Below are 63727 nucleotides of genomic sequence, written 5' to 3' on the forward strand. Positions count from 1 at the left end.
GAATTATCTAGAGTGAAGGAATCTCATGATAGAGCTCTTGAGGTGGCCAATGTTTTTGAAACTAAAAATGCTAAGCTTGAAGTTGCTCATGCTAGACTCCTTGAGGATTTTGAGCACCTAGAAAATGGCTCAAGGGTCATCAAGGGTGAGCTCATCAAACTCACCGAGTCTCATGCACAACTTAAAGCCTCATATTCAAAAGAGCTTGTAAAGTTGCCTTCTCCTCTTGCTATTATTGATGATACTTGTGCTACTAACTCTATTACATGTGAAGCATCCATTTTGAAGGAGAATGTTGAGCTACGGGCTCAACTTGAGTTGCTATCTAGCAATTATGGGAAATTGGAAGAAAGCCATGAAAAGCTCTCAAGCTCTCATGATGATCTTCTAGTATCCCATAATGTGTTAAAGATAGCTCATGAGGTCATGCTTCCTAAGGTAACATCTAGTGAGCCTCATGTGGATACTAGCACTACTTCTAGTCAAAATGCTATATTGCCATGTGCTAGTCCTCGTGATTCATCCATGCATAACATTGGTACATCTTCTGATGAATTGCTTTCTGTAGCGACCCGACCTCAGACGATCAAGTCTCTATGTACTTGTGCCATCCCTGGATCAGTATGCTGGCACACACAGTACATCAATGTATATATCAAAGTGCAATCACATGTATAAATAACGTAAAAATGATATATACCTCATATGTCTCAGCGGAAACAACCAACGGGTGTGGAGTCCCATCAACGCCATCGGCAGGTTGAGTGTAGACTGTAACCCTGTATCATAACTCTTACTCGTCGAAGAAAATATCTGCAACATGATACATTGCAGCCGTGTAGGTCAGTACATTGAATGTACCGACAAGATCACTGTAAGAAAAACAGATGATAAACTATACTATATGCAATATGGCTTTGTGGCTCTGTATCTGAGTTTTGTTTGCGTAAAGCTGGTTTTATTTTCCTACAACAAAGGAATAAATGAAGTTTGTACTATAGAGTTTTCTATCATGACATGGTTCCGCCAACCGATGTCTCATAGCCCAAAATCATCATAAGTTGCCCACAATTAAGTTATCAATCCGGTGTTGAGAGTTCTGAGATAGATCCAAGTCCAGAGGCTCAAATTGTCCGTAACCGGGGACACGGCTAATCGATTAGGTTTTAACCCTCTGCAGAGGTTTGTACACTTCACCCGCAAGATTCGATCCCTTTTTTACGTTCTCGCACTTCAGGGTGGTTGAGAACAAGATGACCGAAACATGGTCTTCCGAAGAGTTCCTCTGACCACTGTCCGGTGCTCATCCAATCCTACCGTAGTTCTACATCTGCTAGCACCATCCCAGCCAGAGTCACCACTAAGGCCAACCAAGCCAGAGCCCGTAGTGACTTGCGGTTGCACAGGTAAGCTTCCGGGCATGAAGTATTCTTCCGTCTCTTTGAGTCTGGGTGAAGCTTTCCGCAAGATGTCATAGCGCTTCTCCATGCATCCCGGCCATCCACTGGTTTCTCCAGGGTGCCCGTCAACCATCCTTCACCCAGTAGTGTGTATTGAATTCTTGTAGTCTCGAAATCTTGAGGTCTTAGACTTGAGTTCATGACGATGCATTCCTTGCCGATGCCATCATGAAGTTATCGTCATTGACGTAGAGTCCTCCATTCTCACACCACCCTCGTGCACTCATACCAAACCCCGTCTACTATAGCGTAGCATTAAAACTATATAACGTCCCGGGCTTGATAACAGGGAGATGGGTTCCTACCTCATGCATTCTACTCAACTACAAGAAATCAATATCACTACTGGAGGGATTATTGAAAGGGTGCCACTACATGCAAAATAAAACATAGGTATGAAAAACAAGGTCAAAGTGAACTTGCCTGGTATTACTTGATGAAGATAACAACACTCTCGAAAATAACTTGATAGGACTATACGCAACTCTCCGATGAAATCTATAATAACAAACATGACATTCACATAAGCAAGCATTCTAGCAGGCAAATCTAACAATCAAAAGAAAAACTCAATAAGAAAACCCAATACAAAACAAATAACACATCGAAAGAACTAATAGGGGAAAACTATAAAGAACCTACTAGGAAAACCTTTTGCCTTAACTAAAAAAATAGTTTTGTCCTAAGTAAAACTTAACAAAGAAATACTAAACTAATAATTTTAAGAGAAAATAAAATTTAAATCCACTAAGTTAACAGAAAGTATTTTTCATAAAGTTTTACTAGCAAAAGGAAACACATAAAAAGCTATTTTAAAACTTTAGTTATACTTAAAACAAAACTAGTAAGAAAAAGAAATAAAACATTTTATTTTTCTGTAAATAAAATTTCACCCTCTATAACTACAGAAACAAATCTGAAATAAAATAAAACAGAGGTGGAAATAAATTTTAAAATAATTAAAACAACAGAAAACAGCGGCAAGTTAAAAATAACTAGTGCAGTGTTGTTTTCGTGAAAAACAAATTTTAGTAAAATCTATAAATACCCAAATTAATCCTACTGCTAGGCAAGGTCAAAACAAAGCAGTGGCAAAAAGAATCGCCTAAAAATATTAATTCTAGCCCATATTATAGCAAAAATACTAATCTGAGTAAAACCCAAATAAAACCATTTTCAAAACTAAAACATGGTCGAAACTATTTTATACAGAAACTTTAGGAAATTTGCAGACTAGAGCAAAAAGGATCAATCAAAAACTCTAAATAAACTAAGAGATATAGAATTTACGAAACTGAAACTTTTCTGTTTTAAAAACAGAAACGAAAACTAAAAAAACGGGTAAGTCTATTGGGCACGTGCTGAGCGATCTGTAACTAAAAGTCGCTCGGCTGGAACTTAACAGAAACGAAAAAAACTGATAGCGTGCTAGCTACGTAGCGGGCTGTACAGGGGTGTGCGATCTGAAGCTAAACAATGCTCGGCCGTAAGATCACTAAAACGTACACGTGCGTTTAATTTAACAGAAGACCGGCGAACTGGTTCGATCTAAACCATAATAAACCGTATACTAAACCGAACCAACCAATCTAAAAAAACCATTCTGAAAAAAAAACTAAAATGCTTTGATAGATCTACAGACAGGAAAAAAAAGGAGGCGAAGGGAGGCGCTTACGGAGAACGTTCAACAAAGAAGTGTACGCGTAGGCAGGGATGTGGATTTCGGCGTGGCGGCGGCTCCGGTCGACGGCGGCGTCGACGGTGATGTCCAGCGGATGCGGTGCGACGAGGGCGTCTGATTTTCTGTTGATGGTGAGACGAGGAGACGTCGGGGTCAAGCAGGCGTCGGCGTAAACTCTCGTGCTTTGCGTGAACTCCAGCGGCGTTGCAAGCTTGAGGTGGTGGCTCCGGTTGAACCTAGGTGCCGAAATCATGTCAAAGAGGTAACTAAGAGCGAGGGGAATCAAAAAACAGAGGGAGGGATCTCAAGGAGGCTCATCGATGATGCACTCATCCGACAAAAAAGCTTCGGTGGCCGATATCGGAATGAAGACGGCGTGTGGTATGGTGGGTTTGGGGCGTGGGTTTTCAAAGGAAATCGGGAGAGGGACTGGCCAGGTATTTATAGGACATATTCTTGGGGTAGGGGGCAGCTTCGGGGATCAGATTCCGGAGATCGCGGACACGGGCGGCATGGCAATCTTCTGTTCTGTTTCTTTCCGTGAGGAGCAAGAAGAAAGAAAAAAACGAGGGAGAGAGAGATCGTGAAAGGGAGGGGTGGCGGCGGCTCGTGGGAGTCCCTCCCGTACGTGCGCTAGCCCTAGCGCCAGCACTGGGCTGGGCCGGCCGGTGCGCCTCGCCTGGCCTGGCCTGCGGGTGTTTTTTTTAATAAATCAGCAAGGAAAAGAAAACAAATAAACTAGAATAAAAAAACGTTTTAAATAGGCATACTATGTATCAAAATTCTCATAATAAAATTTCCTAAATCATGAACATATTTTCATGACTAAATAAAATTATTATTTTAAAAATATATTTTTGCAACAACTCCAAAATGAAAGGGAATTTGAGTTTGAAATAAATTGTCAAACATTGTCTCTGATTTTTTTTGGAGTGTCATATTCCTCCTCTCATATTTTTTTATCAGAGTATTTTTAACAAGATGCAAACTTAAAATTAGATAAGGATTCAAAATGGAAAAAAATTGGGAAAGTCCTTTTATTCCCTCTCATTTAACTTTCAAAAAGTTTCAAATTTCACTCACTTTCAGTCAATCCGTCACACAACAATAAAACAAACAATCATAAATATTTATTTAATATAACATTCCAAAATTTAGAATTTTGGGATGTTACAAACCTAACACACTTAAAATGAATCTCGTCCTCGAGATTCATAGAGGCTAGCAAGAAAAGGTTAGGGTTTGGAGGTCTTCCAGCAAATCCATTGACCAGAGAGGTACGACGTGCTACCAACTTAAAAGCAAGGCTATGGTTCTGACAAAATTCATGTACTCCATCCTTTGGGTTGACGGTGTCGGTCTTCTCATATTCTCCGGAATAACTCTTTCACTGGTGCTCTTCCGGTCTGGGCATGACCTTTTTCTCAAAAGCTTGTGTCCTCTCAATTCTGGTGAGGTTCTTCCGAAGAGTGGGTCTTCATATCTGACATGTATGTCGTCAATACTAAGAAACTATCGGAACCTCCTGGCGGTCAACAATTTATGGCTTCTCCTGGAGGAAAATGGCTGGGGTTGAATCTCACCGTATATCCTACGATTGGCAACGATTGCCTGCACAGGGGTCCATCGTTCTACCATCCTATGGTTTAAACAAGGTTTGATATCGTCGTCTCTCTACTATGGTTAAGTCACTCCAGATTTACCATCCCAAATAGCAAGAGCGAATGATACGAGTAAGTCGGTATGGTGATCAATCCATTCCGCACCCAGATCATTACCTTGTATAAGGTTTAGTGAATCTCGCGTTTCTAACACTCGGTCATTCTCACAGGCATTGCAGAATTTCTCTTGTCCTCGAACCGAGTTCAGATATATCCCTTGATTCTGCAAGCTGAACAAAACATCTATCGTTCTTCACAACTCTCAGGTTTTCGTATCCTCCTAAGAAACGTCTGCTGATTAAATCAGTGTTTTCTTCCAAAATATCTTCCTTCAGCAAGAGTGTGCTTGCTTCTTATTAACTCCTGGGCCTATGGGTTATGGGCCCACTTCAACGCAGGTACAGCTTTAACTCATCTTCCGAGTTATTATTGTTCCATATTCCAACATTACACCTCCTTTAAGTCCAGTATAAATTCGTTCCTTCATAATCCTAAGGTAACCGGCATATCGGAATAAAACTCATACTCATTTTTTCCAAACTCCACTCTGAGGAATAAATTTTCCTTTCCATAAATTTGGTGGTTTCATAGGGTACTACCACCCTTAAAATGAAATGCACGATTTCATCCATGGACCATATTTCTCATATCCTCGAAAATGGTCAAAACATTGTTTGTTGAGTAAAAACTCATACAATACAACATATGAAATCATGACACAGTAACTTTATTGATGCATGAATTCATTACAATATCTGAGACTTCCATTACATAAATTCAACTCCATATCCTCATGGAAACAATTGCTTCCTACTATACTTATAACCAATTTCAAAATTCGAACTACTCAGCTCCATCTTTCATCTTGTCGGGACATTTAGTAGCATAATGTCCTACTTCCCTGCATCGAAAACAAATAACTTCCGATAAGTCTTTGGGCTTCTTGAGGATGGTGTCTGTTCTTCGGGTTCTTGGTTTCTTCTCTGGACATTTATTGGCATAGTGGCCTGAGATCTTGCACTTGAAACATGTGATATAACTCAGGTCCTTCTCTGCAGAAATTGGGTTGTTCTGGGGATACCTTCGTTTCCTCTTCCTGGGTTTCTCCGTAATGATCAAAGCTTCTATTCCCTGATGGTCAAACTTCACTTCTACTGTCGGGAAGTCTCCGAGATACTCTTCTCTTTCCTTTGTGCAGTGATGTGAAAAATGTCCTTCTTCTCCACATGAATAGCAGGCTTGGGCAAAAAATCTGTTTAGGCCTTCTCCATCAGGGTCTTTAACATCTTCCTGTATCATAGGTTCTTCTAAACTTTCCCTGAGGGTTTCTTTCATGGCTTCCTTCCGCTACTTGGTAATTTCTTGTACCTTGGGGTAAATGTGACACTGACTAGGGTAGTGTTTAGTTCCTTCACACAACAAACAAAGTAACTTGCCCAGTCGGGCATTCTTCGGCTGGGTGATTCTCCTCACAATGTGGGCATCCATCCTTGTGTTCCTCTTGGGTGTGTCCTATTTCTCCACATATCTTGCAAGCACAAGTTTGCTTCATTTTATTGTCACCGGGCTTCTGGATAAAATGAGACCTCAATAGAATCGTCTTGAATTATTCCCAAGCATTTGCTCCATTCCATCCTTGTATAACTTGATGTATCTCTCACCATGTTCCAGCACCTTGTGTGATGCGTTGTAAGATGTATGGAACCATATACTCTCCTTCAATACGGTGCTCCTTCATGCGATCTTCCATGTTCTGTATCCATTGTGCTACCTCTGGTTGTGTCAGAGATCTCGAAAATACAAGTCCATCTTCATTCATCATCTATTGGGTCCAAGTGTTTTTGGGATGAGATACGGAAGATAAGGGGAGATGCACGCAATACAAACAATAGTTTTGAAGAAACAGGTTTTATTTTATGGTTGTCGGAAAAACATCAAACAAATGACAGCTCACACATCATCGCATCTAACGTAAGTATATAACAGGGGTTTTGGTCTTCTAAGGATCAAATAAATCTTCGGAGTTTTCCAAAGTCTTCAGAGTCTTCTGTTGTTGCAGCTGCACTTCTTCCAACGCATGGAGAAATCCTCTTTAAACTGAAATGACCATCAGTTGTCCGATATCTTGTACTTCTTGGAGCGGCTTCAGTTGATCCTCTGTGTGGTCAAAAGGGAAAGGGGTATATTCTAACTATTTGAGATAAGAGGGGATATTTGATAAAATTAGAAAAGATGAGAAGTAATGGACTACTTTAAAAAGAAGTTTTAGAGATTTCCTATCCTAAAGGATTTTCGATTTCTAGGATCATGTCCTACAGTCAACATGTGCTCTGATACCATATCTGTAGCGACCCGACCTCAGACGATCAAGTCTATGTGTATTTGTGCCATCCCTGGATCAGTATGCTGGCACACACAGTACATCAATGTATATATCAAAGTGCAATCACATGTATAAATAATGTAAAACTGATATATACCTCATATGTCTCAGCGGAAACAACCAACGGGTGTGGAGTCCCATCAACGCCATCGGCAGGTTGAGTATAGACCGTAACCCTGTATCATAACTCTTACTCGTCGAAGAAAATATCTGCAACATGATACGTTGCAGTTGTGTAGGTCAGTACATTGAATGTACCGACAAGATCACTGTAAGAAAAACAGATGATAAACTATACTATATGCAATATGGCTTTGTGGCTTTGTATCTGAGTTTTGTTTGCGTAAAGCTGGTTTTATTTTCCTACAACAAAGGAATAAATGAAGTCTGTACTATAGAGTTTTCTATCATGACATGGTTCCGCCAACCGATGTCTCATAGCCCATAATCATCATAAGTTGCCCACAATTAAGTTATCAATCCGGTGTTGAGAGTTCCGAGATAGATCCAAGTCCAGAGGATCAAATTGTCCGTAACCGGGGACACGGCTAATCGATTAGGTTTTAACCCTCTGCAGAGGTTTGTACACTTTACCCGCAAGATTCGATCCCTCTTTTTACGTTCTCGCACTTCAGGGTGTTTGAGAATAAGATGACCGAAACATGGTCTTCTGAAGGGTTCCTCTGACCACTGTCCGGTGCTCATTCAATCCTACCATAGTTCTACATCTTCTAGCACCGTCCCAACCAGAGTCACCACTAAGGCCAACCAAGCCAGAGCCCATAGTGACTTGCGGTTGCACAGGTAAGCTTCCGGGCATGAAGTATTCTTCCGTCTCTTTGAGTCTGGGTGAAGCTTTCCGCAAGATGTCATAGCGCTTCTCCATGCATCCCGGCCATCCACTGGTTTCTCCAAGGTGCCCGTCAACCATCCTTCACCCAGTAGTGTGTATTGAATTCTTGTAGTCTCGAAATCTTGAGGTCTTGAAGTCTTGAGGTCATGACGATGCAGTCCTTGCCGATGCCATTATGAAGTTATCATCATTGACGTAGAGTCCTCCATTCTCACACCACCCTCGTGCACTCATACCAAACCCCGTCTACTATAGCGTAGCATTAAAGCTATATAACGTCCCGGGCTTGATAACAGGGAGATGGGTTCCTACCTCATGCATTCTACTCAACTACAAGAAATCAATATCACTACTGGAGGGATTATTGAAAGGGTGCCACTACATGCAAAATAAAACATAGGTATGAAAAACATGGTCAAAGTGAACTTGCCTGGTATTACTTGATGAAGATAACAACGCTCTCGAAAATAACTTGATAGGACTATATGCAACTCTCCGATGAAATCTATAATAACAAACATGACATTCACATAAGCAAGCATTCTAGCAGGCAAATCTAACAATCAAAAGAAAAACTCAATAAGAGAACCCAATACAAAACAAATAACACATCGAAAGAACTAATAGGGGAAAACTATAAAGAACCTACTAGGAAACCTTTTGCCTTAACTAAAAAATATAGTTTTGTCCTAAGTAAAACTTAACAAAGAAATACTAAACTAATAATTTTAAGGGAAAATAAAATTTAAATCCAGTAAGTTAACAGAAAGTATTTTTTCATAAAGTTTTACTAGCAAAAGGAAACACATAAAAAGCTATTTTAAAACTCTAGTTATGCTTAAAACAAAACTAGTAAGAAAAAGAAATAAAACATTTTATTTTTCTGTAAATAAAAGTTCACCCTCTATAACTACAGAAACAAATCTGAAATAAAATAAAACAGAGGTGGAAGTAAATTTTAAAATAATTAAAACAACAGAAAACAGCGGCAAGTTAAAAATAACTAGCGCAGTGTTGTTTTCGTGAAAAACTAATTTGAATAAAATCTATAAATACCCAAATTAATCCTACTGCTAGGCAAGGTCAAAACAAAGCAGTGGCAAAAAGAATCGCCTAAAAATATTAATTCTAGCCCATATTATAGCAAAAATACTAATCTTAGTAAAACCCAGATAAAACCATTTTTCAAAACTAAAACATGGTCGAAACTATTTTATACAGAAACTTTAGGAAATTTGCAGACTAGAGCAAAAAGAATCAATCAAAAACTCTAAATAAACTAAGAGATATAGAATTTACGAAATTGAAACTTTTCTGATTTAAAAACAGAAACGAAAACTAAAAAAAACGGGTAAGTCTATTGGGCAGGTGCTGAGCAATCTGTAACTAAAAGTCGCTCAGCTGGAACATAACAGAAACGAAAAAAACTGATAGCGTGCTAGCTACGTAGCGGGCTGTACAGGGGTGTGCGATCTGAAGCTAAACAATGCTTGGCCGTAAGATCACTAAAACGTACATGTGCGTTTAATTTAACAGAAGACCGGCGAACCGGTTCGATCTAAACCATAATAAACCGTATACTAAACCGAACCAACCAATCTTAAAAAACCATTCTGAAAAAAAAAACTAAAACGCTTTGATAGATCTACAGACAGGAAAAAAAGAGGCGAAGGGAGGCGCTTACAGAGAACGTTCAACAGAGAAGTGCACGCGTAGGCAGGGATGTGGACTTCGGCGTGGCGGCGGCTCCGGTCGACGGCGGCGTCGACAGTGATGTCCAGCGGATGCGGTGCGACGAGGGCGTCTGATTTTCTGTTGATGGTGAGACGAGGAGACGTTGGGGTCGAGCGGGAGTCGGCGTAAACTCTCGTGCTTTGCGTGAACTCCAGCGGCGTTGCGAGCTTGAGGTGGTGGCTCCGGTTGAACCTGGGTGCCGAAATCATTACAAAGAGGTAACTAAGGGCGAGGGGAATCAAAGAACAGAGGGAGGGATCTCAAGGAGGCTCACCGATGATGCACTCATCCGACAAAAAAGCTTCGGTGGCCGAGATCGGAATGAAGACGGCGTGTGGTATGGTGGGTTTGGGGCGTGGGTTTTCAATGGAAATTGGGAGAGGGACTGGCCAGGTATTTATAGGACATATTCTTGGGGTAGGGGGCAGCTTCGGGGATCAGATTCCGGAGATCACGGACACAGGCGGCATGGCAATCTTCTGTTCTGTTTCTTTCTGTGAGGAGCAAGAAGAAAGAAAAAAAGAACGAGGGAGAGAGAGATCGTGAAAGGGAGGGGTGGCGGCGGCTCGTGGGAGTCCCTCCCGTACGTGCGCTAGCCCTAGCGCCAGCACTGGGCTGGGCCGGCCGGTGCGCCTCGCCTGGCCTGGCCTGCGGGTGTTTTTTTAATAAATCAGCAAGGAAAACAAAACAAATAATCCAGAATAAAAAAACATTTTAAATAGGCATACTATGTATCAAAATTCTCAGAATAAAATTTCCTAAATCATGAACATATTTTCATGACTAAATAAAATAATGTTTTAAAAAATATATTTTTGCAACAACTCCAAAATGAAAGGGAATTTGATTTTCAAATAAATTGTCAAACATTGTCTCTGATTTTTTTTGGAGTGTCATATTCCTCCTCTCATATTTTTTTATCAGAGTATTTTTGACAAGATGCAAACTTAAAATTAGATAAGGATTCAAAATGGAAAAAAATTGGGGAAGTCCTTTTATTCCCTCTCATTTAACTTTCAAAAAGTTTCAAATTTCACTCACTTTCAGTCAATCCATCACACAACAATAAAACAAACAATCATAAATATTTATTTAATATGACATTCCAAAATCTAGAATTTTGGGATGTTACACTTTCCTTGCCTTGTTGCTCTAACAATGAAGCTTATACTTCCTCTAGTGCTTGTGTTGAGACTAACCATGTAGAGGAAATCAAAGAGCTCAAGGCCCAAGTCACTTCTTTGAAGAAAGACTTGGAAAAGTGTCATGAAGGAAAATCCACACTCAACAATACATTGAGTGTGCAAAAATCCCCCAATGACAAAGGTGGACTTGGATTCAACTCCAATAAGAAGAAGTCCAAGATGAACAAGTAGAAGGGCCAAGAAAAAGTCAAGAATTCGGCCAAGATTGTTTGCTTCAAGTGCAAAATTGAAGGGCATCATGTTAGATCTTGCCCATTGAAGAAGAAGGCCATTAGTGAAAAGCAACAAGGGAAGCGGCCACAAGTTCAATCTCATGCTCAACCACAAGTTGAAGAAAGGCCTCTTCCCAAGAATACTCAAGCTAATGCTTCTCAAGTTGAGAAATCAAGTGAGAAGAAAGTGAAGAGTAGACGTTGCTACTTATGTCGTGAGAAAGGTCACCTCACTTCTTCATGCACTAGTGGTAACTCATCCAACCCAATTATTGTTGATGATATCTATTCTCTTGGGAAGGATAAGGTTGGTAATGTGTTTGCCAAGTTTGTTGGTACTCAAAGTGGTGTCAAGCAAACGACCATTTGGGTAGCCAAGCCTATTGTGACTAACCTATTAGGACCTAACTTGGTTGGGGACCAACTAGCTCAAACTTGATCAATAGGTGTCTTCGAAGGGCATTGGAGACTTGGCTACATTATGAAGAATTAAGGGGATTTTCATCATTCATATTTTCTCAAGCCACGTCATTCGGATTATCAAGTTTCTATCTTATATCCAATGTTCCTCCTTGCGGTAACTCGTGCTTAAAGTGTTTACATTGATAGTTACTTGCCCCTTTGCATGTTTGGTTTTGTTCCTTGCATGTGTTTGTATATGTTGTGCTTCCAACTTGATTATCTTGAGCAATCAAGTATGTGTGTGTTGGTTTGCACATCATGTACGTGTGTGTCATGCGTTGAGCCTTTTGCATCTTGTTTATATCTTAATTGGCTCGTGTGAGAGATTAATGGAACATCCCATTTTGGGGGAGTAATGTTCTTTGTGCACCTCACAGTCCCACAAATGTGTGTACATGAGGAATACCACCTAGTATTGATGTTGCAAGCTTATCTAATCACTATGTGATATGTCTTCTCATGAGATATCCAAATCCTAAGTAGTCCATTAATTATCTCTTGTTGGATCCTCTTATTGACTCTTGTTAAGTTTTTATTGGTATCACATTATGGGGGAGTAATATGCTATGTGCATATTACAAGCCTAGAAAATGTGTACATTTGAGATATTGTCACCTAGAATTGATATTGTAAATTATCTTGTTCCTAGGTGGCATGTTAGCTCTACAAGTTGCAATTTGCTTGTGTTTGTTGTGAAGATGATGTTGGATATCCTTGCTATATTTCCAAATACTTCTTGTCTTTTGACAATTTGTACTCACTTATGTGTGGTAGAAATTATTGATCATCTTTACATTGGCCTTTGCTTTTATTTGCCTTATCTCTTGCCTAGGATTGTGTCAACTTCCATTGTATTCCATACCACTTGTGGATCTTGTTATTTCCTTGAGATTGTCTAGTGTTTGTATAGATATAGTGAAAGTGGTGATCCCATCTTGTGCCTTTTGTATTCAAATGCAAATTCTCTATAATGCACAATGCTTGGGGGAGCTATCCTATTTTTCTTAGAACGTTCACCTTGTGATCCTTATCAAGTGTGTGTTGGTGGAATGCAAACCGTTTCTTTTTGGTACTTTGTGCCATCACGAAACTTTGTAGAGCACTTGGTTTGTTTGGAACCATTCTCTCTTTTGGGAGTTCGACATCATTCTTTTTGAGTGTGCCAATGGATATCTCATTCCTTGATGTATCGGTTAATGATATCTTCCAAGTGATGGTTTCTCCTTTTGGTATCCTTTTCACTTGATATTCCTTTTTCATTTGGTGTTGGTTCTTGAAAGTCTTTAGCATGCATATTTACTTCATGTATTTTCTTTGGCATGCTTTCTTTCTCTGACCCAATATATAGGGGAAACTCCACCAAGTCTCGAATTGGATGAGATGTGCATGAAATTCATGTCCATATCTATATGCACATATTTATGTGGAGTTTGTCCTATGTATATTGGTGTTTCTAACTCTTTGGTCCCAATGAGTTTGGGTACCACTTTGTTTGTGTTATTGGTCTAGGAACAATTGGAGATGCATTGGATGCTCGGCTCACTCACAAGGGAGGTGGTGTCACCATGTGCTTACTAGAGTCAAGCTAGGATGCTTAATGAACTACTATCTACTACCTTCAATTGGTTTCTACTACATCCTTCCAATGTTAACTCGGTAACAAATATCTTCATATACTTCATGCACACATTTCTTGCTTCAACCTTGTGTAGGTTGCATCTTGGCATGATATTCATTCCATCTTGTGATACTTGTTTCCTTTCTCAAAGCATCTCAACGATGATATCATGTTGCTAGTTGTGATGTCTTTAATGGTTGTGTGGTAGGAATTCATTTATATACAATAAGACCATATGTAGCCATGTGCTATGCTTCCAAGCAAATATCTTATTGGTATATGTCTGACTTCCCTTTGGATATCTTGTTCCTTCTTGTTGTAACTATTTCGGGTGTACATCCTTCTTTGTAGATATATATCATTATGATTTTGTCTACCTAGAACCTTATACACTTGAGAGAAATTACATCTCTAGATGATATCCTTTCTTTCACGTCCACCTTGTCTTTGGTGGCTCTGTGAAAGCTTTTGCCTTGAGTGCGTGTCTTATCTCGTTGCATCTTGATGCACTCTTGTGTGGTGAAGATTATTTTCCTCATGCTTGTCTTTACGAGGCTTTTGCCATCTTAATTGGTATCCCTCGTCTTGATGAGGCTTTCATCTTCTATCTTCACCATGGGTTGTCGCAAGCCTTGTTGTTAATTCTCATTTTAGTGAGATTGTGAACCCATTTGCTTGTTGGGTGTGTGGGGGGGAGGACATGTGATGCACCATGTATCTCATTTATCCAAGACTATGTTGATGCTTTATGCTCATCCTTATATTACTCTTCTCAAGTGCCTTGTCATGACTCACACACATCATTTTGGTTGAGCCTATTCTTGAGTTGCCTCTTTTACATGTTGATCAACCATTTGTTTGTTGCAAGTGCTAGAGTTTGTTTCCTATATGCTCACTTGCACTTGTTGTGAGTTTCTATTGATTTTGGGGGAGCTATGATCCTATTTTGTGTACTCTGTATCCAAATACAAAAATTCTTATGTGTGCACAAATCTGGGGAACTTCTCTAGTTTCTTTAGAACACTCCCTTGCTCATATCATAATATCCTTTATTCTTGTGGCTCATAGGATCTTTGGTCTAGTTGGTTCAATTGATATCCTTTGATTGCTTGCTTCAATTGGTATCTTTTGATTGCATGATTGCTTGTTTCTCTCTTTGCTATGTCTTTGTGGCATATCATTCTTTTGCAATCTTTGGGCCTCAATATAGTCTGTCTTCCTCCAAGTATTTACCGTTGGATATGTGTATTGCATTCCACTCTCTTGTTGAGAAATACACAATTTATGGAGGAACACTTTTTATATTGGCATTCTAAGCTTTTTGCCCATTTAGGCAATCGATGCCAATGGTGGAGAAGTTTCAGAGAGTTTTGTGGATAAGTTTAGAGAGTTATTTGTTCTTGCTTTGGTTTTGTTCCTAAGCATTTACATCTCATATTCACATGCATTATTGGTTGTTGCATTGCATGGGGATGCACAATTCCTTATATAAACTCTCTTGAAAGTGATTGTCATCAATTACCAAAATGGGGGAGATTCAAAGGACATGCGGTGCCCCCATGTGTGGTTTTGGTAATTGATGACAATCTCTATGGACTAACAGTCGCCTTGAGTTATATTTGAAGGATTTGTCCATAGGATTTTCTTGAAGTCCATGTGTTGGTTTCAAGGAGTTTATGAGATGGCCAAAGTTCTTTTCAAGGAGTTTATGAGATGGCCAAAGTGCTTTTCAAGGAATTATCCAAAGATTGGTCATGTGAGAGTTGAGCTTATTGCAAGCATGTCTTGAAGAAGAAGATTGTGTGAACATTCAAGTTTACCTTCAAGACATCATCCTAATGAAGAGAGTTGGAAATATCCAAGGTTGATCAAGACTAAGTACAGAGAGTGATTCAAGTTGATCAACACACAAAGCGCACAAGTTGTACCGAGAGGGACCAAGTGATCCCATGGTATGGTAAGCATTGTCCATTACACTTTGTATATTAACCCATGGTCTACGTGATAGTTCTTTGTGGGGTTAGGTATGTTTCCATGGTCTTGCGTCAAGAGGAAGATCTCATACAACCCATGGAGGATGACATCAAGTGGTCATCGTCATCAAGTTTGTAGTGTGCAAGTTCAAGTGGAGCAACACGAAGAGTGGCTCACCCATAATGGAGTATGGGGGAGCAATCAAGCTTGAAGCTTGCCGTCCATTGTGGTGTCAATGGAATTGTGAAGATGTGCCAAAGAGTGGCTCACCCATAGTGGAGTATGGGGGAGAAATCAACTAGTCTTCATCGAGCCAACACAATCAAGAAAGGTGGTCCAACTTGAGGAAGTCAAGATCGTCATCATCTAGCTCAGGTGGACTATGTGCAAGGCAAAGGTTTGCCCTTGATAGGTTTTCTATTTTACCGGTCTCATAGTGGTAGTTGGGAGACCAGGTTATAGGATCCATTGTCGTACTATCAAGGGGGGCTCTCTAGTGAGTAGCTTGATCATATCGTTCGTCGAGATCTCAAACCATTGCATCCTTGCATCATATCTCTTGGTTCTTGTTTGGTTCTTCTCCTTTTGAGATTTGGATCTCATGGTCATCTTCTTGACAAGCTCGAGTTCATCGAAAACCGATTTCATATGCATCTTCTTTTGTGTTTTCGGTGTTGGAGTTTTTACCAGTCTTATTTGAGAAAGGGTTCTCACCATTTTATTTTGGGTATTTTCTCAATTGCTTTTTCTTGATATTTCTATCAAGATTGTGTTTGCTCTTGTCCTTAGCTTTCCAACAAACTTGATTTCGTCGAATTCGGAGCTTGTATGCGAAAGTTGTGGCTGTTTTGATATTTCCTAATTTACATAGAGAGGTTGTACCGCCCCATAGAGAGGTTGTACCGGTTGACGGAGCGGTTGTACCACTCCAGAACTGGTCCAGAGGTTGTACCGGCCATGTACCGCTCTACCACCGGACTAGTTTCTGTTGTGGTGCGATTGTTGGGCGGTTGTGGGCCGGTTGTACCGCTTATTGCCTGTTACCAGTTGTACTGGTGCTCATAGCGGTTGTACCGCTCCTATGTTATTCTGCACATAACGGGCAGATTCGTGAGGACCTATTTAAGGGGGTCTTCTTCCCCAATGGTTACCTATCTCTTGATCTCGTTTTTGCCCCCATTATTGACCTTCTTTGAGCTTGCTAACTCTCAATCCCTCCATGGATTCTTGCTAGTTTTTGAGGGGAAAAGAGAGAGGAGATCTAGATCTACACTTCCACCAATCACTTTCTCCTCTATGTGAGGGGAACCCCTTGGATCTTGATCTTGGAGTTCTTGGTGTTCTCCTTCTTGTTCTTCCTCTCATTTTCCTCCATAGCATTAGTTGCTTTGGTGGGATTTGGGAGAGAAGGACTTGGGCACTCCGTGTGCCCTTGCCATTGCATTTGGTGCATAGGTTTGAGTTCTCCACGGTGATACGTGGAAGTTACAAGTTGAGAAGCTTATTACTCTTGGGTGCTTGGTACCCTTGAGCTTGTTCCTCTTGGGTGCTTGGGCGCCCTAGACGGTTGGTGGTGTTCGGAGCTCAATCATTGTGGTGTAAAGCTCCGGGCAAGCGCCAGGGTCTCCGATTAGGTTGTGGAGATCGCCCCGAGCAATTTGACGGGTTTCGGTGACCGCCCCCAAGGGTTGCCAAAGTGTACGGGTTCGGTGACCGACCCCAAGGGTTGCCATTTGTACGGGTTCGGTGACCGCCCTCAAGGGTCCCTTAGTGGAATCACGGCATCTTTTATTGTGCAAGGGCGTGAGGAGATTACGGTGGCCCTAGTGGCTTCTTGGGGAGCATTGTGCCTCCACACCGCTCCAAACGGAGATTAGCATCCGCAAGGGTGTGAACTTCGGGATACATCATTGTCTCCACGTGCCTCAGTTATCTCTTACCGAGCCCTTTACTTTGTGGTAGCCATATTGTTTCTTCTCATATATCTTGCTATCACTTAGTTGTTTATCTTGCTTAGCATAAGTTGTTGGTGCACATAGGTGAGCCTAGTTGTTGTAGGTTTTGTGCTTGACAAATTAACCGCTAGGTTTATTCCGCATTTGTTCAAGCCTAAACCGTAATTATTTTAAAGCATCTATTCACCCCCCACCATCCAGGGGACATCCACGATCTTTCAACGGTGATGGCTTGGATGAGATTTATCATGTAATCGAGTTAGTTTTGTTAGGGTTTGATCCCTAGTATCCACTATGTTCTGAGATTGATGTTGCTATGACTTTGCTATGCTTAATGCTTGTCACTAGGGCCCGAGTGCCATGATTTCATATCTGAACCTATTATGTTTTCGTGAATATATGTGAGTTCTTGATCCTATCTTGCAAGTCTATAGTCACCTACTATGTGTTATGATCCAGCAACCCCGAAGTGACAATAATCGGGACCACTCCCGGTGATGACCATAGTTTGAGGAGTTCATGTATTCACTATGTGTTAATGCTTTGGTCCGGTAATCTATTAAAAGGAGGCCTTAATATCCCTTAGTTTCCATTAGGACCCTGCTGCCACGGGAGGGTAGGACAAAAGATGCCATGCAAGTTCTTTTCCATAAGCACGTATGACTATATTCGGAATACATGCCTACATTACATTGATGAATTGGATCTAGTTCTGTGTCACCCTATGTTATGACTGTTACATGATGAACCACATCCGGCATAATTCTCCGTCACCGATCCAATGCCTACGAGCTTTTCACATATTGTTCTTCGCTTATTTACTTTTCCATTGCTACTGTTACAATCACTACAAAACCCAAAAATATTACTTTTGCTACCGTTACCGTTACTTCCATATTACTTTGCTACTAAATACTTTGCTGCAGATATTAAGTTATCCAGGTGTGGTTGAATTGACAACTCAACTGCTAATACTTGAGAATATTCTTTGGCTCCCCTTGTGTCGAATCAATAAACTTGGGTTGAATACTCTACCCTCGAAAACTGTTGTGATCCCCTATACTTGTGGGTTATCAAGACCATTTTCTGGCGCCGTTGCCCGGGAGCATAGCTCTATTCTTTGAGTCACTTGGGATTTATATCTGCTGGTCTTATGAGGAACTTGAAAGACGATAAAACAAAAATTTATCCCTCAACTACGAGGGGAGGTAAGGAACTGCCATCTAGCTCTGCACTTGATTCACCTTCTGTTTTGAGTAAGCTTGCGACACCTAAACCTGCTTCTGCTATTAATTCTGATATGTCGCATGTTATTGATGATGCCACTTATGCTATGCATGATACTTATGATGAAAATGCTTCTATGCTTGATACTACTGTGCCACTTGGTGAATTTCTTGATGAACAACTTGCTAGGGCTAGAGAGAATGAAAGTATTGAAACTGATAATATTGATGATAGTGATGATGAAGACTCTCCCCCTAATAAATATGAATTACCTGTTGTTCCTGAGGGTTATGTTATGGATGAAGAAGCTGCTAGAGCTATTTTAGCTTGCAATGATAGATATGATCTTAAGAAGTTATTAGCTAAATGGAAGCAGCAATCTCTTAATGCTAGAATGAAACCTGACCCTGCTTTTGCTACTTCACCTATCTGTGTTACTGATAAGGATTATGAATTCTCTGTTGATCCTGATATAATTACTTTGGTTGAATCTGATCCTTTTTATGGCTATGAATCTGAAACTGTTGTGGCACATCTTACTAAATTAAATGATATAGCCACCCTGTTCACTAATGATGAGAGAACTCGCTACTTTTATATCCTTAAAATATTTCCGTTCTCATTAAAGGGTGATGCTAAGATATGGTTTAATTCTCTTGATCCTGGTTGTGTGTGTAGTCCCCAGGATATGATTTATTACTTCTCTGCTAAATATTTCCCTGCTCATAAGAAACAAGTTGCTTTAAGGGATATATACAACTTTGTGCAAACTGAAGAAGAGAGTCTCCCACAAGCTTGGGGGAGGCTTCTCCAATTACTTAATGCTTTGCCTGATCATCCTCTTAAGAAAAATGAAATATTTTATATCTTTTATAATGGACTAACCGATGCTTCCAGAGATTACCTGGATAGTTGTGCTGGTTCTGTTTTGAGGGAAAGGACACCGGATGAAGCTGAGATTCTATTGAATAATATGTTGACAAATGAAAATAATTGGACACTTCCTGAGCCAACTCCTGAGTCTATTCCTAAACCAACTTCGAAGAAGAGGGGTGTTCTATTTCTCAGTTCTGAAGATATGCAAGAGGCAAAGAAATCTATGAAAGAAAAAGGTATTAAAGCTGAAGATGTTAAGAATTTACCTCCTATTGAATAAATACATGGTCTAAATTTATCGCGTGTTGAAGAAACATATGATCTTAATCCTTCACCTATTGAAGAAACTCATGGTCTTGATAACACGACACAGGTAGTAAAGGTAAATTCTCTCTATAGATATGATAAAGCTGAAATCCCTCCTACTAAGTTTGCTAGCCAATGTTTGGATGAGTTTGATAACTTTATGGTTAAGCAATAAGATTTTAATGCTTATTTTGCTAGACAATTGAAACAAAATGCTTATATGATTGAACACTTGGGTGATTATATGTCTAGAGTTAAAGGTGAACTTAAACTCATTAGTAAACATGCTTCTATGGTTACCACTCAAGTAGAACAAGTACTTAAAGCTCAGAATGATTTGCTCAATGAATTGAATGGTAAGAATAATGACTATGCTGTTAGAGTGGCTACTAGAACTGGTAAAATGATTCAGGAACCTTTGTATCCTGAAGGCCATCCTAAGAGAATTGAGCAAGATTCTCAGAGAAGTAATTTAGATGCACCTAGACCATCTAAAAAGAAGAAAAAGAAAAATGATAGGACTTTGCTTGCTTCTAGTGAACCTATTGCTGAACCACCCGAGAATCCAAATGATATTTCTATTTCTGATGCTGAAACACAATCTGGTAATGAACATGAACCTAATGAAAATGTTAATGATAATGTTCATGATGATGCTCAACCTAGTAATGATAATGATGTAGAAATTGAACCTACTGTTGATCTTGATAACCCACAATCAAAGAATCAACGTTATGATAAGAGAGACTTTGTTGCTAGGAAGCACGGTAAGGAAAGAGAACCATGGGTTCAGAAACCCATGCCTTTTCCTCCCAAACCATCCAAGAAAAAGGATGATGAGGATTTTGAGCGCTTTGTTGATTAGACCTATCTTTTTGCATATGCGATTAACTGATATGCTTAAAATGAATCCTTATGCTAAGTATATGAAAGAAATTGTCACTAATAAAAGAAAGATACCGGAAGCTGAAATTTCCACCATGCTTGCTAATTACACTTTCAAGGGTGGAATACCTAAGAAACTAGGAGATCCAGGAGTACCAACTATACCATGCTCCATTAAAAGAAACTATGTTAGAACTGCTCTATGTGACCTTGGAGCCGGTGTTAGTGTTATGCCTCTATCTTTATATCGTAGACTTGACTTGAATAAGTTGACACCTACTAAAATATCTTTGCAAATGGCTGATAAATCAACTGCTATACCTATTGGTATTTGTGAGGATGTGCCTGTTGTAGTTGCAAACGTTACTATTTAAACGGACTTTGTTATTCTTGATATTCTCGAGGACGATAGTATGCCTATTATTCTTGGAAGACCTTTTTTGAATACTGCAGGGGCTGTTATTGATTGCAATAAAGGCAATGTCACTTTTCATGTTAATGGTAATGAGCATACGGTACACTTTCCGAGGAAACAACCTCAAGTCTACAGTATCAATTCTATTGGAAAAATTCCATCGATTATTTTTGGAGGTTTTGAATTTCCTCTTCCTACTGTCAAGAAGAAATATGATATTCTTATTATTGGGGATGTGCATATCCCCTTTGAGGTAACATAGTGTTATTCGAAATTTCTCTGGTTCCATGTTATTCGGAATGAGTTTGTTAACAAGACTTGATCAACCTTGTTAGTGGATTCCTTTTGATGAGCATGAGATGGATGAAACTAGAAGGCACAACCTTCTGTACCCTCCTTTTACCTTCTCTTATTTAGTTGAAATAAAGCAAAAATGGTATTTTCCTGTTTGTTTTCTGAATTATCCGTGCAGTATAAAAATACCCCGAAAATAAAAGTTCTCCAAATGCCCTGCCAATTTAATATGATTTTTTTGGAATATTTGAGAATATCTGGCACTGAGAACACGGCAGGGGGAGCAAGCAACTGGCCATGAGGGTCCAGGGCGCGCCCCCTGCCTCGTGGGCCCATGGTGGCTCCCCTCCACTTATTCCTGCACCCACACACTTCTTCTTCCTCCCAAAAATATCACCATCCAGCTCAAGCACGAGTTCTAGCTCATTTTGCTGCGATTTTCGATCTCCTTGTTCAAAGCACCTCTCACAAAACTGCTTTAGGAGATTGTTCCTTGGTATGTGACTCCTCCATTGGTCCAATTGTTGGGGAACGTAGCAGAAATTCAAAATTTTCCTACGTGTCACCAAGATCTATCTATGGAGAAACCAGCAACGAGGGGAAGGAGAGTGCATCTACATACCCTTGTAGATCACTACGCAGAAGCGTTCAAGAGAACGGGGTTGATGGAGTCGTACTCGTCGTGATCCAAATCACCGATGATCCTAGTGCCGAACGGACGGCACCTCCGTGTTCAACACACGTACAGCCCGGTGACATCTCCTACGCCTTGATCCAGCAAGGGGAGAAGGAGAGGTTGGGGAAGACTCCATCCAGCAGCAGCACGATGGCGTGGTGGTGGTGGAGGAGCGTGGTACTCTAGCAGGCCTTCTCCAAGCACCGCAAGAGACGAGGAGGGAGAGGGGTAGGGCTGCGCCAAGAAGGAGAGGAACTCGTGTGTCTTGGGCAGCCCAATCCTCAAGTATATATAGGGGGGGAGGGGCTGCGCCCCCACCTAGGGTTCCCTCCCTAGGGGTGGCGGCAGCCCCCAGATCCCATCTGGGTGGCGGCCAGGTGGAGGGGAGAGGGAGGCGCACCAGGCATGGGCCCTAAGGCCCATCTGCCCTTAGGGTTTGCCCCCCCCCCCTCCTCCCCTTAGGCGCCTTGGGCCCTTGTGGGGGGCGCACCAGCCCACCTGGGGCTGGTCCCCTCCCACACTTGGCCCATGCAGCCCTCCGGGGCTTGTGGCCCCGCTTGGTGGACCCCCGGGACCCTCCCGGTGGTCCCGGTACGTTACCGATAAACCCCGAAACTTTTCCGGTGACCAAAACAGGACTTCCCATATATAAACCTTTACCTCTGGACCATTCCGGAACTCCTCGTGACGTTCGGGATCTCATCCGGTACTCCGAACAACATTCGGTAACCACGTATATCTATTCCCTATAACCCTAGCGTCATCGAACCTTAAGTGCGTAGACCCTACGGGTTCGGGAACCATGTAGACATGACCGAGATAACTCTTTGGTCAATAACCAACAGCGGGATCTGGATACCCATGTTGGCTCCCACATGTTCCACGATGATCTCATCGGATGAACCACGATGTCAAGGACTTAATCAATCCCGTATACAATTCCCTTTATCTAGCGGTACGATACTTGCCCGAGATTCGATCGTCGGTATCCCGATACCTTGTTCAATCTCGTTACCGGCAAGTCTCTTTACTCGTTCCGTAACACATCATCCCGTGATCAACTCCTTGATCACATTGTGCACATTATGATGATGTCCTACCGAGTGGGCCCAGAGATACCTCTCCGTTTACACGGAGTGACAAATCCCAGTCTCGATTCATGCCAACCCAACAGACACTTTCGGAGATACCTGTAGTGTACCTTTATAGCCACCCAGTTACGTTGTGATGTTTGGCACACCCAAAGCACTCCTACGGTATCCGGGAGTTGCACAATCTCATGGTCTAAGGAAATGATACTTGACATTAGAAAAGCTTTAGCATACGAACTACATGATCTTGTGCTAGGCTTAGGATTGGGTCTTGTCCATCACATCATTCTCCTAATGATGTGATCCCGTTATCAACGACATCCAATGTCCATGGTCAGGAAACCGTAACCATCTATTGATCAACGAGCTAGTCAACTAGAGGCTTACTAGGGACATGGTGTTGTCTATGTATCCACACATGTATCTGAGTTTCCTATCAATACAATTCTAGCATGGATAATAAACGATTATCATGAACAAGGAAATATAATAATAATCAATTTATTATTGCCTCTAGGGCATATTTCCAACAGTCTCCCACTTGCACTAGAGTCAATAATCCAGTTCACATCGATATGTGATTAACACTCAAGGTCACATCCCCATGTGACTAGCACCCAGGAGTTCTGGGTTTGATCATGTTATGCTTGTGAGAGAGGTTTCAGTCAACGGGTCTGCAGCATTCAGATCCGTATGTACTTCACAAATTTCTATGTCATCTTGTAGATGCAACTACTACGCTACATTTGGAGCCATTTCAAATAACTGTTCTACTTGGAGCTATTCTAAATTGTTGCTCCATTATACATATCCGGTATCTCTACTCAGAGCTATCCGGATAGGTGTTAAGCTTGCATCGACGTAACTCTTTACGTCGAACTCTTTATCACCTCCATAACCGAGAAACATATCCTTATTCCTCTAAGGATAATTTAGACCGCTATCTGGTGATCTACTCCTAGATTACCTTTGTACCCTCTTGCCAGATATGTGGCAAGGCACACATCAGGTGCGGTACTCAACATGGCACACCATATAGAGCCTATGACAAAAGCATAGGGGACGACCTTCGTCCTTCCTCTTTCTTCTGCCGTGGTCGAGCTTTAAGTCTTAACTTCATACCTTACAACTCAGGCAAGAACTCCTTCTTTGACTGATCCATCTTGAACACCTTCAAGATCATGTCAAGGTATGTGCTCATTTGAAAGTACCATTAAGTGTTTTGATCTATCCTTATAGATCTAGATGCTCAATGTTCAAGTAGCTTAATCCAGGCTTTCCATTGAAAGACACTTTCCAAATAACCCTATATGCTTTCCAGAAATTCTACGTCATTTCTGATCAACAATATGTCAACAACATATACTCATCAGAAATTCTATAGTGCTCCCACTCACTTCTTTGGAAATACAAGTTTCTCATAAACTTTGTATACACCCAAAACTTTGATCATCTCATCAAAGCATACATTCCAACTCCGAGATGCTTACTCCAGTCCTTAGAAGGATTGCTAGAGCTTTGCATACTTGTTAGCATCTTTCAGGATTGACAAAACCTTCTGGTTGTATCACATACAACCTTTCCTCAAGAAAATCGTCGAGGAAACAATGGTTTTTGACATCCTATCTGCAAGATTTCATAAATAATGCAGTAATCGCTAATATAATTCCAACAGACTCTTAGCATCGCTACGAGTGAGAAAGTCTCATCGTAGTCAACTCCTTGAACTTGTCGGGAAACATCTTAACAACAAGTCGAGCTTTCTTAGTGGTGACACTTACCATCATTGTCCGTCTTCCTTTTAAAATCCATATGTACCTAACAGCCTTACGACCATCAAGTAGTTCTTCCAAAGTCTACACTTTGTTTTCATATATGGATCCTCTCTCGGATTATATGGCCTCGAGCCATTTTGGAATCCAGGCCCACCATCGCTTCTCCATAGCTCGTAGGTTCATTGTTGTCTAGCAACATGACTTCCAAGACAGGATTACGTACCACTCTGAAGTAGTACGCATCCTTGTCATCCCACGAGGTTTGGTAGTGACTTGATCTGAAGTTTCATGATCACTATCATAAGCTTCCACTTCAATTGGTGTAGGTGCCACAGGAACAACTCCCTGTGCCCTGCCACACACTAGTTGAAGAGACGGTTCAATAACCTCATCAAGTCTCCACCATCCTCCCACTCAATTCTTTCGAGAGAAACTTTTTCCTCGAGAAAGGACCCGATTATAGAAACAATCCCTTATTGCTTTCGAATCTGAGACAGGAGGTATACCCAACTGTTTTGGGTGTCCTATGAGGATGCATTTATCCTCTTTGGGTTCGAGCTTATCAGCCTGAAACTTTTTTCACATAAGCGTCGCAGCCCCAAACCTTTAAGAAATGACAGCTTAGGTTTCTCTAAACCATAGTTCATACGGTGTCATCTCATCGGAATTACGTGGTGCCCTATTTAAAGTGAATGTGGTTGTCTCTAATGCCTAACCCATAAACTATCGTGGTAATTCGATAAGAGACATCATGGTATGCATCATATCCATTAGGATGCAGTTATGATGTTCGGACACACCATCACACTATGGTGTTCCAGGCTGTATTAGTTGTGAAACGATTTCCACAATGTCTTAATTCTGTGCCAAACTCATAATTCAGATATTCATCTCTGTGATCATATCATAGATATGTTATCCTCTTGTCACGACGATCTCTCACCTTCACCCTGAAATTACTTGAACCTTTCAATAATTCAGACTCGTGATTCATCAAGTAAATATACTCAACATCTACTCAAATCATCTGTGAAGTAAGAACATAACGATATCCACTACACGCCTCAGCACTCATTGGACTGCACACATCAAAATGTATTACTTCCAACAAGTTGCTTTCTAGTTCCATTTTACTGAAAACGAGGCTTTCAGTCATCTTGCCCATGTGGTATGATTTGCATGTCTCAAGTGATTCAAAATCAAGTGAGTCCAAACGGTCCATTTGCATGGAGTTTCTTCATGCATATACACCAATAGACATGGTTCGCATGTCTCAAACTTTTCAAAACGAGTGAGCCCAAAGATCCATCAACATGGAGCTTCTTCATGCGTTTTATACCGATATGACTCAAATTGCAGTGCCACATTTGTGTGGTACTATCATTACTATCTTATACCTTTGGCATGAAAATGTGTATCACTACGATCGAGATTCAATAAACCATTCATTTTAGGTGCAAGACCATTGAAGGTATTATTCAAATAAACAGAGTAACCATTATTCTCCTTAAATGAATAACCATATTGCGATAGACATAATCCAATCACGTCTATGCTCAACGCAAACACCAATCTCGATGGTAGAGGGAGCGTGCGATGCTTGATCACATCAAGCTTGGGAAAAACTTCCAACACATATCGCCAGCTCACCTTTAGCTAGTCTCCGTTTACTCCGCAGCCTTTTATTTCGAGTTTACTAACACTTAGCAACCGAACCGGTATCTAATACCATGGTGCTACTAGGAGTACTAGTAAAGTACACATTAACACAATGTATATCCAATATACTTCTATCGACCTTGCCAGCCTTCTCATCTACCAAGTATCTAGGATAATTCTGCTCCAGTGGCTGTTCCCCTTATTACAGAAGCACTTAGTCTCGGGTTTGGGTTCAACCTTGGGTTTCTTCACTAGAGCAGCAGCTGATTTGCCGTTTCATGAAGTATCCCTTCTTGCCCTTGCCCTTCTTGAAACTAGTGGTTTCACCAACCATCAACAATTGATGCTCCTTCTTGATTTCTACTTTTGTGGTGTCAAACATCGCGAATATCTCAAGGATCATCATATATGTCCCTGATATATTATATTTCATCACGAAGCTCTAGCAGCTTGGTGGTAATGACTTCGGAGAAACATCACTATCTCATCTGGAAGATCAACTCCCACTTGATTCAAATGATTGTCGTACTCAGACAATCTGAGCACAAGCTCAACAATTGAGCTTTTCTCCCTTAGTTTGCAGGCTAAGAAAATCCTCGGAGGTCTTATACCTCTTGACGTGGGCACGAGCCTGAAATCCCAATTTCAGCCCTCGAAACATCTCATATGTTTTGCGACGTTTTTTTTTAAAACATCTTCGGTGCCTCAACTCTAAACCGTTTAACTGAACTATCACGTAGTTATCAAAATGTGTATGTCAGATGTTCGCAACATCCACAGACGACGTTCGAGGTTCAGCACACTGAGCGGTGCATTAAGGACATAAGCCTTCTATGAAGCAATGAGGACAATCCTTAGTTTACGGACCTAGTCCGCATAATTGCTACTATCAACTTTCAACTAAATTTTCTCTAGGAACATATCTAAACAGTAGAACTGAAGCGCGAGCTACGGCATAATTTGCGAAGACCTTTTGACTATGTTCAGGATAATTAAGTTCATCTTATGAACTCCCACTCAGATAGACATCCCTCTAGTCATCTAAGTGATTACATGATCCGAGTCAACTAGGCCGTGTCCGATCATCATGTGAGACGGACTAGTCAACATCGGTGAACATCTTCAAGTTGATCGTATCTACCATGCGACTCATGCTCGACCTTTCGGTCTCTTGTGTTCCGAGGCCATGTCTGTACATGCTAGGCTCGTCAAGTTAACCTAAGTGTTTCGCATGTGTTCCGAGGCCATGTCTGTACATGCTAGGCTCGTCAACACCCGTTGTATTCGAACGTAAGAATCTATCACACCCGATCATCACGTGGTGCTTCGAAACGACGAACTTCCGCAACGGTGCACAGTTAGGGGGAACACTTTCTTGAAATTTTAATGAGGGATCATCTTATTTACTACCGTCGTTCTAAGCAAATAAGATGTATAAACATGATAAACATCACATGCAATCAAATAGTGACATGATATGGCCAATATCATATTGCTCCTTTTAATCTCCATCTTCGGGGCTCCATGATCATCATCGTCACCGGCATGACACCATGATCTCCATCATCGTGTCTTCATGAAGTTGTCTCGCCAACTATTACTTCTACTACTACAGCTAACGGTTAGCAATAAAGTAAAGTAATTACATGACGTTTATGTTGACACGCAGGTCATAAATAAATTAAGACAACTCCTATGGCTCCTGCCAGTTGTCATACTCATCGACATGCAAGTCGTGATTCCTATTACAAGAACATGACCATCTCATACATCACATATATCATTCATCACATCCTTTGGCCATATCACATCACATAGCATACCCTGCAAAAACAAGTTAGACGTCCTCTAATTGTTGTTTGCATGTTTTACGTGGCTGCTATGGGTTTCTAGCAAGAATGTTTCTTACCTACGCCAAAACCACAACGTGAATTGCCAATTTCTATTTACCCTTCATAAGGACCCTGTTCATCGAATCCGATCCGACTAAAGTGGGAGAGACAGACACCCGCCAGCCACCTTATGCAACTAGTGCATGTCAGTCGGTGGAACCGGTCTCACGTAAGCGTACGTGTAAGGTTGGTCCGGGCCGCTTCATCCCACGATGCCGCTGAATCAAGATAAGACTAGTAACGGCAAGATAATTGACAATATCGACGCCCACAACTACTTTGTGTTCTACTCGTGCATAGTAACTACGCATAGACCTAGCTCATGATGCCACTGTTGGAGAACGTAGCAGAAATTCAAAATTTTCCTACGTGTCACCAAGATCTATCTATGGAGAAACCAGCAACGAGGGGAAGGAGAGTGCATCCACATACCCTTGTAGATCGCTACGCGGAAGCGTTCAAGAGAACGGGGTTGATGGAGTCGTACTCGTCGTGATCCAAATCACCGATGATCCTAGTGCCGAACGGACGGCACCTCCGTGTTCAACACACGTACAGCCCGGTGACGTCTCCTACGCCTTGATCCAGCAAGGGGAGAAGGAGAGGTTGGGGAAGGCTCCATCCAGCAGCAGCACGACGGCGTGGTGGTGGTGGAGGAGCGTGGTACTTCAGCAGGGCTTCGCCAAGCACTGCAAGAGACGAGGAGGGAGAGGGGTAGGGATGCGCCAAGAAGGAGAGGAACTCGTGTGTATTGGGCAGCCCAATCCTCAAGTATATATAGGGGGGGGAGGGGCTGCGCCCCCATCTAGGGTTCCCTCCCTGGGGGTGGCGGCAGCCCCCAGATCCCATCTGGGTGGCGGCCAGGTGGAGGGGAGAGGGAGGCGCACCAGGCATGGGCCCTAAGGCCCATCTGCCCTTAGGGTTTGCCCCCCTCCTCCCCTTAGGCGCCTTGGGCCCTTGTGGGGGGGCGCACCAGCCCACCTGGGGCTGGTCCCCTCCCACACTTGGCCCATGCAGCCCTCCGGGGCTTGTGGCCCCGCTTGGTGGACCCTCGGGACCCTCCCGGTGGTCCCGGTACGTTACCGATAAACCCCGAAACTTTTCCGTTGACCAAAACAGGACTTCCCATATATAAATCTTTACCTCCGGACCATTCCGGAACTCCTCGTGACGTCCGGGATCTCATCCGGGACTCCGAACAACATTCGTTAACCACGTATATCTATTCCCTATAACCCTAGCGTCATCGAACCTTAAGTGTGTAGACCCTACGGGTTCGGAAACCATGCAGACATGACCGAGATAACTGTCTGGTCAATAACCAACAGCGGGATCTGGATACCCATGTTGGCTCCCACATGTTCCATGATGATCTCATCGGATGAACCATGATGTCAAGGACTTAATCAATCCCGTATACAATTCCCTTTATCTAGCGGTACGATACTTGCCCAAGATTCGATCGTCGGTATCCCGATACCTTGTTCAATCTCATTACCGGCAAGTCTCTTTACTCGTTCCGTAACACATCATCCCGTGATCAACTCCTTGATCACATTGTGCACATTATGATGATGTCCTACCGAGTGGGCCCAGAGATACCTCTCCGTTTACACGGAGTGACAAATCCCAGTCTCGATTCGTGCCAACCCAACAGACACTTTCAGAGATACCTATAGTGTACCTTTATAGCCACCCAGTTACGTTGTGACGTTTGGCACACCCAAAGCACTCCTACGGTATCCGGGAGTTGCACAATCTCATGGTCTAAGGAAATGATACTTGACATTAGAAAAGCTTTGGCATATGAACTACATGATCTTGTGCTAGGCTTAGGATTGGGTCTTGTCCATCACATCATTCTCCTAATGATGTGATCCCGTTATCAACGACATCCAATGTCCATGGTCAGGAAACCATAACCATCTATTGATCAACGAGCTAGTCAACTAGAGGCTTACTAGGGACATGGTGTTGTCTATGTATCCACACATGTATCTGAGTTTCCTATCAATACAATTCTAGCATGGATAATAAACGATTATCATGAACAAGGAAATATAATAATAATCAATTTATTATTGCCTCTAGGGCATATTTCCAACACCAATTAGTTTTTGTTCTAGTGCTTTATTCATTGCAAATTTGTGCTGCCTAGGTGACCATGTTCTTGAGCTTGCATGTCAAATTTATATGGTTCCAAGTAGTTCTAATGCATGATATAGTCTCTAGGCACTTGTGGGAGTAGTTTCTACCAATTTTTGTTGAGTTTGGTTCACTTTTATTTGAAGTTACTAAAATTTTCAGAAATTTTTCAGAGGAAGAAATATGCTTAGGAAAATGTACCAAGGTGGTTCTTTAAGGAAGCAAGGACCCAGGCTTGCAATGTGTGATGCTGACGATGAGCCACCAAGGAACGCTCTAGTGCTGCCTTGTGAATGGCCTTCAGAGGACTTTATGGATCGAGCGGGAATCAAGGAAGAATTTAACGCATATTTGCGTAACGCTGATCTTGTAAGCTTCGAGGAGGAAAAGTGCCGCCAGTACCACTATCTCACTAGTTCCTTTGTGAAGAGGTTTGAATTTTCATCTTCACGCAATTCTCAAACTGTCCTGTTTGATCTTTATGAAAAATCTTATACGATGGACTTAGAGGATTTTACCACTGCTTGCAAACTTCCACAATGGGGTAGTGCTAGTGAACCTCGCAAATCTAAATTTAGAGATTTTCTTGGTAGTATAACTGTGGGGAATCTAGAGATATAGCACAAGCTACCATAGGGAGCATTCATTTTCCTGCTATACGTTATTTTGCTCTCTTTATAGGTAGGTGCATAAATGGTAAAGATGAAGCATGTCATATGTGTGTCCCTGACCTCAGTATTCTTAGGAGTGCTGTGTTAGGAGACAAATCTTATAATTTGGGAGCCATTGTTGCGCGTAGGTGCATCACAATAGATTTAATGGAGATTTCTTTGGTGGAATTTATGCAACCCGCTTAGCTGATTTTATTGAGGTACCCATACATGAAAATGATATGGAGTTTCATCCTACTTATCTAGACTTTAATGCTATGGTTCACCATCAGTTTGTCGAGAGGAATGAACCACCTCTCCAGTACCGACTAATCTTTGACAGGCGTCACGCTGTCAATATTGTCCTCCCTGCTCCTGCTCTCTTTGACTTTCAGGCAAAGGGAAGACATTTTATAACCAGAGAGGAGGCAAATGAGTACGAAAGGAGGACGAGGGCAGCTCGCCTCCAAGCTGCAGCCCACGATGCAATAGCCGCTGCATCTCAGTACGACCCCAACTACAACTTTGGATATCCGCCAGGCCATCTGTGGCAATAAACCAACTTAGGCCAAAAGCCTAAGCTTGGGAGAGTACGTATTTCTCACCGACATTACATTCATGTTCACACACTCATTGCTAGATGTCGGTGCTCATACTTTTTCACTGCAATATCCATGCTAGTTTATTTTCTTTTTACGCTTTTTTCTTGTGTGTTTAATAAACCTTAAGAAAAACCAAAAAAATTAGTTGTAGCTTTTAGTTAGTTCACTTTTCTTGTTGTAGTAATAATTAAAAAGAAAACCCAAAAAGATTTCATGTTCTTCTTTTGCTTGTTGGGAGCTTTCCCGTGTAAATAGTTCTATTTCTTTGGGGGTCGATATAAGAAGACCATAATGAAATTGTTGAAGTGGCTCTTATATGCATTATTGTTGATTTAACCAAGAGCCCATATTGCCTTGTCTTCTCCTGTTTATTGAATGCTTGCAGATTCCAGCTTAGTCCAATGCACGTGCACTATTATTATTATTCACATCATTCGGTCGTGCAAGTGAAAGGCAATATTATGACGATATATGATGGACTGACTGAGATGAGAGAAGCTGGTATGAACTCGACCTCTCTTGTTTTTGTAAATATGATTAGTTCATCGTTCCTGATTCAGCCTATTATGAATAACATGTTTGCAATGACAATTAGAGATCATAGTTGCTCGTGCCATGCTTAATTAGCTAGGAGTTTATAATGGTCTACCTTGCGTGGCAACATGCTATTAAAATGGTTGTGATGTGGTATAGTGGGGTGGTATCCTCCTTTGAATGATTTAAGTGACTCGACTTGGCACATGTTCACACATGTAGTTGAAACAAATCAACATAGCCTTCACGATATTTATGTTCATGGTGGATTATATCCTACTCATGCTTGCACTTAATGTTTATTAATTTTAATTCATGTTCATGACTGTTGTCGCTCTCTAGTTGGTCGCTTCCCAGTCCTTTGCTAGCCTTCACTTGTACTAAGCGGGAATACTGCTTGTGCATCCAATCCCTTAAACCCCAAAGTTATTCCATATGAGTCCACTATACCTTCCTATATGCGGGTATCTATCTGCCGTTCCAAGTAAATTCGTATGTGCCAAACTCTAAACCTTCAAATGAAATTCTGTTTTGTATGCTCGAATAGCTCATGTATCAACTAGGGTTGTCTGTATCTTCCATGTTAGGCGGGTTATTCTCAAGAGGAGTGGACTCCGCTCATCACTCACGAGAAAATGCCTGGTCACCGGGATGCCCAGTCCCATGCTTTATGCAAACTAAATCAAAATAATTGCAAACAAAACTCCCCCTGAGACTGTTGTTAGTTGGAGGCACTCATTGTTTTGAGCAAGCCATGGATTGATGCTTGTTGGTGGAGGGGGAGTATAAACTTTACCATTCTGTTTGGGAACCGCCTATAAGGTGTGTAGCATGGAAGATATCGCCATCTCTTGGTTGTTATGTTCACAATGAAAGTATGCCGCTCAAAATATTATTTATCTCTGCTTTAAAATCGAGCTCTAGCACCTCTACAAATCCCTTTTTCCCTCTGCGAAGGGCCTATCTATTTACTTTTATGCTGAGTCATCACCCTCTTATTAAAAAGCACTAGCTGGAGAGCACTGCTGTCATTTGCATCCATTACTATTAATTTATATTGGGTATGACTGGATCTCTTTTACCATGAATTATGATGTCTAGTCAGTCCTTGATCTTTAAAGGTGCTCTGCATTTATGTTTTGCGGTCTCAGAAAGGGCTAGTGAGATACCATCTTGTTATATCATATCATGATTGTTTTGAGAAAGTGTTGTCATCCGAGATTTATTATTATTGCTCGCTAGTTGATTATGCCATTGACATGAGTAAACATGAGACCTAAATGTTATTGTGAATATGGTTAGTTATAATCTTTGCTGAAAACTTGAATGCTGGCTTTACATATTTACAACAACAAGAGCAAACAGAGTTTGTAAAAGTTTTTCTTTATCACTTTCAGTTTATCAACTGAATTACTTGAGGACAAGCAAAGGTTTAAGCTTGGGGGAGTTGATACGTCTCCGTCGTATCTACTTTTTCAAACACTTTTGCCCTTGTTTTGGACTCTAACTTGCATGATTTGAATGGAACTAACCCGGACTGACGCTGTTTTCAGCAGAATTGCCATGGTGTTATTTATGTACAGAAACAAAAGTTCTCGAAATGACCTGAAACTCCACGGAACTTATTTTTGGAAAATATTAAAAATATTGGAAGAAGAATCAACGTCAGGGGGGCCTCCAGCTGTCCACGAGGGTGGGGGGCACGCCTGCCCCCCTGGGCGCGCCCCCCTGCCTTGTGGGCTCCCTGTTGCTCCACCGACCTCAACTCCAACTCCATATATTCGTGTTCGGGGAGAAAAAAATCTGAGAGAAGGATTCATCGCGTTTTACGATACGGAGCCGCCGCCAAGCCCTAAAACCTCTTGGGAGGGCTGATCTGGAGTCCGTTCGGGGCTCCGGAGAGGGGAATCCGTCGCCGTCGTCATCATCAACCATCCTCCATCACCAATTTCATGATGCTCACCATCGTGCATGAGTAATTCCATCATAGGCTTGCTGGACGGTGATGGGTTGGATGAGATTTATCATGTAATCGAGTTAGTTTTGTTAGGGTTTGATCCCTAGTATCCACTATGTTCTGAGATTGATGTTGCTATGACTTTGCTATGCTTAATGCTTGTCACTAGGGCCCGAGTGCATGATTTCATATCTGAACCTATTATGTTTTCATGAATATATGTGAGTTCTTGATCCTATCTTGCAAGTCTATAGTCACCTACTATGTGTTATGATCCGGCAACCCCGAAGTGACAATATTCGGGACCACTCCCGGTGATGACCATAGTTTGAGGAGTTCATGTATTCACTATATGTTAATGCTTTGGTCCGGTACTCTATTAAAAGGAGGGCTTAATATCCCTTAGTTTCCATTAGGACCCCGCAGCCACGGGATGGTAGGACAAAAGATGTCATGCAAGTTCTTTTCCATAAGCACGTATGACTATATTCGGAATACATGCCTACATTACATTGATGAATTGGAGCTAGTTCTGTGTCACCCTATGTTATGACTGTTACATGATGAACCGCATCCGGCATAATTCTCCATCACCGATGCAATGCCTACGAGCTTTTCACATATTGTTCTTCACTTATTTACTTTTCCGTTGCTACTGTTACAATCACTACAAAACCAAAAAATATTACTTTTGCTACCGTTACCGTTACTTCCATATTACTTTACTACTAAATACTTTGCTGCAGATATTAAGTTATCCAGGTGTGGTTGAATTGACAACTCAACTGCTAATACTTAAGAATATTCTTTGGCTCCCCTTGTGTCGAATCAATAAATTTGGGTTGAATACTCTACCCTCGAAAACTATTGCGATCCCCTATACTGTGGGTTATCAGTCTGCCCCTAAGAAAACCAAGTCCGTGGACATTGGAGATGTCTTGTTATCAAATGACGAGTTGAAATGCTTTATAAAATATGATATATTCTTGCATGATGGTATAAGACTAATTGCATAAACTTTGTTCTTAATAATAAAAACCATATATAATATCTAATAACATAAATATATTCTAAGTGTGTAATGTGGAATTACAAGTGATAAATGCTTACATATATTATATATTGTATGCTTGCTCATGACCATCTACGAGGCAGGGCAGGTCAAAAGGTACATATTATTAGCATGTTCATATCTGGCCAGATAAAAGAAGACAAAGAAAGACAGACCCATCAAAATATCATCACATCGTACAACATGATAATATTTATCTACAACAAGATATGAGTAGTCTCACCTCATTATCCATGCATACAATGATGTATTATTTCTAATTAATCCATGTGTATAATGATTTATTATCATTATTTCTAATTGTGTCTATGACGTATATGATATTTACACCAGCTATTTCTTCCTATTAACATTCCTGGTACCATTGGTATCTATCAGTCGTCAATGCCAAAAAAACATGAGATTCAAGTATTGGACTCGCTTGGTGCTCGGGTCAAATGGAGTGACCTTGCTACTACGGTAACTATCTGTTATTTTTGGTCCTCTTGACATATGTTTTGTTTGCCTCAATCCCTACTTTTTTCATATAAAATAGTTGCTGGGACTTGAGAAGCGTCTGAAATTTGGAGAACAAAATCCAGAGTTTAACAGAGATCATAAGTGGCCCAATGTCAATGTTACAAAATGGACAGCCGTAGAACATTTCCAGGAGGCAATGCAAATGGATGGGTAAAGCACTTGTCACAAATAGAAAATTATTGTGTTTGGTACTCATGCACACAAAGGTGTCATGTAACAAAAACTATTGATAAAAATATGTACTACATCTGTTTGTTCAAATAGTAGTCTGTTTATTTGATTCCTCTTGGTGATATTTTAAAGCATCATTCAATAAATTGTAACAGATAATGTGGATTGTTTATGCTAGCAGATGCATTTGTTTGATCAGTTCTCCCGTATTTCTTTTGTACATTGTTGTGATGGTTTATTGTTTCTAATAGGTACCACTTGTAGATTTATCTTCCGTACGCATTCATCGGCTGATACATCTTGTATATCATTGACAAACATGCACACCGTGCATATATTCTGGACTCTATCCATACATCACAGTCGTCATAGGTTAAAAATCTAAGGCATTTAGTTAAATTATGAAGATTGTGAGGAAATTCAACGACGCACTCAAAATAAAAGCAACCCGACTGGAATTACGATATATCTGGATGGCACCGTTTTTTCCGACGGGTATTCCAATGAGCATGGGCATTCAACGATGTTCACATAACTCCAGAAAAATATTTCAAAAGCCCGTGGAAATTCACATGCATTATACTAGTCTAGGTAAGGAGTCTGGGCACCTAGGTGCCCCCAGACGGTCATTTTACTAGAGGGAGTGTGGTTACTGTGGGAAAAGAGGCGGTATTAATTTGAGCAGGGTTAGGTGGGCGCACAGTGTTGGAAATATGCCCTAGAGGCAATAATATTGTATTGTTATATTTCCATATTCATAGTTAAGAGTTTATATTCCATGCTATAATTGCTATGATCCTGGAATATGCGATTCAGTGGAAAACTTATATGCACGTGTGGAATGATAACAGTAACAATAGGTTCCCGGTCTCGCCTCTAAGACTAGATCAAGTGTGTCGGTGATCACATTTTCCGGATCTTAGGGTATCGTTTAAAGTGTTAAACGGTATTCCTAAAACAACTTTGAGATTATGACGTTGGAAGAACGATCATATCGAATCGGCCCAATACTTGTCTGTTATACTATGTGATTATATCGTCTGAAATCATCTGTTGTATCATGGAGTGTTAGCATGTGTTTTAGTTCCTCGGACCATATATAAGACTGTCTCAATCACTTCCTACCGAATGGTGGGCCTTGGAGTTGCTCAATCGTCATCTGTAACAAGGTGATCATAACGACAACTTTCAGGCACACATCGGAAAGTTTGACAAGTGACCGGATAACTCGAGAGTGGGATTTGCTCCTCCGATAATGGAGACATATTCTTAGAGCCCTCTCGGTATGACGAAATCCATCATCGCCTGGACAGACACAAGTGACTATGTCACAAGGATGCCGGAACACGTCAACAAGAAAGAAGAACAAAACCGGTAACGGGAGCAATGGTATAGTGAGTATGGTGATGACTCAGGAGGATACCGATACACACCAGGTTTTGTAAAGTATCACGAAGCAAACGGAACATCACATGATAACCAAAGGTTCACTCGAATATCATTCGTGTAATCATAGGGACCGGTATGGATGTCCACGGTTTCGCTATCGGTCATTGAACGAAGGGGTTTCGTTCATCTCTATGATTTACCGAACCTCCGGAGTCACAAGCTTAAGGTAATCATGATATGCTGAGTGTTAGTAGGACAGGAGTGATGAGAATATATTTGTGGAATTGTTTCATTGATATCCGGAATACTTCCGAGAGGTTCTGAAAGCGTTTCGGGGTCACCGGAAGGCTTTCGGTGAATATCATGTACTACTGGGTATTACCGATTATTTTTATATAGGTGGAAAATGTTTCCGAGGATGTTAAATTATATATATATAATGCTTTGAAAATGTTTAGAACATTCTATATTTAATTTAAATATTAATAAGGCCAAGAGGTGGAAGAAAACTTGGGCCAAAAAGGCCCAAGTGGGAAAGTGCCTCCCTCCCCGAAGGAAGGGGGCCGAATCTCTACTCCTAATGGAGCAGTTGGTAGTCTCCGCCGGTCAATTTTCATCCCACCAGAGACGGATTTTTTTCGTCCTCGATCCCACCTCCCTCATCCCCTCGATTCCCCCCTCCGCCCTTGAACCAGGAAATAAAAATCGGTATGCTCCCACGATGTCCAGTGCTAAACCCTCCGGTTGATCGAAAAAAACCCGCACCTGAAAAAAATCTACGAAAATAAACCTACGCCCCGACCGCAGCCCGCGGGTCGCCCGCTCCCTCGCGCCCCTGTTGCTCCCTCCTCGATCCCGATCTGGATCGAGGGGACGAGGAGCTCCTGCCTCCCCGACGGCCGGCCTCCTCCTCGCCCTGCCGCTCCGTCTAGCGCCGCCACAGCCTCTAGAGCCAGGGAAGCCATGGCCTAAGATCGGCCTCGAGGTCCCCGCCGCCGTCTCCTGCAGCTTATGCCCCGCCGCCTCACCGCCCGAGCTCGCCGTCACACCAACCTCGGCGTCGCGCCGCCGCTGGCTCTGGTCGCCTCCACCTCCGCTCCAGGCAACCCTCGGTCGCCGGCTCGCTGGAGCACGATGGCAGACGATGGATGGCCTGGTTGTGTGCGAAGGATGCAGTTCTCACGCGCAAGCTAGGGTTGGAGCCGCCAGCTCTTCATCCTGCCCGCCGGCGGCGAGTCTTCCTGTCCCGCACTTCCGCCTCCCCATTATCACAGGTATCTCCACCCCTTCCTCTTTCCCCCTCTTCTCTCCTCTCCCTTCTCCCTCCTCCATCTATGTTCCCTTCCCCCTCCCACCCCGTTATCTGTTCATGTTGTTGGCACCTGAAGAAGTTGGTGGCATGGTGAAGCCCCTGAGCAAAAGTTGCTGGAGTCTTTGAAGGAGTTGGAGAAGTCTCTAGCGATGCAAGTTCGTCTTAAACCTGAGTCCGAATCCAATTTCGTGGGAACAAGCATATATTCCATGAATTTTCCATTAGATTCAGTGGACAGGTTATGTCCTCAATGAAACTTGCACACCCTAAACCCTAAAAGAAACAACTAGATGCCTTGGGTAATTTTGGCTGCATCCGTCTTGGTTAGTTGGTGTACATGTGAATTCACACGTTTAAAGGGCATGTGACCATTAACTTTATAAGTATTTAACCACGTACTAAAGGAATTAAATAGGATGCAGTACTGCAGACATTCAAAGGAGGTGGGAAGTGTACATATGCTTTATGTTAGTTATATGCACAGGGCAGCCTATCAATATAGAGGTGTCATTCAGATAGAGCTCTTTGAATATAATAAGACAAAAGATCGGTTTCCTGATTTTTTTATAAGAAGATTCTTCTATATGTTCAGTTACATGATTTTTAATTTGATCATCTTCTTCGAACAATCTTTGTGCTGACTATGATATTTCTTTTGATTTGTAGGTTCATCTGGTCCTTTACTCCTCACATAATAACTGTGAAACTTAATGAGGTACTTCTGAAAAATGCTCCCTCCCCTCTGATGTCTATTTGGTTACACAATTTTATGCTTGTGTGGTCTGGTTGTTCCTAAGTGCTTCCGGACATTATTATTTGTGTGATCAGCATTGAGTAGATTGCCTACAGCAAGATAACTTGAGTTTTTTTACTTAAGTAAACGATATGTAAATAGCTCTAAGTTAACTGGACATTTTGTCGCATTGGCTTGAATCTGCATGTTGCATCATTTGTGCACAATGAAAACTGTATGAACCTACATTGGATGGTGTATTTGTAGGAAGGTTATCCTTTCTTCAAGGACTGGAAGTTTCCTGGTAAGTGTTCCTTTTTCTGAAAAACTCTGTGTTTGTTCGCTGTAATATTTTGTTTACATAAGGTTTCTCTTTCCTTTTGTGGGCATAATGGGCGACACAATAATATTCAGAAAATTGTTGTTTTAGGGAAACTGCTAACTCCATATGTCAGACCCATATCATTGTTGAGCATGCATAGTGTTCCTATGTCATTTCTATAATGTATTTGTTTCCTTTTATATCACAGTAGTCTTCATTTTGGCCATGTACCTTCAAACTGAACCAAAAATGGTTTGTCTGATGACATGTTTGAGGAGATTCTTGATATGAAACAGTAGATATGAGGGTGACCGGTTTTTTTTTTTGTGCAAGTTTTGTCTGTGGAATCTTTTTGCAGTTGATAAGACATGGGCTGGACTTACTTCCGATGTGCAATATTTTCGGTAAAGTGATTCAAGGTATGTTTGATTGTTTACTTAGGGTGGTTACTGAACCACTTTGGGAACCAAGAAAGACATTATGTATGTAAAAATAACATAGGCCTAAAGTTCATTTTTACATTGAAAATCTATATATGAAATTTTCTGTAACAATCGAAAATTCATTCATTCACTTTGTGAGATGTCACACAACACCATGCTCCAAATTGTTGTCTATCTGATCCTTGCGGCAGAATCATAGACTCGTGCATAATTGCATATATATTGTGACTGGGCACCAGTACATTTGCAACATTCTAAAGTTAGTTTGTTGTGATTTTTTACCAAAACTTTTCTTCTATAATTTATATGCATGCTCTGAAGAATGTGGAGACGTCAGGGACAAGGCTCACAACCCCTGCCTCCTTGTTACCATCTGCGAGTTTTCCGGTGTTGAGCCTCTCATTTATTATGTACTTATTATCAACACCTTTAAGTCGATAATATGAAATTGTTGCATGTTCATTGCTGAGGTGTCAATACTCCTACATTATCCACCTCTCAGTATATATAGTGTACTGATGGCCTGCATTTTGGTTCAGCCTTACACAAGTACATGCCCTTCGGCAGCCTGGAGAGTCATCTCTTTGGTAATACTTCTTCTCAAAATTATTTAGACTTGCTAATAGAGCAGTCGATGTTTAGCTTCTGCCAATCTGTACATTCTGTTCTTAGATTTATTTTCCCTCAATACCTTGTTTAGTACAAGGAAGGACTGATATTATTTCCCAGCCAGGGTCGTTGATTATTGTTTATTTTATCATAGTTCGGTGTTTTTCATCTGAAAATATATTCAAATGGGTACAGATAGGCTTGGCTCAACTCCTAAACCGGATAAAGTCCCCATAAGATTTCAATAGAATATTTTTTTGAACTCGGCAGTTATAAGATTTCAATTGAATATTGATATTGCGATGGATCGGACGCCGAAATTTGTTTTCATTTTTGTATTGAAATGGATATGGTATTTTTTTACTAAGATACCTCCACTTGTTTTCAAAATGGATTTTGATTTTTTACTGAAACTGGAATGGATATGATTCTCTACTGATATATGGTATTAAATTGTGGTACTGAAATTGTGATCCGATCTATCGAATTTGTGGTAGTGAAACTGGGAATTGGACGTGCGCTCTTCTACTTGGCTACTCGGACGTGCCCTCAGGGTACTCAGCTCATGAGCCTCCCACTATTCCTTGTGAAGCAGCAAATGCAACATACCTAAAGGTGAATAGAGTATTTATTTGTAATATAAATGTCATAAGAAAAAGTTGACTTTATGCTGGTGATAGTTTACCCATGAATCATCATGTCATCCTTAGGTGCATAAATTAAGGTGTACATAATTTATTTTGTAGAGGAAGAATATGGTAACTTAAAAAATATTACATGTGATGCCATGTCACTGCAGGGAAGCATTTGCGCACTCACGTTTGGCATGTTCCATGCAGTAGACCTGTCGTCATTGGTTGAGGTAAGCAATGTTTATTGCTTTCTCATATATTTGTTTTTATTCACTAAGTTCGACTTTACACTTAAGAAGTCAAATCACTATTTCTTTTCAAGTTTGTCGTGAAAATTTCAAAAATAGAATGGAATGAATTGACAGTGCGCTTCTGCGTTTTTGGCTTAGATGTTGCAAGGCTGCGTGGTGAGGGCAGACGATGCACGTCATCATTGCCTCTCTCTCCCCTGTCACTATTTTTCTCTTTGCTGCAGAAATTTCACACAACCACCAACAGTGAATAGGGTACAATTTGTGAGCTGAGATGTTTGTGTAGTTGCTGCACTTTTATAACTACTTCTGATTAGTTGCGGATGCAATGATGTTTAGCTGATGTGGAATATTTTTGACTAGAATCCTTGATTGTGTAGTTGTTGCATTTTTTTAACTTGATTTATTCATGCTTCATACACACTGGAGACAATTTCATCTAAGAAAAATCAAGTTCTGATTAAAAAAATTAAGTTCTTGGCACAATTAACATTGGATGACCTGCCTTGCTATATTTTGAACATGCTTGCTTTAAATTATTGGTTAATTGAAATAATTTATAATTTTGTCTCTGTAGTTTCATGCTCCATATTTTGATAAAATTTACAAATGTCAGATTTTGTTCATTAGCATAGGTTCATGAATGCCAAGTGCATCCAATCAACGTCATCAAACTTGGGCTCTTGCACATGTCACGCCCAAGATGCGGCCCTATCCTAAAGGAACTCGAAGGTCCCACCAAGGATGGAAGCGCATCTTGAAGACGCTTTTGCAAGGTGGATATCATTACATCAACATTACATAATAGATGGGGATACATACAAGGCATACAAATGCCGCAAGAATATATTAATACATCATACACTAGGTCAACATCCGACCACGGATGAAACACAAACAGGAACTCAAACGACATCCACCCTGCTAGCCCAGGCTGCCGACCTGGAACCTATCCCCTGATCGAAGAAGCAGAAGAAGAACTCCAAAACAAGTAAACATCGCTCTCGCGTCATGATCATCGCAAAACCTGTACCTGCAACTGTTGTGTAGTAATCTGTTATCAAGACTAGCAAAGCTTAATGGGTAAGGAAGGGGTAAAGTGGTGAGGTTGCAGTAGCGGCTAAGCAATGTATGGTGGCTACCTTACGAAACAAGAGCGAGAAAAGGAGCTAAGCAAACGGTCGCCAACTAGTAATGATCAAGAAGTGATCCTGAACTCCTACTTACGTCAAACATAACCCAAAAATCGTGTTCTCCTCTCGAACAACCCCGAAAAGAGACAGTCACGGTTACGCATGCAGTTGGTGCATTTTAGAAGAGTTTACTTCAAGTTTACTACAACCGGATATCAACAAATTCCCATCTGCCACATAATCGCGGGCACGGCTTTCTAAAGTTCAAACCCTGCAAGGGTGTCCCAACTTAGCCTATGATAAGCTCTCACGATCAACGAAGGATATTCCTTCTCTCGGGAAGACCCGATCAGTCTCGGAATCCCGGTTACAAGACATTTCGACAATGGTAAAACAAGACCAGCAAGACCGCCTGAATGTGCCGATAAATCCCGATAGGAGCTGCACATATCTCGTTCTCAGGGCACACTGGATGAGCCAGACGTCGGGTTGGCATAGACCCTGATTGCCCAGGGGCGCCGGACATCGCTCGGTTTGGACCAGCACTCAGAGGAGCACTGGCCGGGGGGGGGGGGGGGGGAAAAAAAAAAGACTGACCCTTGAGAGCGTGACTCCCAAGGGAAAAGTAGGTGGTGGTGAGGCAAATTGTAAAACCAAGGTTGGGCCTTGCTGAGGAGTTTTATTCAAAGCAAACTGTCAAGGGGGTCCCATAAATCACCCAACTGCATTAGGGACGCAAAATCCGGGAACATAATACCGATATGACGAAAACTAGGGCGGCAAGAGTGGAACAAAACACCAGGCATAAAGTCGAGCCTTCCACCCTTTACCAAGTATATAGATGCATTAATAATATAAGAGATATTGTGATATCCCAACATAAACATAATCCAACATGGAGCAATCTTCATATTCACTTGCAACTAGCAACGCTATAAGAGGGGCTGAGCAAATGCGGTAACATAGGCAAACAACGGTTTGCTAGGAAGGGTGAAGGTTAGAGGTTCATGGCAATTTGGGAGGCTTGATAAGCAAGTGGTAGGTAACGCGACATAGCGATAGAACGAAGCAACTAGCATAGCAATGATAGTAGTGAGATCCAAGGTGACGGTCATCTTGCCTGAAATCCCGCTAGGAAGAACGAGTCCATGAAGAAGATGAAGCCATGAAGACAAACCAAGTGTAGGCGAACGAATCCTCACGATCACAACGAAACAGGAACTATCGAGATGAAGCACACAACATGGTAAACACACCACACATGAACAAGGCATGATGCTCAACCAAGTATGATGCCTGACAAGGCTACATGAAGCTACTCATGGCAAGAGATGATGCATACAAGAACAACACATCAAAGCAAGTTTAAATGAGGCTGAAAACAACATATAACAATTCCGGTAAGTCCCCATATGCAAATTTCGAAATTGGTCCAGATCTGAATAAACCTTATGTTCAAGTTGTTAAACAACAAGTTAAGATGCACCACGATGATCTACACAAAATTCTAGTCAAGTTACATATACAGTTCATTTAATTTGGAGCTACGGTCTAGAAAATATGAGCAAAACAAGTTAAACATGGCATTGAAGCAACATGCATTCAAACATCAAGCAAACACACTCAAAACATGGATGCAACAAGGTAACATGAAACTACATGCAAAACTAAGCAAGTTTCATGTAGAGCACACTCAAAACGGAGCAACGGTTCAACACATACACATGAAACAAGTCTAAAGGACAAGCTGTCCAAAACAGCAACTAGGCAACTTGCAAGCATCAACACAATATGCTACAGCCACTCAACATGAAAACAAAAGGCACGGACGTGATTTACAGGTAAAGCATGACAAAACATGAACAGTGAGCTATCTCCAGAAATCAATAGAACATGCTCAAAAGGACATGGAAAAATTGCAAATAATAATAGTTCACAGACTTAGTGGAAATCACTAGACATGGCAAAAATAACATCATGTTACAAAGTTTAAAGCTATCAAACAACATGCTACAGGAACTTATCATGGCAACCAAAGGCATGGAATGAATCTAATAATTGCATATAACACAAGTCCCTTACTGACCATGAGACAAAAAGGATCAGAAGATATGATGGCACCCATGTAAACATAGAAAGTTTCATAAACAGATTCAGACTTAGCAGAAAACAGAGCATGGCATAAACAGAATTATGAAGGCATCTTTGCGAGCTCAAATCACTCATCAAAAAGCATTTCATGACAAGACAAGCATACCTACAGTAAGATGACATCTTCATGAAGCTAACCATGGCAAGATCAAGTTCATAGCATGCTTGGATCACTAACAACAACCATGACAAAATTGATTAACATGTAAACAATCTGCCAGGAACATTTTAAAGCAAAAGTAGAGCAATATTAAGACATGCTAGAGCACTCCATAAATACCACCAGGGGCATGGATTGATATATCATAACATTTATAACAAAACACCCTTAGTGAACATCTCCAGATTATGCATAGAATGACTTGTAGCAGCAGGTTTACATAGTATCATGACATAACAGATTCAGCATTGACAAAACATTAACAACAAGTAGTCCACTTCACAAGCTTGATGCACTCACCACAAGGCACATAAAAATACATGGATTGCACCATTGTAAAATGATGAGGACATCAATACCATTGTTACACCCACAGCCCCTACTGTTACATATACTGGACCAATTACTAGAGCTCGCGCACGCCAATTAAATTACCAGGTACTTTCGTTTCTTGGTAATGATTCTAATGTTCATGAGATTATGATGCTGCCTAAATTGGATACATTTGTTTTGCTTACAAATGAAGGGCCTAGCTTGGAGAAGAATGAACATTGGAGCAAGAACACGCATGGAGTTGATGGCATGCGCAAGGGGATCAAGAACGGAGTTACAAGTGATGATTTCAGGACTTTGAAGCCGCCATAAGGAGTGCATGAAGCCTTGGACGAAATATACAAGATGCCACTTCATAATATTCGTCCATAGGCTATTCTAGGTGTTGCGTCACCTTATTAATGGGCCAGGCCCATGTAATTTCGAAATACTTAAGTATAGGCTATTTTTAGAGTCCGTATGTGTGGGGAAACAAGAGTTAGGGTTGGTTTCGGACCCCACCCTCAAGGGCCACGAAATTCCCCCCCTCTTCCTCCATATATACAGCCCTTAGGGCGTTGTTTAGACTTTGGGTTTTGTTTAGATTAAAAGTTCGCCATAGCTGCAACTTCGCGTACTTCGTTTGTGTCCAACGACCAGACCAAGACGTCACAGAACTCCACCTTGATCAATAAAGCTTTCATCTTATATTTGCAATATCCAGATTGCAATCTCAATTTATTGCTTGTTCTTCGTTTGCTCGCAGGAAACAGACCCTCGTGGTCAGGTTGATCGTGCTCCGGCGTGGTCAATAACCCTCGGAAGTTGGTTTAGCGATTGCTAAGGCGCGACGTCTCGCACGTTCGTAGTCGGATCGTCAAGGTCAACTCCCACAGAAAACGATAGCCACCATCTCATCGAAACATCGGGACACCTTAGCCTCTATCAAGTGGTATCAGATTTCCAGGTTGTTCGGTGAGATTTTATAGTTTTTCGTAGATTAGATCGAGTCTGTTCTTCATACCTACAGTCCACGAAAAAGCCACACAAAAAAAATTAGGGTTAGTTCATCATATCCGAACCAATCTGAGCCTTTGCATAATCTTTTTAGTGTTTTTGCTTTGTTGAATTTGCGGTTGCATCGTCGTGTCAAGTTGCTGGTCTTAGAGTCTAGTCTTTTAGAGTTTCGAGTTCTGGTCATAAGTTGTCACGCCGCCGCACCATCATCATCGCCCATCTACCACTTTTGCTTATCCCCGCCGCTCTGAATCCATATCCATATACCACTACCAATCCGTATCCATATACCACCATCAATCTCTATCCATATACCACCACCGCTACCATATACCACCACTGCTGCCATATACCAGAACCATATATCCACCACCAATCCGAGTTCTTCTCATATTAGGTTTGTTCTTGAGATCAATCTAAATTCCGATTCGTGTTTCCTTGCCTGCGTAGGTCTCGGAAAAAAAACAGAGTCTGGAGACCCCCGGGCAGTTTTTAGGCCAAAATTTTCACGGGCAAATTTTTTTTCCCTATCCTATTTTTAGACTTTTCTGAGTCTTTTGAGCCACGTGCCATCATAGTGATTTTTTTGTCGCACTTTTTCGTCGTCGCTCCCCTGATTTCCGAAAAAAAGTGAAAAAAAAAATTCCGTGCCCATCCTCTCAGTTTGACGAGGGAAGAGTTTTGAGACACTTGCCATTATAGTGATTTTTCGCAAAAAAAGGAGCGCAAAAAAAAGGAGCGCAAAAAAAAGAGAGCAAAAAAAGAGAGTTCCAGAGTGTGCTTTTCCCTTATTTACGTGCAGCGCCGTGATTTTGTTAGTGTTCTAGGCTCGCGTCTCTAGCACGGTCTAGTCTAGGACCAGTACAGTACCGTCGTTGAGCGTTTATTCAACTTTGCATCTCTGAATTGATTATTGCTGACCCTTTTTGCTACCATACTATAAGCCTTCCCAGCTCCACATACATCTACGTCGTGCGTTTGACTCTCCCTGGCAATCGCTCTATCCAAGTTTTTGAGAGTTTTTGACTACAACGGTTGCCGATCACCGCCTGCTGCTGGGTAAGAACTGGTAAGAATTTGAGATTTGCTTGACGGATTTGTGACACCCGCCATCACCACCACTTGTTAGTAGTCTATAGGATCATATTCTTGTGTGTTTCTATTGCTGCTAACCATGCCAGGATCACAAGCCGACGAGACTGACTGGGAGAACTTGACGAACAAGGAGCTTCATGATACGTTTCAGCAAATGATGAATGGACAGGTGCAAGATGTGATAAACAGATTTGAAGAGGCCATGGAGAAGATAGATGGCATGGAGAAGACGTTTGAAACAAAGCTCGATAACAAGTTTGCTGAATTGCTGTCGCGTTTTCCACCACCACCACCGGCTGCTCCTGCCGCACCTCTGCAACAACAGCAACAACATCGACTACCTTCACGTCGGGAAACAGCCCTCCGCCGAGCGAGCCGTGTCCCTCTTCAGTCGGGCCAAACTGCTGGTGCTGCTGTTGATACTTCTGTGGCTCCTACTGCTGATGTGGAGGAGGATGCTTATGTGGGAGATTATGAGGATGAGGTTGATCAAAATCAGAACTACGTGCCACCAACAACACAGCAACCACCAGGTCGTCCACATGCAAATAATGGCAATGGTAGGGCTCACCCTCAGGTACGAGATCATGACCATCTCTCTAAACTAAAATTGAATATTCCACCATTTGAGGGTAGATATGTTCCTGATATATATCTTACTTGGGAGTTAGAAACTGAACAACGATTTACATGTTTACAATTTCCCGAGGAGAGACGTGTTCCTGCTGCTGTTTGTGCTTTCACTAGTTTTGCATGTGTTTGGTGGTCTGAGCATTGTAGATTATATCCTATTCCGGCTACTTGGGCTGCTTTGAAAACTGCTATGCGTACTCGTTGGGTTCCACCATATTATCAACGTGAATTACTTTAAACATTGCAGCGCTTAAAACAGGGAAAAAATTCTGTAGAAGAATATTACCAGGAATTACAAACTGGCATGATTAGATGTGGTATTGTTGAGGAGAATGAAGCTATGCTTGCACGTTTTATGGGTGGATTAAATAGAGAGATTCAGACGATTCTAGAGTATAAGGAGTATACTAATATCACTCGTTTATTCCATCTTGCTTGTAAAGCTGAACGTGAAGTGCAGGATCGACAGGCATTGGCGCGGACTAACTTTTCTGCAGGTCGACCTTCATCATGGACACCACGTGCATCATCTACTTTCACACGTTCTGCTACACCGGCGCCTCCGTCGGCTGCCACCTCCAACCGTGATACAATAAAGCAGGCACAATCACCACTATCTGCCAAGAGCTCACCTTCTGGGCCTGCAAAGAGCTCTTCTTCATCCATGGCATCAACAGGGCAAACACATGATATTATTTGTCGACGTTGCAAGGGTGGAGGTCATTATGCGAGAGAATGCCCATCTAAGCGTGTGATGATTGTTACTGAGGATGGTGGGTATGAGTCCGCTAGTGACTATGATGAGGAGACTTTGGTTCTTATTACACATGACGTACACGGTGGAGACGATTCTGGTCATGAGACGCAATACATGGCTCCTGAAGATGCTGACAGGTATGAATGTTTAGTTGCTCAACGTGTTTTGAGTGTGCAGGTTACACAAGCTGAGCAAAATCAGAGGCATAATTTGTTCCATACAAAGGGAGTTGTGAAGGAACGTTCTGTTCGCGTGATCATAGATGGAGGGAGCTGCAATAACTTGGCTAGCATGGAGATGGTGGAGAAGCTATCTCTCACCACAAGACCACATCCACATTCTTACTACATCCAATGGTTCAACAACAGCGGTAAGGTTAAGGTAACACGTACTGTTCGTGTGCATTTTAGTATCTCTACATATGCTGATTATGTTGATTGTGATGTGGTACCTACGTAAGCATGTTCCTTATTACTTGGTAGACCATGGCAATTTGATAAAAATTCTGTACACCATGGTAGAAACAATCAGTATACTCTTGTTCATAACGATAAAAATATTACTTTGCTTCCTATGACTCCTGATTCCATTTTGAAAGATGATATTAATAGAGCTAATAAAGCAAAACAGGAGACAAATAAGAGTGAAAATCAGATTGTGGCAAAAGAATTTGAGCACCAAATGAAGCCTAATAATAAACCATCTACTGTTGTTTCTGAAATTAAATTGAAAAATGCATGTTTACTTGCCACCAAATCTGATATTGATGAGCTAGATTTCAGCAAATCTGTTTGCTATGCTTTTGTGTGCAAAGATGCATTATTTTCATTCGAGGACGTGCCTTCCTCTTTGCCCCCTGCTGTCACTAACATTTTGCAGGAGTTCGCTGACGTCTTTCCACAAGACGTGCCACCGGGATTACCACCTATTCGAGGGATTGAGCATCAAATTGACTTAATTCCCGGTGCTTCGCTACCCAACCGTGCACCATACCGTACCAATCCAGAGGAGACGAAGGAGATTATGCGTCAAGTACAAGAACTGCTCGACAAAGGTTATATACGCGAATCCCTTAGTCCTTGTGCTGTTCCTATCATTTTAGTGCCGAAAAAGGATGGTACGTCGCGTATGTGCGTTGATTGTAGAGGCATTAATAATATTACTATTCGTTATCGTCATCCTATTCCTAGGCTAGATGATATGCTTGATGAATTGAGTGGCTTTACAATATTCTCCAAAGTTGATTTGCGTAGTGGATACCATCAAATTCGTATGAAATTGGGTGATGAATGGAAAACAACATTTAAAACTAAGTTTGGATTATATGAGTGGTTAGTCATGCCTTTTGGGTTAACTAATGCACCTAGTACTTTCATGAGGTTAATGAACGAAGTTTTACGTGCTTTCATTGGACGATTTGTGGTAGTTTACTTTGATGACATATTGATTTATAGCAAATCTTTGGAGGAACATTTGGAACATTTACGTGCTGTTTTTATTGCTCTACGTGATGCACGTTTGTTTGGAAACCTTGGAAAGTGCACCTTTTGCACCGACCGAGTATCTTTTCTTGGCTATGTTGTTACTCCACAGGGAATTGAAGTTGATAAAGCCAAGATTGAAGCTATTGAGAGTTGACCGCAGCCCAAAACGGTCACACAAGTGAGGAGTTTCCTTGGCCTCGCTGGTTTCTATAGGCGTTTTGTGAGAGATTTCAGCACCATTGCTGCACCTCTCAACGAGCTTACAAAGAAGGATGTGCCTTTTGTTTGGGGTACCGCACAGGAAGAAGCCTTCACGGTATTGAAAGATAAGTTGACACATGCTCCTTTACTCCAACTTTCTAATTTCAATAAGACTTTTGAGCTTGAATGTGATGCTAGTGGGATTGGATTAGGAGGTGTGTTATTACAAGATGGAAAACCTGTTGCATACTTTTCTGAAAAATTGAGTGGGCCTAGTCTGAACTATTCTACTTATGATAAAGAATTATATGCTCTTGTTCGGACCTTAGAAACATGGCAACATTATTTATGGCCCAAGGAATTTGTTATACATTCTGATCATGAATCTTTGAAACACATTAAAAGTCAAGCAAAACTGAACCGTAGACATGCTAAATGGGTTGAATTCATTGAGACTTTCCCTTATGTCATTAAACACAAGAAGGGTAAAGAAAATGTTATTGCTGATGCCTTGTCTCGTCGTTATACTATGCTTTCACAACTTGACTTTAAAATATTTGGTTTGGAGACCATCAAAGATCAATATGTTCATGATGCTGAATTTAAAGATGTATTGCAGAATTGTAAGGAAGGGAGAACTTGGAACAAGTTCGTTCTTAACGATGGATTTGTGTTTCGTGCTAACAAGCTATGCATTCCAGCTAGCTCCGTTCGTCTTTTGTTGTTGCAGGAGGCGCATGGAGGAGGATTAATGGGACACTTTGGCATCAAGAAGACGGAGGATATACTTGCTACACATTTCTTTTGGCCAAAGATGAGACGGGATGTTGAGCGTTTTGTTGCTCGCTGCACTACATGTCAAAGAGCTAAGTCACGACTCAATCCTCATGGTTTATATATGCCTTTGCCAGTACCTAGTGTTCCTTGGGAGGATATATCTATGGACTTTGTTTTAGGTTTACCTCGAACAAAGAAGGGGAGGGATAGCATATTTGTTGTCGTGGATAGGTTCTCGAAAATGGCACACTTTATACCATGTCATAAAAGCGATGATGCTGTTAATGTTGCTGATTTGTTCTTTCGTGAAATTATTCGCTTACATGGTGTGCCAAATACTATTGTTTCAGATCGTGATACTAAATTTCTTAGCCACTTTTGGAGATGTTTATGGGCTAAGTTGGGGACTAAGCTGCTTTTTAGTACTACTTGTCACCCCCAAACTGATGGACAAACTGAAGTAGTCAATAGAACATTGTCTACTATGCTTAGGGCTGTTTTGAAGAATAACAAGAAAATGTGGAAAGAATGCTTGCCTCATATTGAATTTGCTTATAATCGCTCATTGCATTCTACTACTAAGATGTGCCCTTTTGAAATTGTGTATGGTTTCCTACCTCGTGCACCTATTGATTTGTTGCCTCTTCCATCTTCAGAGAAGGTTAATTTTGATGCTAAAGAACGTTCTGAATTGATTTTAAAAATGCATGAGTTAATTAAGGAAAACATTGAGCGTATGAATGCTAAATATAAACTTGCTGGAGATAAGGGTAGAAAACATGTTGTGTTTGCGCCTAGAGATCTTGTTTGGTTACATTTGCGTAAAGATAGATTTCCTAATCTGCGCAAATCAAAGCTAATGCCACGTGCTGATGGTCCTTTTAAGGTGTTAGAGAAAATAAATGATAATGCATATAAACTTGAGCTACCTGTAGATTTTGGGGTTAGTCCTACTTTTAACATTGCAGATTTGAAGCCTTATTTGGGTGAGGAAGATGCGCTTCCGTCGAGGACGACTTCATTTCAAGAAGGGGAGGATGATGAGGACATCAATACCATTGTTACACCCACAGCCCCTACTGTTACATATACTGGACCAATTACTAGAGCTCGCGCACGCCAATTAAATTACCAGGTACTTTCGTTTCTTGGTAATGATTCTAATGTTCATGAGATTATGATGCTGCCTAAATTGGATACCATTTGTTTTGCTTACAAATGAAGGGCCTAGCTTGGAGAAGAATGAACATTGGAGCAAGAACACGCATGGAGTTGATGGCATGCGCAAGGGGATCAAGAACGGAGTTACAAGTGATGATTTCAGGACTTTGAAGCCGCCATAAGGAGTGCATGAAGCCTTGGACGAAATATACAAGATGCCACTTCATAATATTCGTCCATAGGCTATTCTAGGTGCTGCGTCACCTTATTAATGGGCCAGGCCCATGTAATTTCGAAATACTTAAGTATAGGCTATTTTTAGAGTCCGTATGTGTGGGGAAACAAGAGTTAGGGTTGGTTTCGGACCCCACCCTCAAGGGCCACGAAATTCCCCCCCTCTTCCTCCATATATACAGCCCTTAGGGCGTTGTTTAGACTTTGGGTTTTGTTTAGATTAAAAGTTCGCCATAGCTGCAACTTCGCGTACTTCGTTTGTGTCCAACGACCAGACCAAGACGTCACAGAACCCACCTTGATCAATAAAGCTTTCATCTTATATTCGCAATATCCAGATTGCAATCTCAATTTATTGCTTGTTCTTCGTTTGCTCGCAGGAAACAGACCCTCGTGGTCAGGTTGATCGTGCTCCGGCGTGGTCAATAACCCTCGGAAGTTGGTTTAGCGATTGCTAAGGCGCGACGTCTCGCACGTTTGTAGTCGGATCGTCAAGGTCAACTCCCACAGAAAACGATAGCCACCATCTCATCGAAACATCGGGACACCTTAGCCTCTATCAGTAAAGATGGCATGAATATGTTCCTAGAACATGTCGACCTCATGCTCAAAGGATGCACACACAAAATGCAACAAAAATGACAAAACAGCAAGTTATAACAATCTCAGCAGGTTAACATCATATAACACTCTTGCAACGATGATTAGGGCACCAAGATGGATTCAAACAAGCATGACCCAATGGAACAAAATGAAGAACATCTCATGGTGAACATTTTTACATATCATACGCATGAATCGGAGCACAGAGCATGAAGTTATGGCATGATGAACATGTGCACATAATTCAAGAAACTGGGGACTTAGTGAGATTTTTACCCCGCGAATCTGGATCTAGGGTTCGTCGGCATGCTTCCCGAGGTTCGCCGGAATCTACACCAGAGTTGGAGAGGGAGACAGCCGGAGACGAGGAAGGAGGCCGGAGTAGCGGACGAAGAGGCGTCGGACTTGAGGGAGCTCGCCGGAGCGCGGGGAGGAGCAGATCCGGCGAGGGAGGAGGTCGAGGCGGCACCGGTGGCCGGATCCGGCGAGCTTGGTGGCGGGGCTCGGCGCGGGGGCGGCGGAGGAGAGCGCAGGCGGCGCGCTTGCCGGCGTGGTTGCCGGTGTGGAGGAGCGGCGTGGTTGCCGGCGTGGAGGAGCGGCGTGGTTGCCAGCGTGGAGGCGGTGGCGCGTGGGGCGAGGCGGCGGCGCGCGCAGGGTTGGCGGCGGCGGCGGGGCCAGCCGGCGCTGAGCGAGGCGGCGGGGCGATGCGGGCCGGGCGGCAGCGAGATCCGGGCCCGCGCGGGTCCGGGATGGGCTCCACTGGCTTCGGCGGCGGCGGGCGGCGAGGAGCCACGTGGCAGTGCCTGATTGGGTGCGGGCGGCGGCGTAGCTGACGTGTCGCCCCGGGATTGGTCCGGGCGACGTGGCTGAGGGCAGCGGACTTGTCCGGCATGGCGCGGACGTGTCCGAACGCGGCGTGGGAGGTAGCTAGGGTTTCATCTACGCGAAAATGGAGGGGGAGGACCTATTTATAGGTAGGAGGAGGTAGGAGTGTCCAAATGGGGAGTGGTTTTCGGCCACGCGATCGTGATCGAACGGCCAAGAGGATGGAGGGGGTTTGGATGGGTTATTGGGCCACTTAAGAGGGGTGTTGGGCTGCAACACACACGAGGCCTTTACGGTTCCCCGGTTAACCGTTGGAGTATCAAACAGACTCCAAATGGCACGAAACTTGACAGGCGGTCTACCGGTGGTGTACCAAGGCCGCTTGGCAAAACTCGGTCCATTCCGAGAATGTTTAACACCCGCTCACAACAAGAGACAAAAGGAAGACGCCGGAGGACATAGGAGTGTCAGATTGCAAAACGGACAACGGGGAAAAAGTCCGGATGCAAGTTTTGAAAACATGAGGAAGCAATGCATATGATGACATGGCAAAATGCAACACGCAAGCACATGACATGGAAACGACGGCGAATAACTGGGAGACACCTAGCGCAACGGTCTCGGGGCGTTACAGCACATCCCTGTATTTGTGAGGATGGGTCAGTAGTGCGCTCACCAAGTGGACGGCGGTAGAAGCAACACTCAAAAGGAGCGGCACAACAAAGACGGTGGACGACATCGAGCGGAGGCGAGCCACTACCAATTTATCATGGAAGATAGTTTCTTTTCCTTCTACCTCATGTGTTACGTCTGATTGTTTGAACTTAGTTGTTATCAAGCTAAAGGTCTTGTAGTTTCCGCGGATGATTTTCTTTCATACTCTAAAATATTTTCCCTAAATATTTTGGTACCTATGGGTGCAGGGCTCCTTGACATTCATGATCGAAGTGATTTATTTCTGATTTGGATGACGGTGACAAGTCTAACTACATGGCATTTCAGCATTGCAGGAAGCATTGGAAAGGCAATAGTAAGATGTTAAGGTTGTGGTGTGGTTTGGATGACAGTGACGAGGCTGACATGAAGGATGATGAACTTCAAGTAATTTTGAGTGTGATGGTGCGATGGTGTGGCTGATCATTAATTCATCACATCCAGATCTTACCCCAATGTTATCAATGATCTTCTTTATTTTGTGCTTATTGATACACAATTTCTTCTCACTGGCTTATTTCTATGTTTCCTTATTGACACATAATTTGTTGTGACTTGCCCTCTCCACCCCTCCTCCGGATGGCTTGAGCTAGCAGCGATGTCAGGCACCTTGTTGATGGGGTTGATTTGAGGTGTGTGGAGAGAGAATTGAGGAAGGGGTCACGTTGAGGACACATTTGGCGCTGATCCGGCTCCGATGGAAAACAAGCCACGCTCACCCCACCCCATGGATGACCCTGACCAAGGTGCAGGTCGGTGGTCACCTTTGGGTGCATCCGCACGGCCCAGTGGCCCGCACCAAGCAGAAGTTGTGAAGCATGGCTAAGCCACAAGACCAGATGTTCCCCTCAACTTAATGATGTGAACTACGCTTCTGCTCTTGGTATGTGTGTTGCTTCCCCTGGATGATGCTATGTTGCCATTGTTGCCTTATCCCTCCCAACTGTCTTGTTCTTCCCTTCTCTTGTTACTCGACGAAGTTGGTCATGCCATATACTTTGCATGCTATGGAGTCTCTATTTCTACTTATGATAATTCAGTTTTGGTCTATACATGTGTTTGTACCAAGATCTAAGATCTGGTTGATGATATATTTTGAAATAATTATTATTATGTATACTTTTTGGTATATATGTATGTCAGCATACATTATTAAGTATCTGCCAAAAGAGGGGGATGTATTATATCTCGGTGTGGAACATCATCTTTTAACTGAATCTATATGTTTATTCAATCTGAATTTAGATTTTTACTTAGCTTAGCTAGCTTGTGATTCCCTATTCTTAAACTGTAATGAATTTTCTTTTAACATAGCTTTCTATTTCTGAGACAACACATGAGTGGCGTTGTCGTGGTAGAGCCCAAAATGAATGGTGTTTCCAGTATAGAAGTAGGAGGTACTAGCACTAAGATGGGAAGGCGGTTGCCACCCTTGTCCCTTGTTGCTGGCCTGCCATGACGACATCGATCAATGGCTCATTTAGAACACGAGTTACTAGATTTAGTGAGAAGCCTGAGGGTTGTGAGTTAGCGGGATGGGGGTTGGGGTTGGTCCGTTCAACTACAGATGTCTAAGTGGAATAATTTCCCTACATTAGAAAATGTGGCAAATTGCATGAGCGAGTGGTTCATTGCCTTTTTTCCAGGGGATGTTGCCTTATTTCTACAGTAAGCAAATAAACAGTGTGATGAACTTAATAACTCTATCCCTATTTGCCATTTCCTTCTCACATATTGTATGGGTTTTCGGATAGCCTAGACATACAAAGACAATTTGGGGGTGTCGATTCTCTCTCTCTCTCTCTCACTCTCTCTCTCTCTGGCACGCACACACACACATATTACAGACCTTCTCCTCGGTCCTACCGTGCATTATTTGACTTTTGTGCTAATAGATGAAAAAATATGTTGTAAACTTGTGAGTTGTGAGCTACTCCCATGTTCCTAAATATATGTCATTCACACTTTCACCCTTATATTTGATGTTAATGTATGAGTGTATGTCTAATGAGGGTTTCTCTCCGGTTGGTTGGTGTTTCAATAGGGGTTGCTTGCTTCCCTTTTATGGTGTAGCTCCTATTACAACACACGCATTTCCTTTTGAGTTTTATGTGAAAATCCTTTTGAGCCGATACACAAAATATGAAGTTACATAACTCAAACAAAATTGAAAAATTTATTATAAAAATACAAATAAATGCCAATAAAAGTTTAAACAATAAATGTTATCAAAGATTGATATGTCTACCTGTCACAAGAGAGGTAGGAGGAGCATGTTCTAGAACATGTGTTTTTCTGTATTACTTTCTAAATGGTAAATTGTATGGTTTGAAGAGCCTAAATCCATATTATGTAATAGTTTGCCAGCCAATTGCATATTGCAATGAAGTTTCTGGTTGGAACATTTATTTAAAGGAAAAAAATCCTCCATGTATCGTTTTTAATTAATAGATAATAACAATGGACATGCTTTCATGAGGCAAACGATTTTAAGAATTAAAAAAAGGCATTCAAGTGTTATTATCATTTGTAATGTATTGCAGAATAAAGAGTTCAGTGTTTGTGTACCCCCTTTTTTATTTTGTGCATCAGGTATATGGTCGAATTACATTTTTTTAATCAAAGTACATTGAAAGAGAATTAGATTCCAATTATTATTTTTATTTGTTATTGCCTATCTTTCTATGTATGTAAAATTTTACATGCAGCCGATACAAATTTTCAAAAGCCCGTGCCAACGCACGGGCACTCTACTAGTAGGAGTAGGGAAGGAGTCCTCCTCCTCCTCCCCTTAGTTGGACGCCCCAAGGAGGGTTTCCCTCCTTGGTGACAACCCTCCCTCTTCCCTCTAACCTATATATAGTGGAGGTTTGGTGCCTAATTATGACACAAAAATTTTGGAGCCTCCTCTAGTTTATCTAGTGCACGTTCTAGTTGATCCTAGTTGACTAATTAGAGAGAGCCCTAGCCACCTATAATCCTCATAATTAGAAGCCCCGTGTGGTTCTAAACTCCTCCCTCTGATTCTCTAGCGACGATTAGCTCTGGACGGTGAAGCGCTACCGGATCGTGAAGATCGTACGCTTGCAACCAAGTAGAGAGGTCGTGCTTCCGGTCTTCTGTTCGAGAGATCGTTCGAGGGCGGTTCGCGGGATCGGCATCGATGTTCGAAGGACTCCAAGTATGATCTACACAAACTTGTCTACTTCTGTTGCACTCCCGGAGTCAGTAATGATCGTTGTTCCCAACCCGTTATGTATCATCATATTGTTCTTGGGTGATCGTAGGGCGAAAAAAATAATATTTTCTATGATGTTTCCCAACAGTGGCATCATGAGCGGTTCTATGAGTAGATGCAGGTTGCGATCTAGATCACATGTGGATGTGAGGGTGATGTTCTTGCTATGCTTCCCTCGAGTGTTGCTTCGGTTCAGTTCATTGACGTCATGGTGTCACTTTTCACAAGGTTCTGACAATCGCTCGGCTCTGGCTGTCGACGATCTGCTAACAGTTCCTTGGGCTTCACCATTGTTGAGAATAGAGAACCATCGCATACCCAAGAGGGCGATGAAGATGGATGATATTCAAGGTGGTCACGCGTATTAGGCGAAGTTTAGTGTGGGGGAACGAGATTTGTACTTAAGTATCTTCTTTCACACACCCTGAAAGTTAATCTAGCAACAAGGATTATCACTTTATGGTGTGCACGTAGGTAGCTAGGTTTATCCGGAAACCCTAGAAGCCACGTAATTAAAATTTGCCAAACCAATTAGAGGACGTCTAACTTGGTTTTGCATATGATGTGGTATAGCCTTCATTATGATAATGAGTTTATGTATGAGATGGTTATATGTTGTAATGTTAAGTGGCCTGCGCGTCATGGCATGGTGGCTGGAGCTAGGAGATTGCCACCATAATGTAAATATCGTAGAGATAGGTTACAGGTTATGGTGGCAAGACGTACACGGAGGATCCCGATGAGGAGAAGGTGTACCAAGGCGCGCGATGAGGAGATATAATTCCATGCCACGGTGGAATTTCATATTTCTGGTGTCAGGACAATGTTTTCTAAAACAATCAACACGGCAAAATTTTCTGAGATTGCTGCCACGACAACATTTTTGAAACAGTTGCCACAGCAACGAAATATTGGTTGTCACGTTGCTTCAACTGGAGATTGAAGACGATCACGGAGAACTCCCGGCGCCCAGGGCTATACCATATCATGCTATTATGAATTGCCTGATATGTTTATCCCTTTGTTGTTTGCACCCTTTGATTGCGCAGTAGTCAATTATTAGGGTGATCTCTCACAGAAAATATCAAGTTAAAAGGTGCTCTTCCTAGTGTTGCAATCATCTATAACATGTAGCGTTCCGGAGTGCGTCATGTCCACACGAGTACAAACGGGACGTGAGGTGTAAGACGGAGATGGTCAGACCATGTATGCAGATAACACTCAGTTGTCTTGAAGTTCTGGCAAAATCGTTCTGATCTTGAAGCGCAAAGCATTGAAAGATGAACAAGCGCAAAGCATTGAAAGATGAACAAGAGCCATTGAAAGATGAACAAGAGCCATATGATCAACAAAAGTTTGCCTACCTGTCAAAATTCTCGTCATCAGTGATGTCCACATTAATGGCTGAGAACTAGATTTGGATCTTGAATCACTCAATGTCAATTATGAAAGATATTTATTTGACTGGGAGCAAAATTATGTGTTAATTAAGTTTAATAACTAGTGCAAATTAATTATGAACAATGTCTATGTGTAGTTTGCATTATAGTTGTAGAATTATGGCTCATGGTTCCACCTTTGTTGTTGAAATTGATTGAGTATTATTTATCTAGTTGAAACTTTATGTTTGAGAGGATCGTCCTCTAAAAGTGCCAAGAAGGATTTTGTCCTACTACATGTTTACAATACTCTCTTGTTGATGCTGTCTATGAGACTCACGTCCTTTGATCCAGAAGTTAGAATTGCATTACGGTTTGCTTGCTTCTGAGAAACCCGAGCTTCATAATGTTTGGGATAGTTATGTGATATTCTTGGAACTGAAAATTGTTTTCGGAAACAAACAAAGGCTAAAAGATATGCGATATATGAAGAAATGTATTGTTTGCAAATTCTAGTGAAGTGTTGAGCTATGTTTAAGACTGAAATGCAAAAGATCCAGAACAAAGCCAGTCATGTGTTGACAGTGAAAACTTGTAGAGAAAGAACAAAACCAAAGGATGTAATGAGATGTACACGCCTAGGGAAGTTTAGGGCTCACGCCACTCTTAAAGTTGTTTCTTCTGAGAGTAATAGAAATATTGAAGTAAAACTATAAGAAGTAAATGGCGAAAAGAAAAGAAGACTAGAATGTCCAGCTTAGGTATGAATTTAATACAAGTTATGAGATGTACAGATGGTTGGTAAGTAAAGTGTAGTTCTTGGGAAATATGATCAATTTATTGATCACTGATTCTTCGGTATTGTGGTTAAAAGGTTAATCACAGGGATATCGACTTGCATATTATTGCAAATCATTGCAAGAAACTTGGAGCGGCCTAAATTACCAACAAATAATGAGGTTAAAATATTTTGATGGATTGTAAAAGGTTATAGTATTTCTATCAGTGTATTTCCTCTGTATTTATTATCATAATTCATTTTAGAGTTTTTGTACACTCTAGTCCATTGCATAGAAGTTCCAAGGAGGTTGTTCATGACACAACAATAGTTGTTCGATCTAATGAACAAAAAGGGCATACTCTTATTGTGAATAAGATGTATGTTATGAATATGAATATTGATAATAAAATTGTACATCCATAACACTGACGCTAAATGTCGCAAGACTAAAAGAATACCCAATCTATGTGGCACTGCATTTAGTCACATTGGAGAAACCAGCACGAAGAAATTTCATAGTGATGAATTTTTTAAGTCATCTCATTGAAAATCATCTGACACTTGTAAGTCTCTTACAATTATGAAGTAAACTAAAATACCGTTCACAGGCCATAGAGAACGAGCAACAAAAAAATTGGCAATATGCATATCGATGTGTATAGTCCAATAAGTGTTATTGCAAGCAGTGGATTTATCTATCTTCAAGTGGATATTTATATTTACTTATTGAGACATAAAACTAGACCTTTTGAAATATTTCAGAAGGTTTTCATAATGAAGTAGAATTTATTGTAATAAGAAAATTATGTTTCTTCAATTAGTCTACAGAAAGGAATATTTGAGTTACAAGTTTAGCGAATGTCTGATGAGTAGAGTGTTTTATAGCTTGCAACTCCTAGAACACTACTAAGAGTAGAGTGTTTTAAGTAGATGCAATCAAGCTATGTATGAATTGGTGAGATCAAAGATGACATTAATTATTTCGCCAATATACTCTCAAAGTGATGCTTTAGGGACTACGACTTTTACACTGGAAAAGGAGCGCCATCAAATTTATTGAAATAAGTGCTACTTTGTAGGTTATCCCAAATAGTTGGGTATTCCTCTATCACTACACCGAGGCAAAGTGTTGCCATAGAGTGCAGAAGTTTTAAAGAAAATGTTTTCAAAGGGTGAGTGGGAGGACAGTACAACTCGACAAGATTGCAGAATCTTTGTAATCAGCTCAAAGAAAAGAAACACTGGAAGTAATTCTAGAATTTCTTACTGCGACTGATACGAAAGTCTCTACATGAGATATAGAGACTATGGTCGAACTTGCAGCTGAACTATATAGGTTCGGAAAATTTGTGCAGACCTTTGTGGTATGCACACGAATATTGTTGGGCAAACTATGAACCTATAATTCATAGAGAAGCGTTGATGGGCCCTGATTCCGTAAATTTGCTATAGGCCAACATAATCTGAGATAGTATCCATTCAGATAATTCAAGCTTAATTAGAACTTGATGAGCCCTTCGAAAGACTGAGAGTCTAAAGAATAGTAATGGATCTATAAACTGACAAAGATAAAAATGTTTTATAATGCTTGTTCCAAATAGTTTATGACAAGATCAAAGAATTGACTATGACGAGTTTGTCTCGTCACAGCAATACTTAAAGTCAGTTCAGGTTGAACTAGCAATTATTAAGTACTTCAATTATGAGATAAAACAGATGGATGTCAAAATGATTCCCATGAGATGGAAATAGAACTAAGGTCGTATGTTTGATACGATCCAAGGTAATTTTTTCAATCCAGAGGATGCTAGTAAGTATGCAAACTTCAAGAGAACCTATAATGATTTGAAGCAAGCATAGTGGAGTTGGAATCTTCATATTGATGAAATGATCAAATAAATTGATTTCATCGTGTAAAGCGAAGATGCTTGTATTTACAAGAAAGTAAGTGGAAGCATGATAATATTTCTAAACACTATATGTACATGACATATTGTTGATTGGAAGTTATGTAAATTTCTTGACACGTATTAAGATTTTAGTGAAACTAGTTTTTCCGTAAAATACTTAGGCAATGAATAGTCTTGGTATTAGACATAATGATCTATGGAGATAATAGTGTCTAATCGGGCTTAGCCAAAATACATAATGACAGAATACTAAAGCAGTTTAATATGAAAAATGTCAACAAGAGTTTCTTGTCAATGTCACATGGAAGGAGTCGGTATCCTGAAATACTAATGAACGAACTATGATTTCAACCACACTTGTATTCCATGGTATGTATGTAAGTGCATCTAGTGCCACCCCTAGTTGGTTTTGGAGTATTGACGACAAACCTAGTTGAGGGACTAATGTGTTTGTGAGAATTGCAGGATAACACAGGTAGAAGTCCCTCATTGATTCGGTTTTACCACCAGAGATGACCCCTAAAAATGTATGAACACATTGAAGACAAAGGTGGTATATGAAGATATTCACATTGAAGACTATGACAAAAGAAGACACGTTATGAAGCCTATGGAGCTCGAAGACTTAGATTTTTCGTAGTTCTTTTTATTTTGTGTTGAGTCATAGGAACCACCGTACTGTTAAGTGGGGTCCAGGAGAACCAGTCAGAATGACTGAAGTGATGCCTAAATCAAAAACCTATGTCTTCGAGTGAAGACAATGAGAGCAAATCTTGTCCAGAGCCGGACAAGTCAGCTTTGCTTGTAGCCCAAGTAAAGTTGCCATGAGAGTTTGAAATCTGACCGTTGAGACACGTGTCAGTTCCTTAGTGACCCAGGGTCATTTCGGACAAATCAGGTCGGGTTGCCAAGTGGCTATAAATAGTCCACCCCCTACAACCATAAACGGTTGGCTGCTCAGATCTCAGTGCACGGCTTTTGTCGTTTGAGAGCAACCCACCTCGAAGCCTTTGAGAGAAAATTCCTAGCGAGGAGAAAAGCCCTAACCACCCAGAGCCAGAGTAAATTGGGCATCACTTAAGTCTTCTTGTCTGTGTGATCTGAAGACTTATTACACTTGAGGACTGTGAATCCTCCAGACGGTTAGGCGTCGCGTTCAGAGCATCCAAGAGACATTGTGGATTGCCAGTGAACAAAGTTTGTGAAGGTTTGGGAGTCTACCTTGAAGACTTACCAGAGTGATTGGGCGAGGACTAAGTGACCTTAGCTCAAGGAGAATACGGTGAGGACTTGGTGTCCTGAACTGTGTGTTCAGGACTGGGTGTCTGGGACTGTGTGTCCTAAGGTTTAAATACCTAGCCGCTCCAACCAGACGTACAGTTGTCACAGCAACTGGAACTGGTCCAACATATCATTGTCTTCAACGAGTCACTGGTTTCATCTTCACTTCCTTTTCTTACTGTTACTCATTGTGAAGACATTGCATGCTTGCTTTATCTTTTGTCTTCACAACATGAATGTATAATC

General features: G+C 41.5%; 1 protein-coding gene across 14 annotated transcripts; it reads left to right on the forward strand.

Annotated features, from left to right (window-relative positions):
- Positions 1–38081: 38081 nt before the first annotated feature.
- LOC125516703 lies at positions 38082–45677 on the forward strand. 14 transcript variants are annotated; one of them, XR_007287395.1, is made up of 8 exons: positions 38083–38607; positions 39312–39360; positions 39646–39682; positions 40034–40119; positions 40465–40730; positions 41250–41367; positions 41552–41614; positions 41774–42052. XR_007287395.1 is itself a non-coding variant. In XM_048682046.1 (7 exons), the coding sequence occupies exons 3-7, from the start codon at positions 40450–40452 to the stop codon at positions 41887–41889; spliced, it is 516 nt and encodes a 171-aa protein (XP_048538003.1). In that variant the 5' UTR covers positions 38082–38607; positions 39312–39360; positions 39646–40449; the 3' UTR covers positions 41890–42052. The 14 variants fall into 14 exon arrangements, 2 of the variants coding, with proteins under 2 accessions (XP_048538003.1, XP_048538006.1); XR_007287396.1 differs by having other exon boundaries at positions 38084–38607; positions 39646–40119; positions 40465–40553; positions 40683–40730; XR_007287394.1 differs by having other exon boundaries at positions 38089–38607; positions 40683–40730.
- Positions 45678–63727: the final 18050 nt, after the last annotated feature.

Source organism: Triticum urartu, chromosome 1 (genome assembly GCF_003073215.2).
Source record: "Triticum urartu cultivar G1812 chromosome 1, Tu2.1, whole genome shotgun sequence".
NCBI lineage: Eukaryota > Viridiplantae > Streptophyta > Magnoliopsida > Poales > Poaceae > Triticum > Triticum urartu.

Bases quoted from the DNA above. Each gene is read 5' to 3' on its own strand.
- LOC125516703 (XM_048682046.1), top strand. From the start codon at position 40,450: ATGCATGCTCTGAAGAATGTGGAGACGTCAGGGACAAGGCTCACAACC. The intron at 40,731-41,249 runs GTAATACTTCTT...AATTTGTGGTAG, and splicing joins CCTGGAGAGTCATCTCTTTG to TGAAACTGGGAATTGGACGT. The intron at 41,615-41,706 runs GTAAGCAATGTT...TTTCTTTTCAAG, and splicing joins ACCTGTCGTCATTGGTTGAG to TTTGTCGTGAAAATTTCAAA.